Genomic DNA, 72,089 nt, shown 5'->3' with positions numbered 1-72,089 from the left:
TTCGGGTTAAACTCCCATATTATTTCCACGAGGCGCGCGTAACAATGATGATTTGGAAACAACGTGCAAAATTAGTCATGCATACAGCTAGGTGGGCACTCAAGCATCTAGCTTATGGCATTATGATACTAAGGCTTGGGATTTACGCAAGTAGACCCAACATTTCCAAATTATGTTCTTTCATTGGTTCAACGAATCCATCCATTCTTATCTCGGTTATTTTGGAAAATAAACTCTTAGCGTCAACTTCTTGTTTCCAAAAGATATGTTTGCTCTCTACGAATGATTTGTGCTTCCTTCTGACCATAACATGCCGACCTTCGAGGTCTTTCTTTCTCTTTTCTTTTTGTTTCATTTTTTCTTATGCATGTTTGCAAAAAACTATACATCCATCGTTATCTATGAGAAAAGATTTTTTCTCTGTACACCTACGTTTCTATACACGAAAAAACTTTTTTCTCTATATACACACGCATTGAAAAACTCTTTCTCTCTATACCGACATGGTCTATATAAAATCTCTATTCCTTTTCAAAGATCTCTTTTTTCCTTTTTCAACATACACTCGTTGTTTATACAAAAATTTTCTTTATATACACTCATTACTCACACACAAGAAAAACACATTATTTATACACACAAAATCCTTTCATACACTTTTTATATACAAAAACTCTTTTCTTTTCTTTATATACAGATATGACATTTTGTTCACAACGCCTCTTTCTTTTTCTATTCTTGGTGTTATCATGATGTTTGTTCATTTTATTTTAGGACGACGTTCCTAAATGAAAACTCTACACGGTTCCAGAATTTCAACAAACATTATCGACAATAACGAAGTAAGCACTAACGCAACAGTCCAAACAAAATGTATGAACAAAACAAATGACAATCAAAACAACAAAAACAAACGTTAGTCCCTCAAGTCATAGAAATAAAATAACATGTAAATGATAAAGGATGAAAGATAAAAAAGAATATAAATATGGGGATCCCATGGTCATGTGGCTCCGCTCCCTCCCAAGAAACCGAGCAAATCCGTCATCTCCTCTTCCATGCGGGCCTCATCTGCATCGCCGGGAGCCTTTGTAGGCGCCTCCCCTGCCTGGGCCTCGGGCCAATCTTCGGGCCATGCGACCTCAACCCTAAACTGATCTGGAGTAGGGCACATAAAAGGAGCAAAACCCTAGCCCTGCTAACTGAGGCTGAGCTGGTAGTGACACTCATGTATTTGCACCTGCCCCCGGTGGTTGGCCGCCTGTTAGCGAACCAAGTGCTGTAGATACCGCTCCATGCCTAATGACCCAACAAGATCAGCCTGATGAGGTGGTGGCGGTGCGTATGCAGCCTGTGGTGCATCACCCTGCGCTTGCCTAGGCATGCAACACTTCTCAATGAAGGCCTGGGTGATTGGCGGTCGGATCACCTTACTAGGTGTGACGGGAACCCCGAATGACTGGCAGAGGCCCGTGATCAATGTTGGAAACCCCAGGGCCCTGTTAGACTTATTCGGGTCTAGAGGGTGCCTGGTGGGTGGCATACCTGCAAATAAATAGATGGCGTCAGCAATCAACTGAGCCACAAGGACGCTCATTCGTGTCAAGATGGCATACACCAGCTGACACTTCGGCAGAGGAAGGTCGGAGTTATGATCACTAGGCAAGACATTGCTGAGTAGCAATGTCATCCACATCTGGGTCAAGGTGGTCATGCTGGTGCGCATGATCCGCACCCGCCTCCCTGCAGCGGTCTGAGCGAAATCCTGACCCGGTATGCATAATAGTTGGGCAATGGCCTCTTCGTCGAACCCATCGGCCCTGTTCCTCCTCTGACTAAACTCGCACTCCTGGCCTTCCTCTAACACTAGCGGGTCACCCAGGAACTGGCTGAGGGCATATGCATCAAAGGGAATTCACTGACCCCTCACCCATGACCGCATGTCCCGCACTCCCTCTTCTGTGGGCCAAGCATTATCATAAAACTCCAGGACTATATCTGGGTCAAACTTAGCCATGGGAGTGACCAGCGACATCCAACGTCGACGAGCTATCTCTTCCTGAAAATCCGTGTACTCATCGTCCCTGAACTGGACGTGTCTCTCTCTATGGAACGACCATCCTTTGATGGCCTCGAAGCACTGCTGGTGCTCGGCGCTCCTGAAACGGTGGCTATCAAACTCGAGGGCGGCACTGGTCCCTTCAGCCGCGGCGTCCCTCCTAGATCTCTTCGCGGAAAGCTTTTTCGGAGCCATTTCCTGCGAGGACAAAAATTTGGAAAGTTAGTTTACAAGAAAATACCAATCATTACGAACAAGAGCCAGGCAATACTTATATGGTGCGAGTGTCAACATGCACTTTACAAAATAATCACATTGGGGCATGTGCTATTTTATGACACATATCTATATACATGCATTTACACACGCACACATAAATTTTTTTTGGTGAAAGGCAATTTTATGACACACATCCATGTATGTTTTTTGACAAGCATTTTCATGCTACATCCCACATATATGCACATTTTTTGAAAGGCTCCTCATGCTACCTACTCATAAATATACATATTTTGAAAGCCATTTTTACGCTACCTATCCAACATATACAAATTTTGAAAGGAATTTTTTTGCTATATATTCACACACTTTGCAAGGCATTTTCATGCTATATATTTACACACTTTGCAAGGCATTTTCACACTATATATTTACACACTTTGCAATGCATTTCATGCTACATATTCACACACTTTGCAAGGCATTTTCACGCTATATATTTACATATATACATACTATTGAAGGGTTTTTATTTTCATGCTATATATTCACATATATACATACTATTGAAAGGTATTTTTCATGCTATCTAGGCGCAAGGTATTCCTCATGAGGCAGCAAGTTTAAATTCTAGTCAAAAACTTCTCAAACATGTTCTAATATTCATGCATTTTTTACATTCAAAACCACAAACTTAGATTCCTAGGCGTAAGTCGTGCTTTTGGCACTTTAGTCTAGCTTCTACAAAACTGCCCACACGCTCACAATGGCAGCCATATGTGCACAATTTGTTTCACAAGCTAAGTTTCACAAAATCATGCGCAAATGCCATTGAGGCATTTCACCGAACACTTGGTGGGCGCATGTATAAGCATGAAAATCAAGGGAATGGGGGCAATGTGGCATGCCCCATTATCTCAGAATGCACCATAGGCTAGGGCCATCCCCTACAACCCCTTAATTCATCAAAAACAAGCAACAATCCAAGGATAAATCCTTCACGTTTTTTAGCAAATACATGCAACTTAGAGCACCAAAATACATCAATGGAAAGCTAGAGAGCCCAAGAATGAGGTACTTACTTGTTGGAGATGAATAATTGAGCAAAATGGAATCAAAAACGCGAGAAATGGTGACCTAAGGGCTGCAAAATTCGTGAATCCCGTGAGCTTTTGCTTTATTGAATGAGGGGGGAGAGTTTTTGGTGCAGAAACCTTCCCCCTCCCCCTTTTTAAGCATCCTCGTGCAGGGGTTGCTCACCTAGGCGAGCTAACCTGCATTTTGTTTTTTTGGGAGGAAATAAGTAAGGCTTTCTATGGGTCGGCGTTCGCTTACTTGAACCCCCTCAGGGTATATTAGGCATCCAATATTTACTTTAAAGACACAACAGTAATAATTACTGGGAATTTAAAGGATACTAGGTTGCCTTGCAGCGGTGCTTTCCGTTTGTCCAGAGCTGGGCAAGGGACGACGATCTATCGGTTGTAACCCTAGCCTCTACTTGCATCCGTCCCTAAGTACCTGAAAGTAGGAAACGACATTGTGCAGCAAACTGTGGTCGCGTTACCGTTTTACCTTGATTGGTTTCTGCCTTTAGCTTCGTCCTGACATCTGACCACTGCCTAAGACGATTATGCCCCTGTTATCACAAAATATGCATGCGTATGCGTATGCCTATGCATGAGTGTTTTCAAATGCAACAATCTTCTTAGTGAAAGCTAGTTAGGTTCAGTTTTAATTAAGCGCTTGGGGCACCCCCTGAACTGAGCGAAAGGGCTCAGGTTATCACAAACTACACATGGTTTAAAACCAAAGTGAGGATTGAAGCCTCAAACCCATGTTCTCTTCTTTTAAAAAACTGTGACGAGAAAATTACAACGGACAGGAATCCCTGGGGGAAACCAAGAAGAACACACAAAAATAAAAGAACATGCAGTGATTTCCTCAATCGCCCCAGATCTTAAGCGTAGTATCGCTTGACAACATCGGAGTTCACGGGTGAGGGTAGCTCCTTGCCATCCATGTTGGTGAGCACCAGAGCCCTTCTAGAAAAAGCCCTTTTCACAACGAAAGGCCCTTCGTAGTTCGGGGCCCACTTCCCTCGATTATCTTTAACAGCGTGGGATATCTTTTTCAGCACAAGGTCCCCCTCGTTGAACTTGCGCGGGCACACCTTCCTGTCGAACGCGTTCTTTATCCTTTGTTGATACAGGCGCCCATGGCTCCTGGTCGTCAAACGCTTACCTTCAATAAGGTTGAGTTGGTCGTAGCGTGTTTGAGCCCACTCTGATTCTTCTAGGCCCGATTCCACTAGTATCTTCTAGGAAGGGACCTCTACCTCAAATGGGAGTATCGCTTCCATCCCATAAACCAAGGAGTACGGGGTTGCCCCAGTAGAAGTTCATACCGAGGTTCGATATCCATGCAGGGAAAAAGGCAACATCTCATGCCAATCTTTGTATGACACCATCATCTTCTGAATAATCTTCTTAATATTTTTATTTGCAGCCTCCACAGCCTTGTTCATCTTCGACGGATAGGGGGTGGAGTTATGATGCTGAATCTTGAAATCCTCGCACATTTCCTGCATCATTTTGTTATTCAGATTGGTGCCATTGTCAGTAATGATTTTCCTAGGGAGTCCGTATCGACAAATCAGTTCCCTCTTTATGAATCTGACCACCACACTCCTCGTGACATTGGTATAGGAAGCCACTTCGACACATTTGGTAAAATAATCTATCGCCACGGGAATGAAGCGATGACCATTCGAAGCCTTGGGTTCGATGGTCCCTATGACATCTATCCCCCACATGGAAAACGGTCAAGGGGCGAACATGACATTCAGAGGATGTGGCGAAACATTGGCATTGTCTGCGTACGCTTGACATTTATGACATTTCCTTACATGGATGCAGCAATCGCTTTCCATAGTGAGCCAGTAATAACCTGCTCTAAGGATCTTCCTGGCCATAGCATGCCAATTGGCATGTGTCCCAAATGAACCCCCATGGACTTCCTCAATCATGTAGTTCGCCTATTTGGCATATACGCATTGCAGGGGGGTCATGTCATGGTTTCTTTTGTACAGGGCGGTACCACTCGCAAAGAAACCAGTAGCCAATCTCCTTAACGTTCTTTTGTCATTGTCGGAAATCCCTGGTGGATATTCTTTGTTCTCGACATACTGTTTGATGTCGAAATACCACAATTTCCCATCTCGCTCTTCCTCTATCGCACAACAATGTGTCGGCTTGCCCCGAGATCTGAATTCAATGTACGGCAGATCCCCGTGTGGGGCAAGTTGAAACATGGATGCCAAGGTGGCCAATGCATCGGCCATTTGGTTCTCTTCACGAGGTATGTGGTGGAAAGAAATGCCATCAAAGAATTCAGCTAACTGCAAGATATAAGTTTGATAGAGTATCAATTTTTGATCCCTAGTTTCCCATTCTCCTCTCAACTAACGTATAACCAAAGCCGAGTCTCCATACACTTTGAGTAGTTTTACGCCAAAATCAATGGCAACTTGAATCCCAAGGGCGCACGCTTCATATTCGGCCATATTGTTGGTACAATCGAAACCCAGCCTGGCCGTGAAAGGGATACATTGATCATCTGGGGATACAAGGACTGCCCCTACTCCATGGCCCAAAGCATTAGATGCCCCATCGAAACAAACAATCCATTTGTCTATATCCTCGTGCGTCCGCTTCTCTTCTAATAGGGCCATGATGTCTTCATCTGGGAACTCGGGGTGCATCAGCCGATAATCTTGGAGGGGTTGTTAGGCCAAGTAATCTGCCAAGGCGCTTCCCTTTATCGCCTTTTGGGTGACGTACACAATATCGAATTCAGATAGTAGTACCTGCCACCTAGCGATTCGTCCCGTGAGGGCCGGTTTCTCAAAGATGTATTTCACGGGATCCATTTTGGAAATAAGCCAAGTGGTATGACTGAGCATGTACTGCCTAAGATGATGTGACACCCATACCAAGGCGCAGCACATCCTTTCCAACATCGAGTAATTCATCTCACAGGCGGTAAACTTCTTGCTTAAATAGTAAATGGCTTGTTCCTTCTTCCCAGAGTCATCGTGCTGACCCAACACGCACCCCATAGACTCGTCTAACACAGTCATGTACAGGAAAATAGGTCTTCTTGTTATAGGTGGCATGGGCACCGGGGGATTCGCGAGGCTCTGTTTGATTTTTTCGAAAGCCTCTTGGCAGTCGCTATTCCACAGGACCGCCTGGTTTTTACGTAATAGTTTGAAGATGGGTTCGCAGGTAGGGGTGAGTTGCGAGATAAATCTCGCGATGTAATTCAACCTGCCCAGGAAACCTCGAACCTGCTTCTCCGTGCGTGGCTCTGGCATTTCAAGAATGTCCTTCACTTTCTCGGGATCTATCTCTATCCCTTTCTGGCTCACGATAAAACCCAACAACTTTCCCGACTTTACCCTGAAGGTGCACTTGGCGAGGTTTAGTTTCAGTTGGTATTTCCGTAGCCTTCCAAACAGCTTACGCAGATTGATGAGGTGTTCGTCCTCGGTCCGAGATTCGGCAATCATGTCATCTACATAGACTTCTATCTCTTTATGCATCATGTCGTGGAATAAAGCTACCATGGCATGTTGATAGGTTGCCCCAGCATTTTTTAGCCCGAAGGCCATCACTTTGTAGCAGAATGTTCCCCATACGGTGATGAAAGTGGTCTTCTCCACATCTTCGGGTGCCATTTTTATCTGGTTATACCCTGAGAAACCATCCATAAATGAGAAAAGGGCGAACTTAGCTGTATTATCTACTAGTATATCAATGTGTGGTAAAGGAAAATTGTATTTAGGACTGGCTTGGTTTAAATCCCGATAGTCTACACACATTCGCACTTTGCCATCCTTTTTTGGGACCGGGACAATGTTGGCTACCCACTCCAGGTATCGAGCCACAACCAAGAAACCCGCATCGAACTGCTTTCTCACTTCTTCTTTAATTTTCAAAGACATTTCGGGTCTCATCCTTCGTAGTTTTTGCTTAACTGGGGAAGACCCAGGATTCAAAGGCAACCTATGCTGCACAATGTCGAGGTCCAGACCTGGCATGTCTTGGTACGACCATGCGAAGATGTCTCGATATTATTCAAGAAGGGTTACCAAACCTTGGCAGATAGGTGCAGTTATGCCAGTCCCTATTTTCACTTCTTTCTTTCCCTCTCCGTTCTCTAAGTCTACCAGTTCGGTTTCCTCTTGGTGAGGCTTCATTTCGCGTTCTTCCTGAGCGATCAATCTCTCCAACTCTGGTGAAAGGACGTCCTCTTCCTCTTCTTCGTTTATTGTTAGACTTACTTCTCGGTCAAATTCGATTATCAAACCCTCATTGTTAGGATCCTCAAAGGATCGATCCTCACATCTATACCATTCAAGACAAAAAAAACAAAAACATTGATGCAATCCTATCCCGTAAGGGCATTGGGTAGAAGACTCCAAGTAGATTGGGCTAGAGATCCAAGGGTAGGCCCTAGGGTTCTCATGAGCCTTAGGGTAGATTTCGAGCCCATGGGCTAAGTATGAGCCCGCTTATCTTTGTAAATATTAGAATAGGTTTTTCCTTCGTTTGGGCCTTGTATTTTGGCCATTCTAGTAGTATAGGGTTTTAGCCTTGTATTTCGGGACATTTTGAGTAGTCTTTGTAGTAAGGACTTTTTTTTGTATTTTCATGTTTTTTTTTCATGGGGGTGAGCTTAGCTATTATAGGGGGTGTGTAGCTAAGTTCTAGCTTCTCATCTCAAGGAGGTGAGCTTAGCTATTAGAGAGGTATGTGTAGCTAAGCTCTAGCTTCTTTAGGAATCTTCTTAAGGAAGCTTCTCAAGGAGGTGAGCTTAGTTATGAGAGGGGTGTGTGTAGCTAAGCTCTAGCTTCTCAAGGAAGTTTTCTCAAAGAAGCTTCTCAAGGAAGTTTTCTCAAGAAAGCTTCTCAAGGAAGCTACCTAGTCTATAAATAGAAGCATATGTAACACTTGTTGTAACTTTGATGAATGAGAGTCTTGTGAGACACAACTCAAAGTTCAACTTCTCTCTCTTTTTCTTCCTTCAATTTCGTTCTCCCCCCTCTCTCTTTCTCTCCCTCTTTCTTTTCCTCCATTGAAGCATCCTTCCAAGCTTCTTATCCAAGGCTCATCTTGGTGGTGAAGCTCCTTCTTCCATGGCTTATTCCCTAGTGGATGGCGCCTCCTCTCACCTCTTCTCCTTTGTCTTCTGCTGCATCTCCATGGTGGAAAATCACCATTAAAGGACCTCATTGAAGCTCAAAGATCCAGCCTCCATAGAAGCCCCACAAGCAAGCTTCCATCAAACATGCAAAATGATATGAGAAGAGGTGGAATCGCAAGAACAGATGAAACAAGATCTTTTTGTTATTTAATAAGGTAGGTTTCACAAAACAAAAGAGAAAGGAATCTATAGCCTCCAATTACATTGAATCAGCAGTATAGACTTTCGACTGGCTCATCGCGTGCCAGTTCCCCACATGGAAATTGGGATGGCACGGTCGCACAAAACTCAGCAGATCTTGTGGAGCCTCTTCTCCTATTGCCGCCACCTCTTCCTCGAACATTATCCCGGCACTTGTGAAACACTAGCTAACATGACCGGGCCATGCCCTATCTACCCGGAGTCTTGATGGTGCATTCCTTCTTCCAGGTTTCCCGGGTTCATACCCCAACCCATATTTGTACGGGTTACCCCTAATGTCAACCACATCGGCATTCCCGTGGCTGTCCTTGCCCAGACCCATTCCGGGCTCATAACCGTGCCTGAGCATTACCCACGCCACCATCAGGGCCGCATTAGAGAGACAAGGTAGCAATGGACTTGTTTCCACAGAGGCACAACTTAGCACCTCGAAGGATTGGAAAGTTGTTTCCAATGATTCCTCCGCAGCCTCAACATATGGTGCTAAGGAGGGGCAGCTTACCAACATATCCTCTTCGCCCGAAACTATCACCAAGAGTCCACCAACCGCGAACTTCAATTTTTGGTGAAGCATCAAAGGAACCACTCCTAGCGCGTGAATCCATGGCCTCCCCAAAAGGCAGCTGTAGGCAGGATTTATGTCCATCACTTGGAAAACCGCATTGCAAGTGTGGGGGCCTATCTGAATGGGGATATCAATTTCCCCCATCACCTCCCGCCAACTACCGTCGAAAGCTCGTACTACCATTGAACTCGGTTTTAGACGTGACGCATTAAAAGGAAGTTTCTCCAAGGTTGTCTTTGGCATCACATTTAAACTTGAACCATTATCGATGAGTACCTTAGTGATGACATGGTCCATGCATCTGACAGACACATGTAGAGCTTTGTTGTGCCCTCTCCCCTCAGCTGGAATCTCTTCTTCCGCGAACGCGATGTAGTTATTGGTAGTTATGTGATTAACAATGCCTTCAAAACCCTCGATTGAGATGTCGTGTGCTACGTAGGCTTCGTTGAGGACCTTTACCAATAGTGCACGATGAGGCTCGGAGCTTATGAGCAATTCGAGCAAGGAGATCCTTCTGGAGTTTTATTCAATTGCTCAACTACTTTAAACTCACTTTGTTGGATGAGATGAAGGAACTCATGAGCCTCTTCCAAGGTCACCGCCTTTCCTTGGAGACCTTCCTTCTTTTCAGCTCCCTTTACTACCGGGGGATCCACTTCTTTTGAGGGGGTGGCCGTGCCCGTGGACTCTTGGGTCATGGGTGCTTTCCCCTTGGAGGGAAATTCCGCCGAGTGAGGGGGAGCGAACACCCGACCATTGCCGGTTATGCCACTAAGGCCGGTAATGTTGGTCACCTTGGCTGACAAGGAGTCAACCTTGGTTGCAGCCCCTTCTCCAAAAGCGGGAGGGGTATATTTCCATGGGACGGCCTTATTGCTTTGATAGGAAAATGGCGTCGGCTTGGGCACTGTCGGGGGGTACTCGGACCTGGGGCTGGTCCTATTCCTAGTGAAACATATTACTAGGGCTTTGGGGGTTGGGGGAGCCTTCCTTTCTTCCGACTGCGTGCAAATCTGCGGTTCTTCCCTACCCCTCTCGGACACTTCGAGCTGTCCCCAATCCATGAGCCGTTGAAGTAGCTCTTCCACCGCGGGGCAGGTTTCCATGTCGTATGATTCCCCGAGATGAAACAGACATTCGTCGCTTTTGTCTCCGCCACGGGAGACCATGTTAAACAAGTGGCCTCGGATATCTTAAGAAGGGGGGGTTGAATTAAGATATTACAAACTATTTCCCCAATTAAAATTCTATTTCACTTTCTATTCAAGTTACAAATTCCCTTTACAATGAACTTCTTAAATAATAATTCAAATAGAACAATCTGAATATAAATATGAAACAATAATAAATAAAAGAGTTTAAGGGAAGAGAAAATGCAAACTCGGATTTATACTGGTTCGGCCACACCCTTGTGCCTACGTCCAGTCCCCAAGCAACCCGCTTGAGAGTTCCACTATCTTGTAAAATCCTTTTACAAGTTCTGAACACACAAGGACAACCCTTCCTTTGTGTTCAGAATTATTTTACAACAAAAGACCCTCGGTCTCTTAATCCCTTAGAGAATTAGAAAGAAGAGAAGAATGAATCTCTCTTAAAATAGATCGATTTTACAATCTGAGCACTCAAATGATTCCTTATTGAATTGCAAGTGTATTGGCCAAGGAATTCTTAAGAGGATAAAATGATTTTGCTCTTTGAGAGAATACACACTTGTTGTTCTGAAAAACTCTGAGCAAATTCGTGTTTTCAGTCACATATATATAGACCTTTGGTGGTCATGTAAAAACCATTTGAGAAGATGTGACTCTTAGAAATATTTTTCTGAAAATCTTCTCTGGTAATTGATTACAGGATTTGTGTAATCGATTACAGCTTTTAAAATTTGAATTAAAACGTATATTAACTGCTAGTAATCGATTACCAATATTATGTAATCGATTACACAGTCTAAAATTTGAATTCAAATATTTAGTAGCTGTTGTAAATTATTTTTGGCCACTGGTAATCGATTACATCCTCTCGTAATCGATTACCAGAGACTAAATCTCTTGAAAAACACTTTTTAACTTAAATTACTTGGCCAAACCTTTTGCTATTTCAATTAGGAATTCCCTTCCTAAAATACTAGTGATCATCTTGATGTTGTGGCTTGTATTCTTGAATCATTGTCTTGAATTTAAACTTGAAAAGCACATTTTCATCATTTGCATCAAATCATCATGATCATCATCAAAACACCAAAGTCATTTGCTTCTATAGACCATACATGCTGCCTGCAGCGACTGGTAGATGAATCTTCTAGATGTAGCCACATCTTCTAATCTCTTTGACCCTGACGGCCTATCCTTTTCGATGGCGTTTACGCTAGCTCCTCCATGACTGGCTAGTGGATTGGTCTTAACGTTGGGGCCCTCTTCTTGAAATGATATCCAGGCGGCATTTATTAGGTGTTGCACCTTATACTTGAATGGCAGGCAAGAATCAATGTTGTGTCCGGGGGCTCCACTATGGTATGCGCACGTGGCATTTGAGTTGTACCACTTGGGGTACGGTGACTGGAAGACTTTTCCAGGTATGGCCACCACCAAATGGTTTTCCAATAATGAGGGTCATAACTCGGAATACGCCATGGGAATAGGAGAGAACTCGTCTCTCGGGGGGCGTCGTGTATTGTTATAGCTCGCGCCAGGAGTCGTATTATTGGCTGGCCGGGGTGTGGCTGGAGCCACGTGTTGTGCAGGAGTTTTTTCTGTTGTGGCAGGCCCTTCTACTTGAGTTGGAAGGGAACTTCCGGCTCGGATCGAAAAGTTCGGGTGGTTGTGTTGGTATGAGTTTTGAGCATTTTGGGGCGTTTTCATCCATGTTGGGACGGTAGTGACCGCGTGGGTATCCCCTTCCTTTTTCCGTGTGCCCACCACTGGGGCTCTTCTATTGCTATTAGGGCCAGCGTTGGAGGCGTATTCAAACTTGCCTTTCCTCAGTCCGGACTCGATTCTTTCTCCGGCAAACACGAGGTCTGCAAAGTTGGCCAGCATATATCCTATCAGCTTCTTGTAGTAGAACGTAGGCAGCGTATCTACCATAATCGTGATCATTTCCCTCTCAGTCATAGGTGGGATGACTTGGGCTGTTAGGTCTCTCCACCTTTGAGCATATTCCTTGATGGACTCATGTTCCCGTTTGCTCATGCTTTGAAGTTGGTTCCAATCGGGAGCCATATCTGTGTTGTATTGGTACAGCCTAATGAAAGCAATTGCCAAGTCTTTCCATGACCGGACCTAAGAGGCTTCCATATTTGTGTACCACGCCACCGTTGCTCCGGCTAAGCTGTCTTGAAAGAAGTGCATTAACAGCTTTTCATCCATGGAATATGCCCCCATCCTTCGGCAATACGTCCGAAGATTACTCTTTGGACATGTCGTCCCTTTGTATTTATCAAAGTCTGGTACCTTAAACTTGGGAGGAATGATGATGTCAGGTACTAGACACAGATCGGCTAAATCCGAGAAAGGATAGTTGTCGAGGCCTTCCACCACTCTCAACCTCTCTTCAAGCAGATCGATCTTTCCCTTGTCTTTTGAAATGGGAACGAGTTCCTTAACGGGTGTGGATTGAGACGGGGCATGGCGGATTATGTTTGGTTGGGGCAACTCATGGGGGGTCGGTTCTTTTGGGGGAAGTAGAGGGCCTAAATAGGCATCTCCTTCATCATCTTCATGTAGAGGATAATCGGCATGAGGAGGGAGTTGCCCCTCGAAGGTAGGGGCTTGGCTCAAATCGTCTGGAGTGGTACGGGGAGTGAAGTCTGGAGGTAAACCATAAGGGTAGGCTTGAGGACTATACCTCCAATTGGAACCCGTCGCGCTTCTGTCCCGGCCCAAGTTCATTGCGGACTGTAGCACCGGTTCCGCTTCCCTAGCTGTATTGGAAGCGGTTGCCGTAGCATTGTCTTCTATTGATTTTTGAATTTTTAGCATGGCTTCCGTGATAGAAGCCATCTAATCTTTTAAGGCCGACATGTTGGCCTTCATCTGTTCTTGCACTCCCTCTTCGTTATTCATCTTACTTTTGGATCGGGTGTTATAGGGGTGCCTTTGCGCTTTTTTAGTTATGGTGAGTTCCCTAAAGAAACAAATAGTGGTGAGCATGCCACCAAATCATGAATATGCTAATGAATGATCAGAGCACTTAGATCCACCTCAAGACCTTTTTAGACAACGTGATGAGTTTCAGAACTTCTCTTTTTATAAAAAGGAACAAAAGCTTTCATCTAGCCAAGATTTTACAAAAGTGTTACAATAGAATCTAACGGTTTCTAATTATAGGGGCCATTAAATCTATCATGTGTTGACAATAATTGATTAGCCCGTGAATTTCCTCTGGGGCTGAACACACTTCGGCCATGGCCCTTGCTTTGGCTAGTAGTCGTGGGAGGTCTTGACTTCCATTTAAGGTCAAGGTGAACCTATCCATCCACATGGTCGCTTCTTGATGCAATGCATCAATCACCCTCCCTCTTGCTTCCTTCTCGGCGTATGCTTGTGCGAAGTCCTCTACTAGCTTTTGCTCATGGGTCAAAGACTAATTTAACTCTTCTTTGTACTGCCCTATTATAGCTAGCATGCTTTGCTCCGTGGCTTCTAAGTGTTGGGCCAAACTCTTCTTCGATCTTGAGCAAGCAACTAACTCCTCTTTTAAGACCATGCTATGTACTCGTGACTGGTCTCTTTCCTCTCTCCGGAGTTTAAGCTCGCTGTTGCTGCCCCACAGAGCCCCTCAGAACTTGTTTCGGCCGTGCTCTTCCCTATGAGCCCTCTTGGTCTCTTGTTCCAAGGCCTTGGTGGTAGCTATATTTACATCTCTTAGTTCGGCATTCTCCTTTCGGATTTTAAGAGCTGCTGATTTGAACCTTTCTTTGACTGTTTGGGCTTGCTCGAGTTTTGCCCTAAGGGCCTGCACCTCTTCGTCTTCTTCCGGTGCCTCCACTTCCTCCCTTTTAGCGGTTCTCAAACTCGGGAGCCAATCCAAACCTTGCACGTGGGCTTTCAACCACCTTCAGTAGCCACCGACGGGCCCATTGTTACTGCCCCTGAGTTCTTTGTCCTTCTTTTGCACCACCTCCCATGCCTTGCGGACCTTCTGAAGTGTCTCCACGTTGGTCTTATTGAAACCTCGTGAAATGACAGGCGCGAGCTCTTCCTCTAGCGGTGCCCCTCTCATAGGGTATCCAAGTTGCCTTATAGCAAGAACGGGATTGTAACTGATGCAACCCCTTGTCCCCATCAAGGGAACATTCGGAAATCCTTTGCACAAAATAAGAACCCCGGTTCTTCCTTCTTTCCATTGAGGGAACCAGTAGACAAACGCTCCTTCTTTGTTTGCTAAGAGTCGGTCCCAATTTGCCCCTCCTTTCTCTGTACATGAACGGTGGCTTTCTAGTGGGCAAGCATGCCTCACCTCTTGGCGAAAAAGGTGTGAAACCAACCATACATAAAGAGCTGGAGTACAACAAACAATCCTCGTACTGCTCTTCTCACATCTTCGGTCGAAGGTGTCATATAGGTCGGCTAACATAGCGACAACCGGGCTTTCCTTGTGGTCATGATAGGCGAGAAAAGCGTTGATCGCTGCTAGATCCACCAACCCATCCACATTTGGAAAGAGGACTCCTCCGAAGATCAACAGTGCGAGAATGTCTATGAACGGGGCCCATTCGCCTCTACCTGCCAAGGTTCTTGCTTTTGCCTCCAAACATTTTCTCGGTATTCCAACCACCCCATTTCTAACTTGCTTTCCATGGTCTAATTCCTACGTCGAGATTTGGACTATCTTTGAAATTCTAGCTAATAAGGGATAGAACCCTGAGAAGAGGTATGGTCTCCTTCCCCCTAGAGGACATCCTAGGATCTCTTCAAATTCTTCCACCATGGGTGACAGCTGGAAGTCCCCAAAGGTAAAGCATCTCAACGGCTGATCATAATACTGGGCGAGGGAGGCAATGGCCTCTATGGGGACTTCTACCATGGCTAGGTCCCAGATTTTACCGTAAGCTTTGCGAAAAGCTTGCCGCTGGAGCTGACCCATCAATTGCCCTAACTCCTTAAGGCTGGTGACATCTAGGCCCTTAATCTTGACTTGATAGAATCTTTTTCCGATTTGATTTGTCCCCATCATTTACCTAAAAAGGGGTGAATCAAGGCTCTGATATGAATGATGCAATGCACATGCATGAAACAAAAAGAAGAAAAACAAGTGGTAATTTACATATACAAAACCGAAGAAGATCCATCTTTTTAATACTACGCTCTAGGCATTGCGGCACCCCAGCGTATGGATTAAAAAGTGACGTGTTACTCTAAAGAGACAAGATATCAGTAGATATACAGCAAAACTATAATTTATGTGCTATTCACAGAAGAATGCATGAGAACAAATGGTATAGAGCGTGCTTGCTCCATGCCCCTATTTGGGGACCTATAGGATAATATCTAGGGGTCTCTAATAACTACTCCCAACGATCCATATCTCACATGGCTGTTTTCTAGAGGTATCATCACTCAAGATAATAATATTAAGGCAGTATGGAATACCAGCGACAACACATTATAAAGAGAGAAAGCTTTAGACGAGGTTTCACTATTATCAAGCAAGTCAGAGACCTAGCATGACCATAGATTCATCTCTACTCCTTAGATTTCCATGAACCCAGGTATAGGGCCCCTTTTTTACTCAAACTCGTGGGTGCTTAGAATGCAGTGTAAAAATGTGGAAAAGACAGCATTTATTATTTTTACACGGTTCAAGAAAAAATGCACACACAAAGTTTCATAATTCCACACTTTCCTAAAATAGGCCTAACTCACAAAAACAATCCCCAGTGGAGTCGCCAACTATCGCAACCTACCCTTTTGCGGGTGAGCGAGGCGAGGCTCATGGGTGCGTCTTCCATAGGAGGAAAATGCGCAGAGTCGCCACCAACGTTTATTGAAAGGAAAACGTTAGAAAAAACCAAAGGAAACCGGTCATGAAGAATATTCCAAATTCGGGAGTTATCTTTACATTTGAGGAAGGTATTAACACCTCTCACGTTTGTCCCAAAGGACAACAGCCTTAGATTAGAATTGTGTGAAATTATGTATCTAAACTTTTATTTCTTTTTTATTTTTGAGGTCGACAAAAGCGAGGCTCTTGCTCCTACGTACCCTTCATCGAAGAGGAAATCAGACCTACGTAGTTCTTCCAAAAGGGGCGAATCAAGCGATTCTTTTTACTTGGAAGGTGGTCATTTAAGGCGTTGGACCTTAAAACGTTTTTTCATTGATTTTTTGCGGACAAAGCTTGATTTTGTGAGTTGATTTTAGCCTTAGTTTCACTTTAGTTATTAGTCAATTCAATTAAGAAAGAAAAATGCCAAAGAGAAACGTCCGATTGATTTTTTTTGTTTTATTTTACTAAAAGATATTTTTTTATTATTATATTATTATTTTACCTCTTTTTTGGTTTCCAACGTGGTTACGGCATGACCGAACGGTCGGATTTCATTTTAACAGAAATTAACGAATATTACAATTCAAATGATCCGTGAAAATTTATTTTATTTTTTGATTAAGCGAGAAAATGACTTAAATAAATGATTAAAGCACGTCAAAAGGGGGTACGGAAAGTAAATGAAATGAAAATAAAAGTACGCGAAACAAATGGGGACCACCAAGGGTACATAGAATGAATTGAAAAGTTCGATTTCGGGAACTTACCGGTTGAAGACCAAAGAACGATGAAGAACGAACGAAAGATGGCAGAAAATCTTCAGGGAATCATCCACGGAAACGTTTCGGACGCGTTACGGAAGCGCCTCGACTTGGATTTTCTTCACGGAAATGATTTTTTTCACTAATTTCAAGTGATCCTCAGATACCAGGAGGACTTAACATTTTTCTTCTTCCCTCCTCCCCCTATTTATAGGAAAATGAGGGAGGAGCTTACCACCCAGCTCGCCCAGGCGAGCTCAGCTCACCCAAGCGAGCTAGGTTGCTTCCTCTAGAAGGCACTGCCTTCTGGAGGAACATCTTGGAAGGCCCAAGTGGGCCTGGTTGCTATTTGCACCCCCCCTATTTACTAAATACACCTCCCTGCCTTTTTTGCTGATTTTTTTTCGTAACATTATAGAAATTAACGAATTCCGTAACGATACTTGTTTTCCTTCCGTAATGTTACGGAACCTTACGGATTATGTAATCATCCCTTTTTTGGCTTTCGGAATGTTATGGAACCTCACGGATTGCGTAACAATGCTTCCTTTTGATTTCCGGCATGTTACGGAACTTCACGGATCGTGCAACAATGCTCTCTTTTGACTTCTGGCACGTTATGGAACTTTATGTATTGTGAAACAATGGGTGCCAAGTACCTCGAAGCGGTCAAGCAAAGGTTGCATGCCATCAAACAATGGTCCCCGAACAAAATTAGGGTATGACAGAACCAAATGGGTCTTTAAGAGAAATCTCAATGAAGATAAAGTAGTTAGAAACAAGGAAAGACTAGTGGCTCAAGGATATAATCAACATGAAGGGATCGACAATGAAAAACCTTTGCATCAGTAGCAAGACTAAAGGCCATTAGAATACTTCTGGCCTATGCTACACACAAAGATATCAAGATATACCAGATGGATGTCAAGAGTGTTTTTTTTAATGGATTCATTAATGAAGAAGTATGTGTGAAGAAACCACCTTGTTTTGAAGATAAGGAGAAACCTCAGCATGTATACAAGCTTGTGAAAGCATTATATGGGTTGAAGCTAGTTGTAAGAGCTTGGATTGAGAGACTAAGTTCATTCTTAGTTCATAATGGTTTCTCTAGAGGAATAGTAGACACTACACTATTTAGAAAGACTCGTAAAGAGGATCTGCTAATTGTACAGATCGATTTATGTAGATAACATCATCTTTGGGGCTACTAAAGAAATAATGTGCAAAGAGGTTTATGAGCTGATGAAAGAAGAATTTGAAATGAGCATGATGGGAGACCTAAAGTTCTTTATAGGACTTCAAATCATTCAAAAATATCATGACATTTTTATCCATCAAGAGAAATTCACCAAGGACCATTCAAAGAGGTTCAGAATGGATGAAGCTAAACCAATAGCTACCCCTATGCATCCATCTACTGTCATTTACAAGGATGAGAAAGGTAATGATGCTTCTGAAAAGGACTATAGATGTATGATTGGTTCCCTATTATATTTAACAACTAGTAGACCATACATTTTATTTGTTGTTTGTCTTTGTGCAAGATTTCAATCTTGTCCAAAGGTATCTCATGTTACTATAGTTAAAATAATTCTGAGATATTTAGTTGGAACTACTAATCGTTGCCCTTGGTTTGAGAAAGGGCCTAAGTTTGATCTTGTAAGCTATTATGATGTTGACTTTGTTGGTGATAAAGTAGAAAGAAATAGCATCAGTGGTGCTATTCCATTCCTTTGAAAGTCACTAGTGTCATGTTCTTCTAAGAAATAAAGCACAATTGGCCTATCAACCTCATAAGCGGAGTATGTCTCAATAACTACTTGTTGTTCTCAAATCATTTGGATCAAGCAACAAATGTTGGATTATTCATTGGAATATACAAAGATTTGCATTTGGTGTGACAGCATGAGGGCTATCAATCTGACAAAGAATCTTATCCAACATTCAAGGTCCAAGCACATTGACATCAAACAACACTTCATCAGAGATCATGCTGAGAAAGGGAATATTGAACTAAAGTTCCTTGAAACTAAGCTTCAACTTGCTAATATTCTCACTAAACCTTTGACTGAGAATAGTTTAAAATTTAGTAAATCCCTAATGTATGTCAAATATTTGATTCATCTCTAATTGGGCATGTGATTTTCTGCATATATTCTAGATCCTTGAAATCTATGCTTGGGTGTTTGTCATTTGTTGAGTTTGATATGCCTCGTGTTTGCTTAACTATATTGGTTACTGTTGTTGATTTCTTGTACATAAGCCTTAATAGAATATCTACCTATTGAAGAGATAATGGCTAGTGTTTTAGATTTATGTTTGTACCATTTAAATTTTTTTTTTCTGTTTTTCTTTATTCTCTCTCCTTGGTTCCACTATATAAGGAGGTGGTTGGTAAAAAAAAATTGATCTCACTACTTACCCTTTCTTTTTACTCTCTACTCTTACCTCTTTACCACTTTCTTTTGTTTTTCGTGCTCTAAAATAGCTAGAACCTAAACCATGGAAATAAAGAACCCATCTCACTCCTCTACCTCACATTGAAAACTCTCACACCGCCTCACCTTTTATCTTACAGAGATAAAGGGAAAGGAAAGGCAATAAAAGTGTTCTCTAGGTTTGATTTAGAGCCAACCATGACAATCACACACCTCTCCTCCCGTTCCAAGGGTGTTGTGATAAGGTCACCAAAGAAGAAAAATTATGTGAAAGTAAAAAAGTCTTGGAAGAAAAGAATGAGGTTAGAATATGAGGTTTTTGCCTTGTTCAGAGATTGAAAGCCGCGAGAGAAGTTTGACAGCAGCTAGATCAACAAGAAAGTTGTGAATGGAAGATACATTGATCTGTTGGAGATCAAGAATCACGCTCGGATTCTTTGTTTCGTGAACAAGAAAAGATGGACAAGGTTCTTGGATGTCCATAACCTATCTATCTGACGCTATTCAAAGCCTTCTTTGTTGTGGTGGTGGTGGACAGTTGTAACTTCACATTGAAGGATAATCTAAAAGGAACTAAGACTCTGATCTTAGAACAACTCATCTCTTTTGGGAATGCCTGTTGACATCAAAAGTCTCTATGATGAGTGGTTTGACATCATGGGCCTCAAAAAGGCTAAAATCATGAAGAAGTTCTTGGAAGAAAAAGATTATGATTTCAAGTCCAAGTCTCTCAAATACTTTGGAAGAACTATCCATTAGATATGCATGCACTTTGTGTTGCCTAGAGTTGGAAAATATCAGGAAATGAATAACCATGATCTTTGGGTCATTTACGGCATATGGAAGAAGACTCCTTTCAACTTACCCCATTTGATCATCAATCATATGATTAAGGTCACCAAACCAATCAAGTCAACCTCCAGTGTGCCTTATGGAATGCTGATGGCCTAGTTTTTAGGTACTTTGGACTACCCTTAGAGGATGAAACTAAGAATGATGAGGTGCTAACCTGGGTGTAGAAGAATGTTTCAACTTTGAAGATGAACCCCCAACCTAGAATTGAGAAAGCTTGCACCCATTTTGAGGAGGAAGAGTCTCCAAACAAGGAAAAGAAGAAGAAAAAGAAAGGCAAGAACGAAAAGAAACAAAAAAAGGGCAATGTGTCAGCCAAAAGATCTTCACCCCATCTCACTGATCTTATCAGAAGCGGGAAGAGGTTCAAGGTTAGGGCTAGAAGAATTCTTCAATCCAAGTCTGACGAGGTGAAAGATGCCTCGAGAAAGAAAGAGAATGAGGAAAATGTTATTACTTCCCCTATTATTGTTGCTGAAAGTTTTGTTTCTTAGAAGGATATCACTAAATAGAATAAAGATTCCAATGCTAAAAAGAAAGCATGTTTTAAGGAAGCTCAAAACTCAGAAGAAGAAAGCCTTCTAAAGACCATTATGAGAGGGCTCAAAATGAGGAAGAAAAGGAAGAAACCCCTCTGATTGAAGAAAAAGCATCAGATAAGGAAGAATTTGAGGAGCAACTTGACTATGGCTTTTTCCACAAAGCCTTGGAACATATTTCTGAGGAAGACCATTTTAAGACCCATTCATGGAAGCAGGAGTGGACGACATTGAAAGAGGTGACTAAATGACATTATTTGTATTTTATAGTCTAGCCCTCTGGGTTGTTATCTGTCTTTTTTCTAGAGGCGCATCCAATCTAGTCTACCTATGCATTGTCTAGTTTGTTTAGATGGTTCATTAACAATGTTCTATTTTGTAACTATTTTATCCGGTTGTAATCATTTTTGATTTTGTTACCTACACACTCTTATAAGAGGAGTTCATTAACAGGGTTTGGGTAAGCAAGCTAGAGAGAGCTTCTGAACCCAATTTCATTGCATTTATTATTTATGTTATTTGAAATACAATCTCCATTGTTGTGTTATCTCTCTTATCCTTCTATCATCTATTTTCCTAAATTTTTTTTGCGTATTTCTTTATCTTAAACCCAACAAATTGGTATCTAAAGCTTCGGTTCAGATTAGTTTTGCATCTACTACGTGGTGGGTCTAGGTCATTAAAGATCAATCATTTTGGTTCTGTTTGTGTTGCATCTTTAAGATTTGATCAAGAAGATGGTCAACACAATCAAGATTGAGAAATTCACACATAAGAGTAGCTTCACCCTCTAGTGCATAAGATGCAAGACTTGTTGAAAGAATAGGGAATCTAGGCACCTTTCTCTGGTCAAATGTCGAAGGTTGATAAGTCAGTTCTTAAGTTGCAAGATGAAAAAGCTCACACGTTGATTCTCTTGTCACAGTCTAATGAAGTTCTTTATGAAGTTTCTAAAAAGAAAATTGCTTTTGTGTTATCACTCATATTGGAGAAACTTTTCATGACGAAATTAATCTGCAATAAGTTGCTTCTGACATGATGTTTGTTTGGCTTCTGAATGAGAGAAGGTATGCCACTGAAAGAACATCTTAATGAGTTAAACTCTGTTTCAATGGAGCTCCATGACATTCATGTCAAGATAGAAGATGGAGATCTAGAAATAATTATTTTAGCCTATCTGCCTCCTTTATATGAGAATTTTTTTTAGTTTTCTTAGTGTTGGTAATGACTGCATTACAATTGAAGAAGTCAAGTCTAGTCTCTATTCCAGAGAGCTTTAATTGAAACCGCCTGGGAATGGTGATGAAGCCTCTGTGTCCAGATTATCAGTGACTGATTCTACTAAAGGGTAGAAAAAGAAAGGCAAAGGTAGCAAGAAGACCAAGGTTGATCCAAAGAACATTTGTAATTAGTGCAAAGAACCTGATCATTTGAAGAAAGATTGTCAAAAGAAAGCAAACAAAGATTTTGTTCTTGTCGTTGTTCAAAATGATTCCTCATCCAAAAATGATTTGGTTCTGGCTGTTGGTGAACAACCACAGCAACATTCTGAACAATGGATACTAGACTCAAGTTATTCTTATAATATGTGTCCACACAAAAGTTAGTTTGCAACATATAAGGAGAAGTCTAGTGGTAATGTTCTAATGGTTAACAATTCTCCTTGCAAGTCAATCAGTATAGGTTCTATACAAATTAGAATGCATAATGGTATTGTTAGAACCTTGATTGAGGTTCGTCGTATTCTAGAGCTTAAGAAAAATCTAGTCTCTCTGGGTGCCATGGATTCAAAAGGTTTTTCTTGATGGGTTGAAAGTGGAGTTATGCAAATGAAAGGGAAAGGGAAGTTTATGGTAATGCAAGGGACTAAGAAAGGAAATTTGTAAATTCTTTAAGGGTCCACTATGACAAGCTCTATCTCAACTATTTCACAAGCTAGGAGCCATGCATCCAATGGCTTATCCAACAATAATTCTCTATGGCATTTGCGTCTAGGCCACATAAGTGAAAAAGGATTGGAAATTCCTTAGTGTACTGTCTGAGGTCCACAAAATTGATGTGGCAAGTGACATGACATTAAAATATTCACGTTAACCCCCCTCGTCAACCCTACTACAGGAGCCAGGACTCTACTCCCTTAGCAGCCGAGCCATTGGGCCTATAAGTGGTTAATATATTTGAATTCAAATGATAATGTTATTACTACCTTATCAGGTTAGAGGTATTTATTTATTTGCTAGCAATTAATTAACTACAAGAGTTGTTACACCACTGTGACAGCCTTTACAATCAAGAACCCAAAGCTCCCATCCTACGCTATAAATACCAGGTTCTATCCCTCCCTTTTCAATTCATTCTTAACTCATTCATGTAATTACTTTAGTGTTGGAGTCCTTTTTTTTGCAAGTCCCTCCTCATGTTCTCTTAATAGAGGGCACCTCTAGTCCGACGTGTGAAATCATGGAGCCCTTCCAAGCTACATCCACCCTGGCGTCAGTCAACTCTAGATTTTGCTAAGTACACTTAGCAAGCCAGGCTTACCTAGAAATCATAAGGTGGAACCTCTTTAATTTTGTGAGCACTGTGTCTATGGGAAGTAGCATCGAACAAAATTCCAAAAGTTCATGCACACTACAAAGGCCATATAGGACTACGTCCATTCTGACTACTAGGGGCCTTCAAGAGTTCCATTACTAGGAGGGGAAAGTTACTTCCTCTCCATCATCAATGATTACTCAAGGATGACATGAGTATTCATAATGAAGTAGAAATCTAAAGCTTTCAAATGATTCAAGCATTAGACAATTCTTAATAAAGAATCAAATAAGAAAAACAGTGAAGTGTCTTAGGACTGGCAATGGCTTGGAATTTTGTTCTATGGAATTCAATGAATTTTTTAAAGATGAAGGCATTGCAAGACAGCGTACTATACGCTATACTCCACAGCAAAATGGAGTAGCTAGAAGAATGAACATGACCATATTGGAAAGGGTTAGATGCATGTTATCCAAATCAAGGTTGAATAAGAGTTTTTGGGTTGTGGCAATTAACACAACATGCTATATCGTGAATCGCCCACCATCCACTACCATAGACTTCAAGACCCCTATTGTGGTATAGTCTAACAAACCAACTAAATACTCAATGTTGAATATGTTTGGATGTTTGGCATACTATCATGTAAGAGAAGGTAAGTTGGAGCCCAAAGCCAAGAAGGGAATCTTTATGGGTTGTGCAGATGAAGTTAAAGGATTTAGAATTTGGTCTTCGTCAGAAAGAAAGGTCATTATGAGTAGAGATGTCATCTTTGATGAATACTTTATGTTGCATTCTAAATCAGAAAAAGATTCGAGCAAGGCTAAGTATGTCACTAAGTAGGTGTAGTTTGAGAGCCTCACAATCATCAACTTTAGTGATCAGAAGCAATTGCTAAGCACCTAATGAGATTGATCAAAACCACAACACCTAGAAAGTCTCAAAGACAAATCAAAGCACCTAAAAGATATGACTTTGATATAGTGTCTTATGCGCTACAGGTAGCAGAAGAAATTAATTCATTTGAACCAACCACTTATCATGAAGCAAATTGATATTCTGAAGCCAAAGAGTGGATGATGGCTATCAATGAAGAGATGAAATCCCTTCAGAAAAAACTAGACTTGGGATTTAGTTGAATTACTTGAAGCCAAATGAGTAGTGGGGTATAAGTGGATCTTCAAGAAGAAATCTTGGTCATCTAGTTATGAAGTCATTAGCTTTAAAGCACCTCTGGTAGCAAAAGGCTATAGTTAGAAAGAAGGAGTAGACTATAATGAGATCTTCTCTCCAGTAGTTTAACATACTTCAATATGTGTTTTATTGGCACTTGTAGCAACTCTAGACATAGAGTTAGAGCAACTCGATGTCAAAACAATCTTTCTCCATGGAAGATTGAAAGAAGGCATTATGTTGCAACAACCTGCAAGTTTTGAGGTGTGAGGGAAGAAAAAAATTGTTTGTAAGTTGGAAAGATCTCTCTGTAAGCTGAAGCAATCTCTAAGTCAGTGGTACAAGAGATTCGATGAGTTCATTGTTTCTCATGGGTACAATAGAAGTCCCTATGATACATGTATCTATCATAGTAAAGTAAAGATGGTTCACACATCTATTTGCCATTCTATATGGACGAAATGCTTGTAGCATCTCAAGACAAGTCTAAAATTTAGAATCTAAAGTCACTACTCAGTAGTAAATTTAAAATGAAAGATACGGGAGTTGCATAAAATATTTTGGGCATGGATAGTGGTGAGTATTCCTGCTTGTCACACGGGTGACCCAGGTTTGATCCTCGGCAACGGCACCAGCAACTTGTTAGACCAAGTGTACCAATCTCATCGCAAGTTACAGATTTTATAAAAGATATTGTCTCCACAGGGACTTGAGTTACTTAGTTTCTTCAAATAAAAGTAAATCGTTCAATAGTTATGTGCAACAAATTTAATCGAAATCTTATGGGTTTAACAGAAATAATGAAAATTACAAAAGTAGTGGAAATAACGGAATCAGTGCGATGGAAATATGCAAAATTTCAAAAACAAGTAAAATGAATTTAATTAATTCAAGAGAAACGTAGGATTGGATTTCATCATTCATACCCTCAATATCCAAATAATATTAGTACATATGAATCATTTTCTAACATCACTTATGCACACCTTAAATCAGCTCGAATCGATCTCTCGCATTCGAGAATCCTAAGAATATTTACCGAATATCGATTCCTCACATATGAAATAAATATCCCAGCTTTACAATCATAATCTTATGTTATTTGCAATCAAAATGTTATGCTCTATTCTAGCAACGTAACGTAAAGGGTAAATTCATTCAGTTCAAATTCTAAGAGTACCTTCCAGTCAAACTTAAAATCCAATTTCTTGAAACTAGTAATCAAATAGAATCAAGCATTATGAATAGAATGAAATCACCAGTAATAAGTATAAGAGAATCATATATATATATTATCAAAAGAGATACATAAGGGTATGAAGATTACATCCAATCCTTCGGAGAAACTAGTCGATCATTGTATAATGCACAAGATCAACAAAAGAAATGATGAAGGATGTGATCCACAGTCACTTCTTTGCACCTCCAGCTCCACTTTTCTCTCTTCTTTCTCCTAACTTTGTTTTCTTCCGCTAGTTTATGCACTGCCTCTGGTTTGTGAATTTGGGTGGCTTTTAAATGAAATGGTTCAAGAGGTGCAAGACCAACTCACCCAAGAGAGTGATACTTGCCCAAGCGAGTTGGTCCCTTCAAGCTGAAGTAATCTCACTAGCCCAAGCAAGTTGATTGCTAGCCTAGGAGAATGGCACTCTGAAATTCTTCAAAAATTACTCTTTTTTTCTCTTCATATTGGCTTGGTTTCTGGATCCAACAAACAACCATCTAAACATAAGAAATGCATGGATGAATTTTCCATATTTAAACAAAAACTTTTATAAATGTACAATATATAAAACTACTAGAATTAAGGGAAGTTTATAAGAAAACTATTAAAATCAAAAAGATAAGTGCTAACATTCTAATCCCAAAAATAACTAAAATATGGCACTTATCAACATGAAGAGAGATCGAGTCTAAAAGAAACTTTTCTTATGTCAAAAGGAATACATTTAGAAAGTGTTGAATCGTTTAAAGATGACATCCACAAAACCAATGTGTACTCCTCTAACAATGTCCATTCCTCTCACTAAACCCAATACTACTTAGTCAGAATCAGAAAAGGAATACATGTTTTATGTTCCTTATGCGGGTGTTGTAGGTAGTTTCATGTATACAATGGTGTATCAAGGTGTAAAACATATATTCAGGTATCTTAAGGGTACAACTGATTTTGGACTGGTCTCATAACCTAGATTACAATAAATAAGAAAATACACAAAAATATAAAATGTTGGTTGTTGGACAATGGACAATAAAGATAAGGTGAACGACAATTTGGTTGTCTAGTCTAGTACTATTGTCTTTTGTATTAGTTGTCCAATCTACTATAATCTATTGGAGCATTTAGTCACGTAGAAGGGAGTGTCCCGTTTGGTGGTTCATTAACATACGTTGTGTTGCAACTATAATTGTTTTATGTTTTCCTATTATAATCATTTTTGGTTAGACAGTTAGTTATTGTCTCTTTTATAAGAAGCTTTGTATTTTGGGTTCAAATAGAGCTAGATAGTGCTTTGAACCCCTTTCATTGTAAATTTTGTTATTTGCAACAAACTTAACAATTTTGTGTGATATCCCTATTCTCCTTCTATCATCTATGCTTCCCTATCTGAATATAATTTCTTTAATCTTCCCAACAAATTGGTATCTAGAGCTTCGGTTCAAGATCAATTCTGCATCTGTTTCTTAGTAGATTAAGTCATCAGTGATCAATGATTATGTTTGTTATTTTTTCCTGCTGCATCTTTAAGATTCTATCAAGAAGATGGTCAACACAATCAAGATTGAGAAATTCACTGTGAAGAATAACTTCAACCTTTGGCATGTCAAGATGCATGCATTGTTGAAAGAACAGGGCATTTAGGCTCCTCTCTTTGATCAATCATCAAAAATTGATAACTCAGTGCTTGAGTTACAAGAGGAAAAGGCACATTCATTAATTCTCTTAGCTCTGTTTGATGAGGTTCTTTATGAAGTTTCTAAAGAACTGATTGTTGTTGGACTTTGGTTAAAATTGGAGAAACTCTTAATGACAAAATCAATCTACTACAAGTCGTTTCTGAAACGACGTTTGTTTGGCCTCCAAATGAAGGTACGCCATTGAAGGAACATCTTGATGAACTAGAATCTATTCTAATGGAGCTACATGACATTGATGTCAAGATGGAAGATGAAGATTCAACAATGATTCTATTAGCCTCTTCCTCCCTCCTATGAGAACTTTGTGAGTTCTCATAGTGTAGGCAAGGATTCCATTACACCTGAAGAAGTCATGTCCAATCTCTATTCTAAAGAGCTACGACTAAAGGCATCTATGAATGGTGATGAAGTCTCTATGTTCGGATTTTCAGTGACTGATTCTACTAAAGGGTAGAAGAAGAAAGGCAAAGGTGACAAGAAGAGCAAAGTTGATCCTAAGAACATATGCAATTACTACAAAGAATCGGGTCTTTGGAAGTGAGAATGTCAAAAAAAAAAGCAAAGAAATATTTTGTTGTTATTCTTGTTCAAAATGACTCTTCATCAATAAGCGATTTGGTTATGGCTATTAGTAAACAACTATAGCAACATTTTTAACAATGGGTACTTTACTCAGTGATATAGCTCCATGTAGAGCTTGTAGGCCTTGGATCTTCTTCACTAATGGAGTCCTTTGCTTCTTGAAGATCAATGGAAACAAAATGGAGAAGGAGAAAAGGTGATTGGAGATGCCACTTCAAGGAGAAGATGAGTCAAGAACAAGCTCGCCATCATAGGAAGCCATGGATAAGAGCTTGAAGGTAGGAGAAGATGAGTGGAGGGAGAGGGAGAGAAGGGGCATGAAATTTATGCCTCAAATGAGGTATGAACTTTGAAGTGTGATTTCTCAAATGATCAAAGTTGAAAAAATGCACACACAATGCCTCTATTAATAGCCTAAGTGTCACAAAATTGGAGGGAAATTTGAATTTCTATTCAAATTTCACTTGAATTTGAATTTGAATTTGAATTTGTGGAGCCAAATTTGGAGCCAAAATTTCACTAATCATGATTAGTGAATTTTAGTTATGGTTCAGCCTACTAATCCAAGATCAAGTCCAAGATTCTCCACAAAGTGTGCTTAGGTGTCATGAGGCATGTAAAGCATGAAGGACATGCCCAAAGTGTGACTATATGATGCGGCAATGGGGTGTAGCAAGCAAATGCTCACCTCTCCCTTAGGAAGGTCCAAAATTTAATTGGATTAGGCTTCTCCCAATTCAATTAAGTTTCTATCCCAACACACACACATCAAATAGTGCACTCAATGCATGAGAAATTACAAAACTACCCCTAATACAAAAACTAATCTATGTGCCCTAAAATACAATGGCTAAAAAATCCTACATTACTAGGGTACCCTCCCTACACTATGGAGCCCTAAATACAAGGCCCAAAAATAATGAAAGCCTAATCTAATATGTACAAAGATAAGTGGGCTCATATTTAGCCCATAGGCGAAAAATCTACCCTAAGGCTTATGAGAACCCTAGGGCCTTCTCCTGCATCTCTAGCTCAATCTTCTTGGAGTCTTCTATCCAATGCCCTTGGGAGGTAGGATTGCATCACTTAAGTTGTTCTTATCGTATGTGTCCACACATACATTGGTTTGTGACATATGAGAAGAAGTCTAGTGGTAACATCCTCATAGGTAACGATGCTCCTTGTAAGTTTGTCGGTATAGGTTTTGAACTAATTAGAATGCATGATGATGTTATTAGAACCTTAACTAAATTTTGTCACATTCTAGAGCTTAAGAAAAATTGTGTATATGTGGGTGTCATGGATTCGAAAGGTTTTTCTAGCTAGGTTGAAGGTGGAGTTATGCAGATAAGAGTAAAAGGGAAGTTTGTGATAATATAAGGAACCAAGAAGGGAAATTTGTACATCCTTTAGGAGTCCATTATGAAAGGTTGTGTCTCTGTAGTTTCACTATCTGGAAGTCATGTGCCCAATGGCTCATCTGATAATTCTTTGTGGCATCTGTGCTAGGCCACATAAGTGAAAAAGGTCTGGATATTCTAAGCAAGCGAGGCTTACCTGGAAATCACAAGGTCAAACCTCTTCAGTTTTGTGAGCACTGCGTCTATAGGAACTAACATCGGACAAAGTTTCCAAAGGTTATGCACACAACAAAGGCCATGTTGGACTACGTCTATGTGTCCAATGGCTTGGAATTCTATTCTATTGAATTCAATGAATTTTGAAGAGATGAAAGCATAACAAAATAGTATATTGTATGCTATACTCCGTAGCAGAATGGAGTAGCTGGAAGAATGAACAACACCTTGTTGGAAAGGGCCAAATGCATGTTATCCAATTCAAGACTGAATAGGAGTTTTTGGGCTAAGGCGGTCAGCAGAGCATGTTATATCGTGAATCGCCCACCATCCACTACCATAAACTTCAAGACCCCTATTGTGGTATGGTCTAATAAACCAGTTAAATACTCAATGTTGAAGGTGTTTGGATGTCTGGCATACTATCACGTAAGTGAAGGTAAGTAGATCCCAAAGCTAAGAAGGGATTCTTTATGGGCTATGGAGATGGAGTCAAAGGATTCTGAGTCTAGTCTCCATCTGAAAGAAAGGTCATTTTGAGTATAGATGTCGTCTTTGACAAAATCTCTCTATGTTGCATTCTAAATATGACGAAGATTTAGGCAAGTTTGAGGATGTCACTAAGCAGGTGGAGTTTAAGTGTTCCACAATCAGAAACATTAGTGATCAGAAGTACTTTGAAGCACCTGATAAGACTAATCATGATCTTCAAATGCACCCTCAACATCAGAATTCTACACCAGTTGAGGGAACTAACTAGACGAGTCAAAACCATTTGAAGTAGCCTAATACCACAACACCCATAAAGTCACATAGGCAAATCAAAGTTGTTGAAAGATATGGCTTTGACATAATGTCTTATGCGCTACAAGTAGCAATAGAAATCGATTCATTCAAACCAACCACTTATCAGGAAGTAATTTCCTGTTCTGAAACTAAATAGTGGGCAATGGCTATAAATGAAGATATGGAATCCCTTTAGAAGAACCAGACTTGGGATTTAGTTGACCTACCTGAAGGTAGACAAGTAGTGGGGTGCAAGTGGATCTTCAAGAAGAAATCTGGATCATCCACCAAAGAAGTCATATGTTATAAAGCATGTCTAGTAGCTAAAGGCTATAGTTAGAAGGAAGGAATGCACTACAACGAGATATTCTCTCAAGTAGTTTGACACACCTCCATACATGTTTAGTTGGCCCTAGTGGAAACTCTAAACATGGAGTCAGAGAAACCCAATGTCAAAACTTCATTTATCCATGGAATACATTCTAATGCAACAACCTAAAGGTTGTGAGGTAGAAGGAAAGAAAAATTATGTTTGTAGATTGAAGAGATCTCTTTATAGGCTAAAGCAATTACCAAGGCAGCATTACAAGAGATTCGATGAGTTCATTATCTCTCATAGGTACATCAGAAGTCCCTATGACTCATGTGTTTATCATAGCAAGGTGGAGGATGGTTCCCACATCTACCTACTACTTTATATGGCCGACATGCTCATAACTTCTCAAAATTTGTTGGTAATTCAGAAGCTGGGTCACTACTCAGTAGTGAATTTGAGATGAAGGACATGGGAGCTGCTAAAAAGATTATGGGCATGGAGATCAAGAGGGATCGAGTCTAGAAGAAGTTTTTTCTATGTCAGAAGGAATACATTTAGAAAGTGTTGAATCATTTGGGATGGCATCCACAAAATCAATATATACTCCTTGACAGCATCCATTCGTCTATCTAAACTCAGTAATACTTGAAAAAGATGATGGAACTCACAAATCAAGAGGGGGTGAATTGGTTTTTAAATCAAATCAAACTTAAAAAAATAGAGTTTAGAAAAACTTTCTTTTCCAAGGATCGTATCACAAACTTTTGTTAAAACCAATATTTAATCAATCACCTTTAACACAAAATCATTTTGTTAAAGTTCTTTTTCAAAAAGATTTTCTTTAAACTTCAACAAATTGATCAAGAATACAATGAGAAAGAAAGATAAGATCAAGAGAAGATGTACACCAATTTTTATACTGGTTCACTCTCTATCTCTAGAGAAGCTACTCCAGTTATCTAATTCAATTTGAATTAGATTTTCATTATGAACATAGAATTCTTAGAAGAAATCACAATCAATCTTAGTTCCTCCCTAGAAAAAGAGACTAAGGTACCCAACCCTAGTGTTCTTTGTGAATAAGAGCCTAAGAGAAACCTACCCTTAGCCCAAACTAGAAAAATCTATTCTAGCATACCTTCATAAAAGTCATGCATATGCTAACAACATGTAAAACACACAAAAAAACTGAGTCAAGGAGAGACACAACCTTATCAATCACATGCAAGAACCTTTACTTGAATGAATGAGTCTCTTCTTGATCTCACAGGAAATTCACAACTCACTTTTTATCATGAAAACTTCAGAAAATGAAGTCTAGAAGGTGTGAGTCGCACAAAATATTCTAAGCATTTTTTCTTCTCTCTTAAAAGTGAAAACACAAGGTAGTTATTTATAGAAAAAATAGTTAAAACCGCATGTAATCGATTAAATAGTCAATGTAATCGATTATTTCGAAGAAGTAATCGATTATATTATCTTTTCAATCGATTAAAGTGTTCTTCCTAACACCTGGAAAACTTTCAAGAATAATATAATCAATTAGATTCTTGATTTAATCGATTAAAGTGTTCTTGATCACTTCTGGGAACACCTTTAAGAACAAAGTAATCAATTACGATCACCTGATAATCAATTAAAGCAGAGACTCGTGAAAAACCAAACATGGTCTCAACTGAACTATGTAATCGATTATGGATAACTGGTAATTGATTAAACCGAAACTAGAATCTCTCTACAAGCTACAAACACTTGTGTAATCGATTATGAATAGCCTTGTAATCGATTAAAATAGAGGGTTTTATGCAACTGAAGAAGTTTCTAACTTTAGAAACAATCTTCCTACCTCTACATGATGATGCATGATGTATATATGAAAAGATAGAGACTAAGATGTAACAATCAATACAAATGTCACTCAAGGAGTTGGGCATGTAAAAAGACAAAACTTCTTCAAGCTCCAAAGCTTAGTCTTCATGTTGCTCCCCTTATCTCTAACAATCTCCCATTTTTTGGCTTTGATTATGCCAAACTTGAATTGCCATTTGAGTGCATTTGAAGAGTCTTGAGAGTAGAGACTTCTCAAAAAAACCTGAAAGTTTCTGAACACTAAGAAGAATGTCAAATCATATCATCATCATCATAAAGTAGAGTTTTATAAGAATGTATGTATGCAATGCACTACTTCTTCCTAATGCAATGTTTCTCCCCCTTTTGGCATACCAAGGCCAAAATGTCACAACTACTCATGGACAAAAATATTATGTGAATAGGGAAAAGATCATAACATTTCATTCACCTTGCTTCCTCTGGGAAGTTTTTGCTTTCTTCTGTGCTCTTGAAGGATTGCTTGCCATCTTGAAGTGGAGACAGAGGGTTTGAGAGCAGAAGATGTTTGGGTTCAAAGAGGGGTGGTAACAGAAGCTTTTAGACGAGGTGTTGGTGTGATTTATGGATAGGTTTTGGTTGGCTTTTAAAGAGAGGCTGAGGCGATTTGGTTGGCGAAGGTAGGTATCAGGAGTAAATGTAGTAATAATGGTGGTTGATGAGGTGAAGACGAAGAGATGTAACGAATTACACACAAAAGCACGCAAGTGATTAAAATTACATAGTAATCGATTAAAGTGGCCCTTGTTTTTAGCCAAAACCAAAAGTTGATATAAGTAATCGATTAAAATGCAGGTGTAATCGATTAAATATGTCAAAAAAACTCCTTCCAAGGCCTTTGTAATTGATTAAAACATAAGGTAATCAATTAAAATAAAACACAAAGCCAAAAGAAGCCATAAACCTGATAAGTGCCATTTTTCAATTATTTTTTGGATTAAAATGTTAGCACTTATCTTTCTTTTGTAATATTTTTCTTATTGATGTGTCATTATTTTCTCCTATTTCTTAATCCTTTTTGTTACCATTTTAATTACTAATTAGCCTTAATTGTCAAATTAATTATGCAGTTTTATCATTTGGGCCTACTTGACTATTTTTGTGTTTTTAATTTAATTTTAGGAGAATTATAAGCAATTGGGCTTGAATCCGGAATTGGGCTTGGACTTGAAGAGAGCAGACAATTTTATTTTATCAAATCTTATCTTATCCAGATTTTATTTCATCCAATCTAATCTTATCTTATCCATATTTTATTTCATCTAGATTTTATTTCATCCAATCTTATCTTATCTTGTCCAGATTTAATTTTATTTATGGGCTTCGACTTAAAACATATTTGTAAGCTTTGGGGCTGAGGACCTATATAACAGCACCAGGGTTTTAGTTTGGGGAGTTTTTTAGGGGAGAGGAGAATAATTCTAGGGTTTTAGAATTCCAATTTTTACTGTTCATGCACACTGCTCATGTAGAATAAAATTTGTTTTCTGCAATTTCATTTCTGCTTCAATCTACAATTTCGTTTTCTGCTGATTAATGGAAGGCTAAGTCTTCCGTGTTGTTTTCTCTTGAGGATCAAGCACAACTCTCTTTGAGGTTTTGTTATTACTATTGAATTTTGATCAGTTTTTCCTCTTCACCAATTACTCTGTATTTGTTGCTATTAATCCATGCATGCTTAGTGCTTGATTAATTGCCTCTGCGCTTAATTTACGTTCATGCTTAATGATCAGTTTTGTTCATGATTAATTGGTGTATGTGTTTCTTAATCACATAATGACAGCCTTATGTTAATTTTCGCTTAGTAATTTAATTTAGGGTTGGATTAAGTGGTTGAACTGGTTAGGGAAAAATCCTCATAACCTAGGATAAGAGACTTGATAAGAGACTTGCTTATGAATCAAGGGGAAACAACAAGTTTTAATTCTGTTATTTTCTAATTAAAATTTGCTCGCTGTTTAAATTTCTAAAACAAACAACCTCCCCCCCCCCCCCAATTCGTTACTGTTTTATCACAATCTATTATGAACGTTGGTTGACCATTGCTCGTTGGGAAACGACCTAGGATCACTTCCTAGATACTGCATTTTTAATGTTTATTTAATTCGGGTATGGCCTCGATCAAATTTGGCGTCGTTGCCGGGGAGCAGTGGTCCAAAGGTTCATAATAGTGTTTAGTTGTTTTGAGTCTAGCTCTATTGTTTAGTGTGTGAGTGTGTGTTGTTTTGTTTTGTGTAGTGTTCTGTTTCGCATTTCAGTCGCATCCCCTATTTAGCGCTTCCCTGTTTTAGTTGCTCACAAAATTGCGACTGATTTTGTGTAATGCTGATTTTTTTGTATAATGCTGTGAACAGTGTTTAGCGACTGAACTAGCGACTGATTTTGTAATTTAATTGGCGATTTTTGTTTTGATTGTTAGAGTTGTTATTTTTGGCTGATTTTTTGTATGGTAGTTTCTTTTGGTCCATATTTTGTGTGAAAAATACTAGAAGCATTTGGTGTGACTGAATTTGAGAGAGGAAAAAATTTTGGGGACTTGTGTTTAGCAAAACTTAAAACGGTCATAACTTTTGCTCCGATTATCAGAATGACTATTATTATATATGCATTTGGGGTAGAAGAAAATTTCTCATGCCATGGCAATTGGCATGCGGTCCATTTCCGTTTTAAACTTGAAAAATCAGCCGTTTACTAAGTTTTTTTTATTTTTTTAGTATTATTGTCTTATTTTTCTAAACTTTCCTTAGGCAGTTTTCATAGTTAGACTTTGAATTTTTGTCTGAAAATTTGTGTGCTATCTTCATGATTTTAGGGTGTTGCTCACAAAATTTCAGCTCATTTGGATATCGTTTAACTATAGTTGTAGTTTTAACCCTCCCCTGGTGCTTGTTTGAGAACACATTATTTGCTGCACATAGTGCATGACTAGGGGCAATCCAGGTGATTTACAATCCTTTGATCCTAAAATAGATAGAACCTTTCATAGATTAGTTAGGCATAGTGTGCATCCTGATCATTCTGTGCATTTCGAGCATTTTGAGCATTCTGAGTATTCTGTTGCTAGTGATTTTGAATATTCTGATTTTGAGCATTCGACTACTAATTTTCATACTGAGAACATGGCTCAACCTCCACCTCATGAGAGGACTCTTAGGGAGATGGCTACACCTGATTTTACTTATGAAAGCTTGTGCATTCAATATCCTGATGAGGGTGTTCCATATGTTCTCAAGACTGGACTAATACATTTGTTGTCCAAGTTTCATGGTCTTGCAGGTGAAGATCCTCATAAGCATCTTAAGGAGTTCCATATTGTTTGTTCCACCATGAAGCCCCCTGATGTCCAGGAAGATCATATCTTTTTAAAAGGCTTTTCCTCATTCTCTAGAGGGAGTGGCAAAAGATTGGCTATACTACCTTGCTCCCAGGTCCATTTTCAGCTAGGATGACCTTAAGAAGGTGTTCTTGAAGAAATTCTTCCCTGCATCTAGGACCACTGCCATTAGAAAAGACATTTTAGGCATCAGGCAACTTAGTGGAGAGAGCTTGTATGAGTACTGGAAAAGATTCAAGAAATTGTGTGCAAGCTGTCCTCACCACCAGATTTCTGAGCAACTTCTTCTTCAATATTTCTATGAGGGACTTAGCAACATGAAGAGGAGTATGATTGATGCTGTCAGTGGTGGAGCTCTTGGTGATATAACCCCTGCTGAGGCTAGGAATTTGATTGAGAAGATGGCTTCCAACTCCCAATAATTCAGTGCAAGAAATGATGTTATTGTCCTTAGAGGAGTCCATGAGGTAGCCATGAATTCATCTTCATCTGCTGAAAATAAAAAAACTTGAGGGTTTTGCAATTCTAGTTTTTATTACTGTTCATGCACACTGTTCACATAGAATAAAATTCGTTTTCTACAATTTTGCTTCTGTTTCAGTCTACAATTTCATTTTCTATTGATTAATGGAAGGCTAAGTCTCCAGCGTTGTTTTCTCTTGAGGATCAAGCACAACTCTCTTTGAGGTTTTGTTATTACTATTGAATTCTGATCAGTTTTTCCTCTTCACCAATTACTCTGTATTTGTTGCTATTAATTCATGCATGCTTAGTGCATGATTAATTGTCTCTGCGCTTAATTTACGTTCATGCTTAATGATCAGTTTCGTTCATGATTAATTGGTGTATGTGTTGCTTAATCACATAATGACAACCTTATGTTAATTTTTGCTTAGTAATTTAATTTAGGATTGGATTAAGTGGTTGAACTGATTAAGGATAAATTCTTGTAACCTAGGATAAGAGACTTGCTTGTGAATCAAGGGAAAACAACATATTTTAATTCTGTTATTTTCTAATTCAAATTTGCTTGTTGTTTAATTTACAAAAACAAACAATCCCCCCCCCTAATTATTTACTGTTTTATTACTATCTGTTATGAATGTTTGATTGACCATTGTTCGTTGGGAGACGACCTATGATCACTTCCTAGATATTGCATTTTTAATGTTTATTTGATTCGGGTACGGCCTCGATCACTTATAAACTTCCTTTAAATCTAATTATTTTATATATTGTACATTTACTAATGTTGTTACTTAAATATGAAAGATTCATTTATGATTTGTAGGTTCTAATGATTGTTTGTTAGATCCAGAAACAAAGCCAAAAGGAAGGGAAAAATAGTCATTCTACCAAGATTTCTGACACTCAATTCGTCTGGACTAGCAACCAACTCGTCTAGGCTAGTCAACTTTCTTCAAACCTAAGCAACACACTTGTCTGGGCAAGCTATAACTCACTTGGGCGAATTTGTCTGCACTCCTTGGTTGTTTTCTATAAATGACCATGTATTTGATGAAGAAAAGATGATCCAATAGTAGTGAGAAAAATGTAGAAGCTGAGAAAGAAGAAGAAGAAGAACAAAAGGAAAAATGGAGCCTAGACGCTGTAGAATTGTAATCGTGGATCACACCCGTATGTTTTGAAAAGTTTAGGATGTGTCCTATGCATGGAATGTGCGTTTTGCAATTAAGAAACCAATTGATTGTCATGTACTGGAATTTTCTTCATTGTTAATAACATTTAGATTGTAGATAAAGATTTTATAGAATTTATACACTAATTAACGCGATCTAGTCATCAATAATTATTGAAATACTACACCAATGGTTACACCGTTAGTAAATACTTCACCATGCTTGTGTGGTACTGTATTTTGTACATTATTATTGAAAGTTACGTTGAAAATTACAGTCAAATTATTAATAATTTTTTAAGAAAATATTTTTTATTGTTTAATCAGTACGATAAATATTTAATTTCCTGTATCAAAAATCAAGTTGAATAATTGAGCTTACTTTTTTTTACAGTAAAAAAAAACAAAGTAATTGAGCTTACTTAAATCGTGATCATTTTTCTGTTTCAAATAAAACGGCAGAATTTATGTATGGTATCGGCAGATGATCTTTCTCTCTTAAGTCAGATTAAGCACAACTTAAAAAAATGAAAAATTATTATTTTTTTATTGAACAAAAACATACAAAATGAAACTTAAAAAAATATCAGGAAAAGAAATATTAGAAAAATAGGTTAAGCACGGAGTAAATACATCGGCAATTGTGTGATCAACTAATTAATGATTTTATAGTTTAAGCAGTGGTTTTGAGTTGGAATACTAAGTATACAATTGTATTAGATACTTGATGAAATATTCTATCGCCTCTAATTGTCCTATTCAGCTTAGAACGAAATTCATTCCAGTGAAAAATACATGCATTAAATTCCTACGCATACGCATATTTTGGTTATGTTGGCCCGCTTAGCTCAGGGGTTGAGCTTCGCATTTGTAATGCATGTTGTCTAGGAAAAAAAACCTTAGTAGATACAAAAATTACGTGATAAATTTTTGGGGCTTCTGATAAAGTTCTTCATCTAACAAATTATATTATAGCTTAAGTTAGGAGTTGAATTTTAATACAAAAACATGTATTACTTATAGAATCTAGTATTAATAACGTCAGTTTATTTAAATGTTAAAAATTAATTTAAAAAAGTATTTTTCAAAAAATAACATTTTTTAAGAAACACATCAATTTAATTCTCAAAAAATATAAAAACATTTATTTTAAATAAAAACAGTTTAGACAAACATATTATAAAAATAAAAATAAAAGCTACTTATTTATAGAAAAATATTTTTTTTAAATAAAACTTAAACAAACTGGCCCAACATCTTGTTTTAAGTTTGAGAGACAAAAAGTCAAATAAATCGTTATTCGTTATAGTGCTCCCGTGGCTTCTAAGTTTTAGTTCGATAGATGATGGGATTTGACTTAATAACAGTGTTAAAAACTCTTTTGAGTCTTGAATTTTTAGGCCTATCTTGCATAATTTAAACGTTTTTTTTATATGAATTACTCAAAATACTTCTTGCTTACTAGCTAGAAAAATGTTAGAAGCAAGAAAATGACTTTCTCACACCTAAATAATCTTTAAAAAATTAAACAAATATCGTTCAAGTATTTAAAAACTAGTTTTTCAAATCTAACACTTAAGAATCTCGAGACTATGACTTTGTTATTACAAGTTGTAATGCATGTTTTAGTTATAACTCCAAGCATCGTACTTCGTTAGTGTAAAAAAGTTGGAGAGTGTGTCGTGAAAGTTTAGACACCTATTTTGGATTCAAGACATTCATCAGTTGTCAAAACACAGCACATGCGCATGATTCCACTTTCATCTTTGTTCTTAAATTGCACTTTATGATCATGTGGGTAAGATTAAGTTAAAAGTACACAAAAAAAATATTAGAAGCTTAAATTTTTTTGAAACAAGACAAAAACTCAACGTTTAAATTTTATTAAGACAAATGAGAATTTTCCAAAGGCTAAAACTATCTTTTAAATGACATGAACAATACTTTTTCTTACATGAGAACCGGACAATTGCGAATAAAATATTTTATAGCAACTATGGCGTTTCAACTATAACCCTAAACTCTGGAAAAAAAGTTATAACCCTAAACTTTAAAATAATTTTATTTTGTCACTATGTTTTTTTATCTACTTTCCGTGACATTATGATTGATTTTTCTCCCTATCCTTTTTACTTTTATCTCCTTTTCCGAACCGATGACGGAGTGTGGCATTACATTGGGTAACAGTAAAAACCTGCTCTGAAGGCCGGAACTTTTTCTTTATAAAGTTGTTCTAGAATTTTCAATTTTTTCGTATCTCTGATTCATATCACGAATTCACGATGGAGGACCATGAGGACCAAACTCACCCACTTCTCACGCCGCGACACCACACACCGGACCCCGCCGTCGTCTTCACGGCGAAATCCGATGACATCGCTCCGATCGCCGGCGCCGGCGACTTCGCCAGAGAGTTCTTCGCCGAGTCGAAGAAGCTCTGGTACCTCGCCGGCCCCGCCATCTTCACCTCCGTCTGCCAGTACTCCCTCGGCGCCGTCACCCAAGTCTTCTCCGGCCACGTCAGCACCCTCGCCCTCGCCGCCATCTCCATTGAAAACTCCGTCATCGCCGGCTTCTGCCTTGGCATCACTGTACGTAATCTCACCGGGTTATACACATATACTCATTTGGTCTCTTCACACGTACAATTTCTAAGTTTTAATTCTACACATACACACTTTTTTAACTTTTATATGTACTTATGCGTACACTTTTTCATTTAGTCTTTAATTTTGAATGACAGATATTAAAAACAAAATAAAATGTATATAAAATAAGTAATTTCTAAGTATAAAATTGTATTATAGAGGTCAAACGAATATATTATGACTGTAATTCATGACAACTGCAATTGCGTCTGTATTTAAAATCCTATACTTTACATACCCATATAATTGATTCTTGAATTTTCAAAACTACCTAAAGTGTTTTAATTTGAACCATTGCAATTTGACTCCCAATGTCAAATGTCAGCGACAAAACCACAACCATGATTCAACTGAAATTTAGAATTATGATAATATATCTAAAGTTTAATTATTTATTTAGGGTTTAGTTTATAAACTTATCTATTATCTATTTTAGTTATTATAATTAATAAGTGAATTTTTAGTGATGAATAGAAGAATTCTCAAAAACATTTATACCTTATATCTAAAATAGACCCTTAACACCTGATTAAATTAAACTACTTATTACTCACTTGTGGACTTTGCGCGCAGTTTGGAATGGGAAGCGCGTTGGAAACGCTATGTGGACAAGCGTACGGAGCGGGGCAAGTGCACATGCTGGGCGTGTACATGCAGCGCTCGTGGGTGATCCTGAACGCCACCGCGATCCTGCTGACGCTCCTCTACATCTTCGCGGCGCCGCTGCTGCGGGCGATAGGGCAGACGGAGGCGATTTCGGCGGCGGCGGGGGATTTCGCGGTGTGGATGATCCCGCAGCTGTTCGCGTACGCGGTGAACTACCCGGCGCAGAAGTTCCTGCAGGCGCAGAGCAGGATCATGGTGATGGCGTGGATTGCGGCGGCGGCGCTGGTGCTGCACACCGTGTTCAGCTGGCTGCTCATGCTGAAGCTCCGGTGGGGGCTCGTCGGCGCTGCCGTGGTGCTGAACGCGTCGTGGTGGTTCATCGACCTTGCGCAGCTCGTTTATATAATGGGTGGGGCCTGCGGGGAGGCCTGGTCTGGCTTTACCTTCAAAGCCTTTCACAATCTTTGGGGCTTTGTTCGTCTCTCTCTTGCCTCTGCTGTCATGCTCTGGTTAATTATCTCCTTCTTTTCTTTTTCTTTCCTTTTCTTATTTAAATTATTTTAAATTCTCTTATAGTATTTTAATATTACTTTTTATGAATTAAATTAAAATCATTTTAAATAGTGTTATAATAATTTTTTATTTACTCGCCGGAGGCTTGTTTTAAAATATTATATTATATATCCAGAAATCATATTTTCAAAAAATAATTATGCCTAAAAATATTCTTTTTACAAAGATGTTTAGTTTACATTTAATATTTTCTTAAAAAGTATATATAATTAAAAATTCAGAAAATAAAGAAATAAGTGTTAAATAATAAATTGTAAAGTGGTATTATTCTAAAAAGTACGTGTTATAAGGTTGGGTTAGAACGGGTATAATCAAAATTTTACAAGTTTGATTGGATTGGATTTGTATAATTTTTTATATAAATTGAGTCCAATCTAACTAAAACATAAATGGGTTAATTTAATTGGGTCTAAATATTTAAAAAGATATTTTTTATTTGACAAAAATAAAATATTTAGAACTATAATTTGTTTTTTATAAAATTTAGTAAGAATATAATGAATAAATGTATTTAAAAGAAATCAAATTATAACAATATTTAACTAATAGAATTAACAATTTTAATGTTAATACAAGATTTTTACTTTAAATATAAATAAGATATTCTGTTAACATAAGAAAATATAAACAAAATCAAAACAGAAATAAAAATAATAATTTAAGAAAATCATAAGTAATTTTATTTAATAAACTATATATATGAACTAAAAATTAATGTATTTTATATTTAATAATTAATTTATATACAGTAATAATTTAATTATATGATATGAATTCTGTCGGATTCAAAAAATAAAACATGTTATACAGTTTATTTATGATGCAAACATTTAAAACATCTAATCCAATACAATGGAATGGGATCATATTGAATCACGAGTAGATCTGAACTACTGGGTATCCTGCTAAAATGTAACTTCAATCATAATGAGAATATAAGATATATCCACGTGTCATTATGGAAATTAAAAACAAGTTAAATATACAGATTTTATATTTATAAGAAACAATAAACAATTTTTGGAAATATTTTTTCAAAACTTGAATTAAATATAAATATGTGATATTGTCATGTTCGGCTTTTCTTGAATTTTTTTATAATACTTTGAAACAAATGTTTCTTGAAAAATTAATAATATATGATTCATTTTATATTTTCAGTGTAATATATGTAAATTTTTTATAATTTTTATTTTCTTAAATAATATTTTAAGAACAAATATTAATAATATTCGCATAAGAAAATTAATAGAATTAAAGATGTAATATAAATAGTACTTCCTTCCTCTCAAATAAGTGTCTTCTTTTAAGTTATTTTAATATTGATTTTAAACTTATCTTTTGAGATGGTGAACTTTTAGAAGAATTTATGAAAACAATTTATAATTTATATAAAAATAAGTTTAGTTTATTTTTTAATTGTAAAATAAGTTATACATAAACATTTATTACTGATATGATAAATACATATTTAATAAGTGTTTAATTTAGTAAAGATTTTTATTTTTAATAACTTAAATATTGATTTAATAAAATATTTTTCTATTTGGTTGAAAAATCATGTGCAGCCTTGAAGTGTGGTATTTTATGGCCCTCATCCTCTTCGCTGGATATTTAAAGAATGCAGAGGTTTCGGTCGATGCCTTGTCCATCTGGTGAGTAATTCATATATTATATAATACTGAGTAGTACTGAATACTGATCTTAGTGAATGATGACTGGCGACTGCCTGTTAACATCAATGGTCGGTTTGGTTGGATAAAGAAATACTAAAAAGGAAAAAATTAATAAGGAAAAATTGAAAAAATAAAACAAAAAATGGATTTTTGTATGTTGAAGTTAATTTATTTTTTTTCTACTTTCTCTCTAATTAAATAAAATATTATTATTCATGTTTTTTCTTCCTCTCTTTATTGTTTCTCCACCCAACAAACTATCTAAGCATATCATAACTGCAATTCAAACCCCCAGTTTCATTACCAATTTTATAATGTCTTTCTTCATTTGATCCTTTTTTTATACCTCTATTTTTACATTTATTTTGTAGTTTCTTTATATAGTTTTCTCCTACTTTTTTCATTCTTTTTTTCCCTTCTTTATTGCCACATTTTAAAGATTTCAGAAAATCATTTATTTTTCATTACAAACTAAAAATCATTCATTTAACTAAAGTTTTATGAGTAGTAAGGCAGAAGGCAGAAAGCTGGATCGAGCGCACAGAAGCTCTTTAATGACTAGTTGGTGAAGCAATGTTTTAGCTTCGTATCAATATTTATATGAATACAAATATATCTCTCTATTATTCATTAAACACAACTAATTAATGTATTAAAGTTAATGTTAAATTATTTAGATAATATTTAAATTTAATCTTTAATAAAAATAATTATTGATTAAATTAGATTAGTCAAAAAAAATTTCTTCCTAATAAATCAGAAGATTAAAAGAAAAAATAGTATTTCACTCCACCTAACACTTTGACAAAATTAAAAAAATAGTTATACATTTAACATATATATATATATATATATATATATATATTTCAAATTTAAATTGTAGCGCTCAAACCAACCCAATACTTCTCTCACGAAATGTTCAATTACTTCGGAGATTATTTTTAATTGCCAGAACCTCGTACACTTCGTGGCACAAAGTTGAAAAAGAAATGGATAGCATCCTTTTGATTTACTGCTGTGTCTTTTCCAAATAGACAAATTGGAAAACATTATTACTTTGTGTATCAGGAAATATTTTTAATGATTTTTTTCGCTATAAGATATGTTTTGATATAAACTTTATATTTAAGAATAATTTATATATAGTAATTATATTTGATAATATAAATTTAATTTTATTAAAATTAATTGTTTTTAACTTTAATTGTTTCTTTTTTATTTTATGTGTAATTCAAAAAATTTCAAAAAAAATCTCTCTCAATGTTTATCACTTGGTGTCCTTCCTCATCCATATTCTAATGTCAATTAATCGAGGACTCGTGCTACTCGTGTCTATATAATATTGGAAAGTTGTTATCTACCTATATATTATTATATTAACGGCATGCACTTGCCATTGTGTTTGTCTGACTATTTACATATAGTACAAAAGTTCCATTTAACTTTAATACCCCCCACCCCCCGTGTTTGTATGACTAGTCCACTTTAGAGTTCAGACATGATTAGTTGGCACTTGGTACTATGACTTCCCGATTTTAGTGGATATAATTCTTCATAGACAAGTATATAAGATGGATTTTCATCTAAAGCGAGTCACACGTGTTTATAGGTTTCATATAATTTTGTTTTGAATAAATTTCTATCTATATTTTTCTTTCTTCTGAAAACCGTAAACTTGAATCAACCACGGTGCTGACGTTCATATATCAATTCTAACTTATATTAGCACTAGCTAAAACAAAGTACAACAAGCTCATATATATAGAATCCGACGACGACTTATAATAAACGCCTCTACTGGGTGGATTAGAGTGGAAATAATAGAGAAAGATAAAAGATGCAGAAAAGAAATAATAGATTTTTTTATGGACAAATGTTAGATTTTATTAGTAGAAAGAATTAAATATGTAATCTTTTTATTTTTTTTAACCATCCAACTAGTCTTATATTTCCATAAATAATAGATGTAAATAATGATAACAATGAAAAAAAGATGAGACAGGTACTAAGAAAATGATGTAGTCATGTAGAAATGAGAAGTAATTTAGGAAATGAGTCTGTGTTTACAATTTTTCATTTTTTTACAGTTAAAATAATGTCCTTTGTTATATTTAAAAATATTAATAATACTCTCTCTATATATATAGTCTTTTATTAAGTCAAATTTGTTTATGTATGTTATAATTTAGTTAGTTAATTAGGAGTTAGTTAGTGATTTATTTTGAAGTTAGTTTGACAGCTATAAAGTTTGTTATAGTTACATGTGCAATGTGTATAAAAATAATAATGATTATCAACGAGAAGTATCAAAGTGCAGAAGTTTTTTTCAGAATTCTAAGTCCCCTCTATTTTCTCTTAATCATCTTCCTTCATCATCTTTTCTTATTCTCTAACATAGAGTGACAGTGGGCGTGCATAGTGTGAGTGTGTGTGAGAACTTTATTGTTCCAACAGACTGGTATTCAGAGCTGAGGTTCAAGATCCCTGGATATCGAAATTGAGATGACTTCCTCGAATGGAAATTTTTCAGCATCTATATCTGTTCTCATAGGTAAGAACTATGATGATTGGTGTGCTCAGATGAAGGTAATCTTTCGATTTCAAGATGTGACAGAACTGGTGCAAGAAGGAGTTCAAGAACCTGAAAAGAACCCAACTGAGGCACAGAAGGTGGCTTGCCGTGATTTGATGAAAAGAGATGCAAAGACATTGTTCATTATTCATCAGTGTGTAGTGTAGATGCAGATAATTTCTAGAAAATTAGATCTGCTGATACTGCAAAGAAAGCATGGGATACTCTAGAGAAATCCTATGCAGGGGATAACAAACTCAAGAAGGTGGAGTTGCAGACCTTGAGAAAGAAGTATAAACTTTTACAAATGAGTGATCAAGAAAGCATTGGTGAGTTCTTTTCTCGAATCTTGACAATTACAAATCAAATGAATGCTTATGGTGACAAGCAATCATACTTGGGGATCATTGACAAGGTATTAAGAACCTTGACACCAAGATTGGAATACTTGAAGCTTAAGAGATGAGGCTCAATGAAAGAAACTCACAAATATCAGCTGACAAGCTATGCAAGCCCAAACAACCAAAGGGAACAACTATGATGGTGACAAGAATAAGAAGGGAAAGGGAAAGTGGAAGAACAATAAGTGGAAGGGGTTAGGTGAGGGCTCCAGCAGTTCTGGAAATCATAACCAGAATGAAGAAATTGACAAGAAAAGTGGAAGGAATCACAAAGTGGGCAAGAAGAAATTCAACAAGAAAGGGATTCAATGCCATAACTGTCAGAAATGGAGACATTTTGCAGATGAATGCAGAAATAAAAGGGTTCCAAGAAATGCAGATGAGGCTCAATTGGCACAAGATGAGGATGCTGACTCTGATAAAGTGTTACTAATGGCAACTACAAACTCAGAAGAAGACAGTGTTAATTTGTGGTATCTTGACACAAGTTGTTCCAATCACATGACTAGACATAAAGAGTGGTTTGTAAACATTGATGATAAGGTGAAGAGCAAGATCAAGTTTGCAGATAATAGTTTTGTAACTGCAGAAGGCATTGGAAAAGTGATGATTCAGAGGAAGGATGGACAACACTCATTTATCAATGATGTGTCATATGTTTCCAATATGAAGAATAATTTGCTGAGTTTGGGACAGTTGCTAGAAAAAGGCTACTTAATGCAGATGGAGGACAGTCAACTGAAGATGTTTGATAGCAATAGGAGGTTGATTTTAAAGGCCCCTTTTTCAAGAAACAGAACATTCAAGATTGGAATTCAGATTGCAAAATTTCAATGCTTGGTTGCTTCTATAAGTGATGAAAGCTGGATGTGACATCACAGGTTTGGTCATCTAAATTTCAGGAGTTTAAGTGAATTGAAAAGTAAGAAAATGGTTCATGGTCTCCCTCAAATTGAGATACCAAAACAGTTGTGTGTTGAGTGTTATGTGTCAAAGCAACCAAGGAATTCTTTCAAGTAAGAAATTCCAATCAGATATAAAAGAAAGCTTGAAGTGATCTATTCTGATGTGTGTGGTCCTTTTGAAGTGAAATCCCTAGGAGGTAACAGTTACTTTGTGTCATTCATTGATGAATTTTCTAGAAAAATGTGGATCTATCTCATTAAGCAAAAAAATGAAGTGTTTAACATATTTAAGAAGTTTAATTTGTTGAGTGAAAAACAGAGAGATAAGGTAATCAAAGTGCTTAGAATAGATGGAGGTGGTGAGTATAACTCACATGAATTTCAAGTATTTTGTGATGAAGAGGGAATAATTCATGAAGTGACATCTCCCTATACACCTCAGCATAATGGTGTTGCTGAGAGAAGAAACAGAACCATTCTGAACATGGCCAGGAACATGATGAAAGGGAAGGGAATGCCTCATTACTTCTGAGGAGAGACAACTTCTACTGTTGTGTATATTCTGAACAGATGTCCTACTAAGAGATTGCAGGGATACACACCTGAAGAAGCATGGTCAGCAAAAAAGCCTAGTGTGAGTCATTTCAGAATATTTGGTTCACTGTGTTTTAAGCATGTGCCTAAGCAGATTAGAAAGAAACTTGATGACAAGGCTGAAACAATGATACTTATTGAATATTGTCCAATCGATGCCTACAAGTTGTATGATCCTAGAATGAGGAAGGTTGTGATTAGCAGAGATGTCTTGATAGATGAAACCAAGGGCTGGAATTTGGAAATAAATGCTGCAGACAATGGGGAAAGAAATGTGATTGTGAATCTTGAAGACAAACAAAGTAAAGATGGTGTACCATCAAGTGGAGAGCAACCCAGAAGGTCACAAAGAGGGAGACAAGTTCCACTAACACTCAGAGAGTATAAATTTTATCCTAATACAGCAATCACTGCAGAAGGGGATTTTGTGCACTTTGCTCTACTTGCTGAATCAGAACCAATGAGTTATGATGAAACCTCACAAAGTTCAGATTGGAGAACAGCTATGGAAGAAGAATTGAGACCAATTGAGAAGAACCAGACTTGGGAGTTAGTCCACTTACCTCAAGGAAAAATACCAATTGATGTGAAGTGGGTCTTAAGACTAAAGTAAAGCCTAATGGAGATGTATCCAAGTATAAGGCAAGATTAGTAGCAAGGGGATTTCTGCAGAAACATGGCTTGGACTACAATGAGGTTTTCGCTCCAGTTGCAAGACTTGAAACTGTTAGGCTCATTGTGGCAGCTGCTAGTAACAGAAACTGGTCTCTATATCAACTTGATGTGAAGTCATCATTTTTTAATGGGCCATTTGAAGAAGTCTACATAACTTAACCACTTGTTTATGTAGTGGCAGGTCAAGAGGATAAAGTTTACAAGTTTAATAAGGCACTCTATGGCCTCAAGTAGGCTCCTAGAGCCTGCAATATGAGAATTAATAGCTTCTTAGTCCAACAAAATTTCACCAAGTGCACTACTGAGCATGGAGTTTATGTCAGAAACACATATTTTGGTGAGTCTTTGATAATATGTCTTTATGTAGATGATTTGCTAGTGACTGACAGTAATAAAGAAGATATGAGAGTGTTCAAAGGAAGAATAATGGAAGAATTTGAGATGTCTGATCTTGGTGAACTATCATACTTCCTGGATATTGAATTTGTTTCTACTAGTAAAGGAATTTTCATGCATCAAAAGAAGTATGCAGAAGACATTCTGAAGAGGTTCAATATGATAGAGTACAATTTTGTGATCACACCAACTGAAACTGGAATTAAGCTGCAAATAGATGGGGGTGAGAAAGAAGTTGATCCTACTTTGTACAAGCAAATTGTAGGCTTATTGAGGTACCTATGTAACACCAGACCTGACATTGCCTATTGTGTTGGGTTGATAAGCAGGTTTATGGAGAAACCAAAGAAACCTCACTTCCTGGCAGCAAAAAGGATTCTGAGGATGATACGAAAAGCACTGCTGGGTATGTTTTCAAATTTGGAACAACACCAATCTCTTGGTGCTCAAAGAAGCAGAGTGTAGTTGCTTTGTCAACATGTGAAGCAAAATATATTGTTGCTGCTATGGCAGCTTGTCAAACTCTATGGCTGGAAGCTTTAATGGAAGAACTAAACATGAGAGATTATATTCCTATGAGGTTGTTGATTGATAACAAATCAACAATTGATTTAGCTAAGCATCTTGTGGCACATGGTAGGAGTAAACATATCGAAACCAAGTTTCATTTCTTGTGTGATCGTGAGTAAGGAGAAGCTTGAATTGGAGTTTTGTAGGTCTAAAGATCAAGTTGCAGACATACTAACTAAGCCATTGAAGTTTATCAAGTTCAAGAAATTGAGAGACAAGTTAGGAGTGACATCCTTGACAAATCTAAATTAAGGAGGGATGTTGGTGTATGCTGTAATTCAGTTAGTTAGTGATTCATTTTGAAGTTAGTTTGACAACTATGAAGTTTGTTATAGCTACATGTGCATTGAGTATAAAAATAATAGTGATCATCAATGAGAAATATGAGAGTGCAAAAGTTTTTTTTTTTTCTTCAGAATTCTTAGTCTAATCCCCTCTATTTTCTCTCAATCATCTTCTCTTATTCTCTAACATAGAGTGACAGTGGGTGCACAGTGTGAGTGCGTGTGAGAACTTTATTTTCCAACAAAATTTATGTGAATCTTATTAAATATGTAAGTCTTATTTCCATTTTAGTGGAATTTGTACATCAATTTCAACTAATATGAAAGAATGCTTTAGAAATAACATGTGCATATTCGTGCTATAATGATTCTTCTTGTTGGATGGGGCTCTGTTTAAATGCAATCTATGCATTTTGATTTTTGACTCTGCCTTCAAACTTTGCACAAATGCTATGTTTGGACTGTTTTAATGATATGGCTTTTCATGTCAACACAAAAAACAAAAACTCCTTATTCCTAAATCCAAAATCCTAATGTTTTCTCTTATCCAGAGTCATATCATAGTCATAAGTATCCTTTTATAAATATAATTTTTTCGAGTCAAAAACACTCATTGTGTAATGAGTGTATGGTGGGTCTAGCAAGCTCTTCCAACTAGAATTTTATTTTACACACAATTTATGTTTAAAGTCTTACTAGTACTTAAGAAGATCGAATCAAACATGTATAATGTATCACATGAACAAACCAATAGATGATGTAAGAATTTCTAATGTAAACATTAGTAATGGGCAGGCACCCATATATATTAATACATCATTAATATAAATGAATATAGTACAACAATCTACACGCCAACACTATATAGCACCAAGGAAAAAATATGTCAGAATTTTTGACAAGTACCAACCTCTCCTTTTTCACCTTGTTTGGTTTTGATATTAAACAATATTGTGCCTCATCTTGTGGTTTATATTGAATTTGCAGCATGAACATATTGGGATGGACCATCATGGTATCCTTTGGAATGAACGCAGCCGTAAGGTTTGTTGTTGCAGCACGCACCCTTCATCTGAACATTCTTCTAGCTAACATTGTATTTGTATATACACAAGTAACTAACATATATTATATATAGTTTTAAGAGTTCATCTGCTGTGCCTATGCACTATGCAATGTTCGTGTAAAAGATATTTATACTATTAATTAAAAATTATTATTTACATGACTTTTAAAATAAGTATTAATTAAAAAGTTAATAAATTTATTATATATAATAATTTGTAATTAGATAATAATGTAAAACTATTTTATTTTATATTGTTAGTTTATAGTTTGTATTCTCAAATTATTTTGGCTAGCTGTTTATAGTATGAGAAAATAGGCTATATGCATTGTATTAAGAAAATAGACTCTATATCACTCTTATCTAATCACCAACAGTTTTACATAATAAATTTATTAATTTTTATAATAATTATTTTAAAAATTATATTATCAATGATTTATTATTAGTTAACAATAGTATAGACTGTTGTACGTTATTGTGCATAACCATTAAAACTTGAATGATTTACCTAAATCAGTCAGTGACCAAAAATTACATTTGCAGTGTGAGGGTGTCAAATGAACTAGGAGCATGTCACCCAAGAACAGCAAAGTTTTCACTTCTTGTTGCTGTGATTACTTCAACTCTGATCGGTGTCATGCTCTCGATGGTGCTGATAATCTTCCGGAACCAGTACCCTTTCTTGTTTTCAAATGATTCAGAAGTGAGAAAGATTGTGGTAGAGCTCACGCCCATGTTGGCCCTTTGCATTGTCATCAACAACGTGCAACCCGTTCTCTCAGGTGTTGCTGTTGGCGCAGGGTGGCAGGCTGTGGTTGCTTACGTGAATATTGCTTGTTACTACTTTTTCGGTATTCCTCTGGGTCTTATTTTAGGGTACAAGCTTGACAAGGGGGTCATGGTGAGTCATTTTCTCTTTATCTTTCTTTCATTCACAAATAATTAATAAAGTTAATTAAATTTTTAATCCCTTAAATTTTTTAGCCTCCAATTTTTAATCTCTTAAATTTTTTTTATAAATTTTAATCTTTCATTAATTTTTTTATCACTTTACTTCTTCTAAATTATTTTATCTATTTTTAATTCCTCATTTATTTTTTATTATTCAAAATTAATCTTAAATATAAAATAAACGAGGAATTAAAAGTGAGCAAAAGAGAATAATTTTAAATAATAAAAATGAAAAAAATATAGTGATTAAAAATATTAACAAAAAATTAATAAAGGACTAAAAATTGAAATATGAAAAATTTGAGTAACTAAAAACTTAATTAATATATCCATTTACTATATTTTCATATAAATTTCTTCACTATTTTATAATGTAAGTATTTAATAAAAATAAATATGCTTAATATATCGAAAATATGTAATACGTTTTATACTTATTATGAAAATGAATCTAATAGTAAGAACTGCATTTTTTTTTACTTTCCTTTGGTAAAAGGATATAGAATTATTCCTCTTCCATGATTTACCATTTTTTTTCCTTCCTTCCTAGTTCTAGTAAAATATCATTTGGCATTGGGAAAAGTCAAAGGAAATATAAAGTTCTACAAAACTTAGACACGCCCAAAAAGTGCATCTATACATTTGAAACTATAACTAGCAATAGAAAATTAACAAGTAACTTTGGCACGCTGCATAATTCACATGATTGGGCTTTAACCTTTTGAAACGGGGTAAAACACCATTTTAGCAAACAATAAAAGTATAAATTATTATCATATTAGTATCTGAAATTAAAGAAAATTAAAATAATTTTTTAAAATATTAAATAAATATCTAAAATTAATTATTTATTATCATTCTAATCCTTAAATATATGTTAATACTATTATTCAAGTCACACATTTGTTTTATTTTAGAGTAAAGTAATCAACAAATTGTATTTTCAAATTGTTTATATTACTTTTCTTTCTTTCTCCGGGGACTAATTTTAGTATTGTACACTTTTAGGGAGCAAAGAGTGTTTTACCCTTTTAAAATATTTGCATTAAAGTCAAACAAGAGAATAAATAAAGGGGATTTAGCCTTATAATGGGGATTGAATTGAGTTTTGTATATTTTTATTTCAATCTATATAATTAAACTTAGGCTCTTGCTATTTATTTTTCTGTTTTTCTAATTACATTCCCATATTTTCTTTTTATCTCTCAATTATTTATTATAATTTCTTTTTAAAAAAAGAAATACACCTATTTTACTTTCGGAAATGTATTTCTGGAATTAGATATATCTATTCCAAAAATACATCTCCAAAACTATTATTCATAGTTTTAAAAATATATTTCCAGATATATATTTTTTAATAAAATATCACCTAAGAATTAAGATGGTTGACAAGAAATGAAAACATGATATATGTTTATCTTATATTATGTCTATGTTTACTAGTCTTATTTTTATTCTATCATTAATGTTTTTTAAATCCTATTTAAAATCTTATTTTCGTCTTATCTTTATTATTCCTTAAACCCTAATTTTAAACTATCTTCACCATATATTTATTATATAATACTATGTTTTCATCATTATTATATAATATTTTACGTTTTCCTTCATGTGATAATGCATTTCAAGGTACGCTCATTCATCACTAATTGCATGTGACATTGAATCGTTGACATAGACTTAGATTAGAAATTGAATGAACACACTTAAAGGAAAGAAATCATCGTCAAATGCTTTGCTTTGTAATTAAGATATATAATATTTGAAGTTAGTGATTAACATACCTTGAAACATAATGTCACGTGAAGAAAAACACAAAATATTATATAATAATGATGAAAATGCAATATTATATGATGAATATATGGTGAAGTTAAAATTTGGGTTTAACGAATAATAAAGATAAGATGAAAATAAAATTTTAGATAGGATTTAAAGAACACTAATGATAGGATGAAAATAAGACTAACAAACACAAGTATAAGATAAGCATTTATCATTTTTTTTATTTCTCATCAACCATCTTAATTCTTAAGTGATATTTTATTAGAAAAATATATCTATTTTGGAAGTATATATCCAGAATAGATATATGTAATTCCGAAAAAACATTTCCAAAATACATTTCCAGAAAGTAAAAGAAGTATATTTCTTTAAGAAAGAGGGTATAATGGGTAATTGAGAGGTAAAAGAGGATACAAGAGTATACTTAGGACAATGCAGGTGTAAATAACAAGAGTCTTAAACTCAATTGGATTAGATTGAGTTTATCTTTTTTTTTTTAATTCAATCCAACTTTAATTGGATTGGATTGAATTGGTTATCGAGTTGGATCATTAAAAATTGTTACCTCTTCAAGTCTTGAAAAAAAATTTAAAAAATTCTCAAATTCAAAAGTAATAGTAAGGATTTTTTTGACAAAATAGTAAAGATATTTTAAAATCAATATTCATAAAATATTTTACTATTCATATGGTAAACAGATAAAAAAAACCATAAATATACACTCACAGTACCATTCATAAAAAATGTATTACCTTGAAATAAATAAAAAAAATATAAATTTCAAAATAATGTATTACCTTGAGAATAAGATGTGCTTAATTTAAAGTTTTTATTTTTTAATGGTATGCGGATTGGGTTGGTTTGGTTGGATCCAAAACTCAAAATCCATCAGTCAATCCAAATCTAATGAGGCTCATTAAACTAAAATCAATTTAATCCAATGACTCAATCCAATCCTTAAAAATCTAGTTGGATTGGGTTGGATTGAGCAGGTTCACATATTTAATTTGATTCACTTACATCCCTATTTTATGATGATTTTCAGGGGATTTGGTCTGGAATGTTGTTAGGAACTATCTTACAAACGTGTGTTTTATTCTTCATGGTCTATAGAACAGATTGGAATAAAGAGGTATTTTTTTTTTTTACAATGTTATTAAGGTTGCATGTATATACTATAAGTTCATTACATGCTAGGAAATATTTTAAGGTTGTATATATACACTATAAGTCTAGTAAATATGTTTAAGGTTATATGTATATACTATAAGTCTACTAAATATATGTTCATTACATGCTAATTATATGGGTAAAATGACAGGCATCCCTTGCGGAAGATAGAATAAAGCAGTGGGGTGGGCATGAAGATTCAAAAACGCATGCTATAGCGAAGAATGATCAAGAAACATGAAAATTTGAAAATTCTAGAAGCAGGGTGTACCTTCTTTTATTGATTTTTTTTCAAGCCATGACTTAGTTGTTTGCTGTTTCTCTTTCCCATGGATCAGGTGGACGATCCTGCATTCATTTTTTTCCTTAAAAAATAAATGAGTAATGTTATGTTTTTCTTAATAATTCTTCTAGTGTTTTAGTATAATATTAGTATTGAAGAAAAAAGTGGATAAATTTAATATCTTAAGAATATAAGCGACATCTAATTCTTTCTTCATTTAATAAATTGGTGGAACAGGGGTCTCTGATGAATGGGGCATTTTTGTTAGTTGGAGTCTTTTTGGAGTTGCAATAAGCCGAAAAAGGAGGTGCAGGAAAATAATCCGGTCTTTTGGTAGACCTTGGCCCATTTACCAATGTTGCGTTGGTGTGCTTTTCAAGTATGGGCTTGCGTTTGCTGTTATAAAATTACCCAAAACAGACCGGAATTTGATTAATGAAAGTGAAAAATAATAGCATTTTACTTTTGGTCAACATAAAAAATTTGGTGGAGAAGCTAATTTCTAAATCAAAGTCACCCGTTTGAGTTTCATGATAATGAGGTTAATTAAGAAAAACTTCCAAACGAAAAGAACATTCGTGCAAAAAAATGATAAAGGAATAAAACAAATAGATGAATTAGAAGTAAACAATGGGTCTTTATTGTTTTTTATGTGTGGTTAACAAAGAAACATAGATGCCTTATACGTGTTGACATCCAATCCTATGAATTTTAGTTCAATTAATTGAACAATATGCGTAAATTATTACAAACTCTTAATACTTGAGTTCAATTTTTATGAATAAAGAAATTTATAAAAAATAAGATTAAAATATATAAAATAAAGCTTTAATAGTTACAACTTTGGATGTACTTTTGATTTATATTAAAAGGTATGTGTGTGTGTGTTTTTTTTTACCCAAAAGTGGGATTGAGTTACTTTTTCATAGCTATCTATTCTAAACCTACCTTCAAACCCATCCTACCTTTAATAAAAGCATGATGGAAATAGTCAAACCTATCCGCATTGTCATCTCTACTTAATAGAGAGTTATTTGTAAAAAGAAAGAAAAAAGTTTAAAGGTTTAAAATAAAATAAAATCCATGGTGTTTATTTGTAAAATAGTAAAATTTAAAGATTAATTAGAAAAAATTAAAATCCATGATATTTATTTACAAAACCAATAATATTTTTATAATTAATTGAGATAAAATTAGAATTTAAGATATCTATTCAAAAATGGATAAAATTTGAGAGACTAATTGGTTGAGTATATTTATATTATGTGTGAATATATTTATTCATGAATTATGTTGTTTATGATGTTGACGGATCATATGATGTATTGTTTGTGCTAAGAAAGATGCTAAGATAGTTTGGTTTGCACTTTAATAACAAAAACTATCAAAAAGGGGTTGTATATACCAAATAGGGGCTGTGAGTAGTAATAGTGGGAGGGTCACTCAATGAAACAAGGGAGTAGCTATTGGTCCCAATAAGATTGCTATTGGCCCCTACCATCATTCCAAAATTCCAAAAATATCCTCCCCACAATGCACAACAAAAATACACTTTTGTTGCACAAGTGGGTGCAAAAAACATTGTATGATCATGTAAAATCATGATTTCGTTGTACATTCCACAAAGAAATTGTGATTTCGTTATACTTCTTTTTGCATCCCCACTTGTGCAGTAGAATCGTAATTTTGTTGTGCTACTGGGTGTATGGAAAAAGTACACAACAAAAACATAATTATGTTCTACGAGTGAGGGTCAATTAAGCATGTTCAATAGAAGTGTGATTTTGTTGCATAATGTACAACATAATCATACTTTTTTTGTACTTTCTTGAAAAATGTATAACGAAATCATATTTTCGTTGAATATTTTTTTTTATAGTTTGGAAAATAGGAATAACTTATGTATTAAATCAAATTTCACAGAAATGTCTACTATATATTGAGATACAAATCCATAAAATTAATTGGATACACATTCAATGTTTAAAATCATTTCAATCCATAGAAATATCTACTACATATTGAGATCCTCTAGCTGAATGAAATTGGATTGAGTTGAAAGCTTGTATGCGTTTCTTGAACGAACTTCGGGTGTCCAGTGCCTTCTCCATTGTGACACAATAGGAGGCAACGGACAATTATCCTTTTAAAAAAGCCACATGATCATACAAAAGATGGAGTTAGCGAATAAATCAATATTAGCTTACAAAAGTAAATGGTATTTTTAGTGGATAATATATACTTGCACAAAGTAATTTCCACTGACAAAGCCAATTGCAATGAGACGGGACGCAACTGGTGCAAGACTCCTAAGTGAAAAGAAGGTCAAACTTTGTAGCCTAGATAAGTGAATCAATACAACATTATATCGACTAGCAATGACATAACCCATGTCGTGAATGGTCATCCACTTCACAACGAGTACTGGGTCACGTTCAACATACAAAGAGGTCATTAATTCCAACAATCTTTCTTTTAAGCCAAAACATTGAACATGGAGAAAGTGTTATGTTTGAAGTTTCTGAATCAAATCTTTGCAAACGAGAGACTAAGAATCCTTACCTTGGCCTAGCAAAGCTACAATTTCCCTATAACCACAATTTCCCTTTGTGTGAGATCAACAATTTTCAAAATGTATTATTGCAATTCATCGAGAGATTAATCCATATAATGATCCATTTTTCTTCTTCTTGTTGTAATCGAGAAATTTTGACTTTTCTTCTTCTTCTTGTGAGCCACACTTGGAGTTTTCGAACTACCAACCATCGTGTTCATTTCATTGATGCGCTCACACATTAAAGGTTTACATTTGGTAGATTTCACAAACTTTGGTGTACCCTTTGTTTTTGTCTTTGTTGGAGGGGGGCATATCAAAATGGTATAAAAAAATGAAAGTTCACGGACTTTAGTCTTTAAGGTGATTTTACCACACACATCTAGTTGTGAAAATCTCTTAAACAATGCATCAACCTTATATGTTAGAGTTAAGTCACCCTAAGAGTCACCTTTGTCATCTGAACTATGAATGGATAACATCTTTCAATGTTCATGAATGAACTTCAAGGGAATGGAGCCATATATTCTGAAAAATTCAGTAAGTTCACTAGCACATGGTAGACCATGAATAACTCCAGGTGTGTAACCACAAGCATAACTGTTAGTACCTGTGGTGTCAACCCATTGCAACTCATGGAAAATGATGTCTTATGCTTCTCTTGATACAAAGCCACATAACTTCTTATATAACAGGGTATTAAACCTGTGTTCAACCACATTTATGCTTTTTCTAAAATGAAGCCTTAATCGACGTATGCTAACATGTTATTCATTGTATCCCAACAACCACACAAATCGCCTATGTTATCACGAAGCAACCTCTTCAATCTCGCATGTTCACCTTCAACCCGATTATGTAACAAATTGAAATGTAAAGGCGTCAACCATGTATTTTGGACATAGTCAACAAATACTTTATAACGTGTGCAATGGTTTGTAAAGTTTCTCAAGCATTCATTATATGACTATTCATCTGGGGATTGTATAAAAAATTTCCAAGCATCCATGATATTTTTCCATTCTTCAACCTTATCCACGTGGACTTTGCATTTTGTGCTGACATTCTTTGTAATGTGGAACAAACATAACAAGTTTGTTGAAAAAGGAAGCACAATCTCCAATGCATTCATGAAAGCAAGATTGCTATCACTAACAATAACCTAAGGCAACATATCATATTTCACAAGCAATCTTTTAACCTTACTTAAAGCGAATTCAAAATTATTCATTCTCTCAGAACTTGAATAAGCAAAGGCAATAGCAAAAGTCATGTTTATTGAAGTGATACCAACAATTTCCATTAACAAAAGACAATATTTGTTTGTCTTGTAAGTTGTATCACAAATCAATACTGTTGGAAATGAATTCATGAGTTTGATGAAATCTAAATGAGCTGACAATATATCTTTAACGATATTTTCATTGTCTAGCTGTCTAACAAACAAACATATCCATCGTGTTCTATCAACTTCATGAGATGTTGTATTTCTATTCTTAGACCCCTTTGTTTATGACAATATTTCTGACATTCATTGTGTATGGTTTTGATGGTATTGACATTTGTTTGATCTTAATTTTTCATCTCAATAAAATTTGGGCTTCACCATGTTTTTTGGTCAATTAGTCAAACAAATTTTTTCTTCACTGCTTAAACAACTAACATATGAATGACCAAGCAATGTTCACATCACTATATGGTTATAGAAACCACATTCTACAGTAAGTCTCCACCCTATGGTTCTCACAAGCCTTCCTTTTAATTTAGAAGGACACCCACATTTTCTTATTCAAGTGGTCTTGCGTGTTGAATCAAAGTGATTGAAGACTTGAAGATTAGTCTTAGGATCTTTTGGTTTTAATAAGTTTACAACGCCAAACAAGTTTTTTAAGATGTGACATTTCTATCAAATGTTTTTAGACTAGGCATGTCAAGTGTTTTAGACTTAGTTTTATCATATAGGTTTAGTAGGAATCCAACATGATAAGATAAATGTATTAATCTCAAAGTTTCTTAGAAGCAATGAATTCAACATAGTGTAATTGATTACCAAGTTTGGTAATTAATTACAAAGTGTTAGAACAAGCAACAAAACTCACTTCTCTTGAAATTTGATAAGAATCATCAAATTAATTGATTACCATTTTTAGTAACCGATTACATAAGCTAGTTCCAACAGAAGGAAGTCGTTGTGGTTCCAGATAATTGATTACCACATTTAGTAATAATTTATATTGTGTTAGGAAACTTTAGGAGTTCTTCGTGTAACGAACTAATCAATTACCACATTTGATAATCGATTATTCCATAACTATAGAAGCTTGAGAAACTCTATGTGAAATGAGATAATCGATTACCACATTTCTAGAAATGCAGAACAAGAGGGATTTGAACGAATTAATCGATTACCACGTTTGATAATCGATTAAATCAACTTTATCTGTTAAAATTATAAATACCCTCACTTGTTCTTTATCATTAGTGACTCTTGATTCAATCTTATCTTTTAGAAAAACACTTTCTAAGAGTCATCTAAGGTAGCAACTTCAAATTTCAACAAGAGATTCATGTTGATCAAGATTCATTAATTCTTCATCATGGTTTAATAATCAAAGGAAGAGCTTGAAGATGTTGTGATATGCACATCAAGGTATATTCTATCTAATTTTGATTTCTTTCTAGATTTTGACCTTGATTAGTGTTATCAAGGGTTTGTGTGAGTTGATAGGGTTTTAACTACGGATCCTTCTCTTGTAGGGTTTAAGGGAAGAATAGAATTTTAGGGAATTGCATGTGCATAGTGTTTGTACTTGGTTCTCTATTAGTGGAAGTTCTAAGGGTTCTTAGAAATCCTGGATGTAGGTCCTCTTAAGGATTGAACCAGTATAAATTTCTGAGTGTGATTCTCTCTTTCTCTAAACCTTTGTTTTGTTAATCAATCATGGAATTGATACGAAAGAGCCATAAAACTATTTTTCATTTGTTTGTGTATTCATTATTTTCATTAATTTTAAATTTTTCGCAACAAGCTTTTGAGAAAACCTTGATTACAATGAGGGGTATGGTTTAATTGAATCGAAATAACGATTAAGCAAGTATTTTGAAAACAATCTATTCAACCTCCTTCTAGATTCCTGGTTATTCCAACAATTGGTATCTAGATCTAGGGTCTTGAAAATTAATCAACATTTTATCAAAAGTCTTTGATATGGTTAGGAATCAATTACCATTTGCAGAAAGTGCATCCATTAATGAACCTCCACCCTTTTGTAGCATGAACTATCCCTTTTGGAATGTTCAAATGAAATTTTTTATGGAATATGTTAATAGAGGGATTTGGATGCGGTGGTAAATGGTTACACAAATCCAACTCAAGTTGTTGATGGCAAAACAATAGAGAAACCCTTTAAATCATGGTCTATAGATGAAATTAGAAGAGCAAAATATGACTCTAAAGTCATGAATATCCTTAACTCATCCTTGAATTGTGATGAATTTTGTAGGGTGTCGACATGTACAATAGCGAAAGAGATGTGAGATCTCATACAACTGACTCATGAAGGTACTTCAAAAGTTAGAAGAGCAAGGAATAATTATCTCGTTCAAGAGTGTGAGACATTTCAAATGCAGCAAGGAGAAACAATTAGAGATGTTCAAAAAAGGTTCACTCATATAGTGAATCATCTCGAGGGCCTTTGAAAGTGTTTAAGGAAGAAGAGCTGAATATAAAGATACTAAAGTCCCTCAATAGAACATGGCAATTGAAGGTCATGACAATCTCCGAGTCCAAAGATTTTGCCTCCACCACACATGCTGAGATATTTGGAAAGTTAAAAGAATATGAAATGGACATGACTAGGATTATCAAAGAGGAGGCTAAGGAGAAGAAACATAGAGACTTAGCACTACAATCTTCCATACTATCTAGTGATGAGAGTGATGAAGAATGTGTAAAAGGTTCCTAGAATAAGAATCTAACATTGAATTTTGAAAGTTTAAGAAGTTTTTGAAGAACAAGAATCCCAAAGGAAGATCCCTCCAACACAAAAAGAACTTTAAGATGAATGACTCAACCTCCTATACTTTTACTTGTTTCGAGTGTGGTAAATTGGGCCACATAAAATTTGAATGCTCATATTTCTAAAGAAACAACAAGGAGGAGAAAGGAATACAAAATGTCATAACAAGAAGAATAAGGCTTACATTACATGGGAAGAGAATGCTTCCAACACTTCAAGTGATTCAAGTAATGAAAAAGAGGCAAATCTCTGTCTTATGACAGATGATGAAGTTGAAAGTGCTATAAGTTCTTCCGGATATAGAATGTTTTGTTTGTTTGTGGATGGATTGAAGCATAACCTTCTAAGAATTTGCCAATTGTGTGACAAAGGTTATAAAATTTCTTTAAATAAAGATTGTTGCATTATTTCTAATCCAATCATCAATCAAATTGAGTTTGTTGGCAACCGGATAGGTAACACCTACATGCTTAATATTGATTGTGTTTCATCATCATACTTGACATGTTTAACTAGTAATGATGATATTTCTTGGCTATGGCATAGAAGGGTTGTTCACATTCACATGAATCATTTAAACAAACTCATCTCTAAAGAGCTAGTTAAGGGACTTCCTAAGCTTAAGTTTGTGAACGATGGCTTGTGTGATGCATGTCAAAAGGGAAAGCAATCTAGAGTTTCTTGTAAATATAAAAATATCATTTCAACTTCTAGAATGCTTGAAATCTTGCATTTAGATCACTTATTTGGTCCTTCTAAAACTATGAGCATAGGAGGGAACTATTGTACCTTAGTAGTTATGGATGACTATTCTAAATTTACACGAACCTCATTTTTATCCTTGAAAAACAATGTTTTTAAAGCTTTTCGTAAACTAGCCAAATTGATTTAAAATAAAAAATATTTGAAAATCAAAGCTTTGAGAAGTGATCATGGGGTGAATTTTAAAATGAGGAATTTAAAACTTTTTGTTAAGAAAATGGTATTAATCACAATTTCCAACTCCAATAACTCCTCAATAAAATGGAGTTGTGGAGAGGAAAAATAGATCTATCAAGAAATTAGCAACAACAATGCTAAATGAAAACCATCTACCTAAATATTTTTGGGCGGATGTGATAAGTACAACTTGTTATGTTCTCAATAGAGTGATTATAAGACCACTTTTGAAATTGACACTGTATTAGATCTACAAAGGTAGAAATCCAAATATATCACATCTCATAGTATTTGGTTGTAAGTGTTTTGTGTTAAACAATGGTAAAGAATCACTTGGCTTATTTCTAGGATACTCATCTACTAACAAGTCATATAGAGTTTTCAATAAGAATTCATTAAAGATTGAAGAATTTTTCCATTTTGTGTTTGATGAGTCTAATTCCCAAAAGGAAGGAAATGTGCATTTTTTATGATGATGTAAGGAGTCCTAGAAAAGCTTCTCCGAGGAGTGAAGAGGTTGTGAGAAATAAACATCAAGAATGGCTCTCATCACAACACAATTATCTTCTTAAGGAATGGAGAGCACCAATGGATATTTCTATAGACAACATCATCCAAGACATAGAAAAAGGAGTAACTACTAGACACTCTTTGAACTTATTTTGTGAGCATACTGCATTTGTGTCACAAGTAGAACCATTGTCTATAGAAGAGGCACTCAAATGTAAGTTTTGGATGATGTCCATGCATGAGGAGTTGAACCAATTTAAAAGAAATGATATATGGGAATTAATACCTTATTTTAAAAACATGAACATCATTTACACTAAATGAGTGTTTAAAAATAAATTGAATGAACATGGTTTGATCACTAGGAATAAGGCAAGGATAGTAGTCAAGAGCTATAACCAACAAAACAGTATAGACTTTGGTTAAGCTTATGCACCGATAGCTAGACTAGAAGTGGTAAGATTACTACTTATGCTTATGTTATGGATTTAAAGTTAGACCAAATGGATGTCAAAAGTGTTTCCCTAAATGGATCACTGAAGATGAAGTTTATGTTTCCCAACCTCTAGGTTTTGAGGATCATAAAAATCAAAATCATGTATACAAGCTTAAGATAGCTCTTCATGGACTTAAACAAGCACCAAGGCAATGGTATGAGAGACTTATCAACTTCCTTCTTGAACAAAAGTTTGAGAAACGAAAAGTTGATAAAAAAACACTTTTCATTAAACAGTCTTCTCATAACATTTTATTTGTGCAAGTTTATGTGGATGACATCATTTTTGGTTCCACTAACAAATCTCTTTGTGAAGATTTTGTGTACAAGATGCAGGGGGATTTTGAAATATCAATGATGGGTAAATTAAATTATTTTCTTGTTCTCCATGTGAAGCAAATGGACCATGGAACATTTCTCCATCAAAAAATATTGCAAGGAGCTTCTCAAGGAGGCTGCAACTCCTATGGCTACTAATCGCTACCTTAGTGTGGATGAAAAAGAAAAGTCAATTGATCAAACAAAGTATATAAGTATCATTGGTTCCCTACTTTACTTGACTGCAAGTAGACTGGACATCATGTTTAGTGTTTGCATGTGTGAACGTTATCAATTTAGTCCTAAGGAGTCTATTTTCTCTGCTGTAACAAGGATCATGAAATACCTAAGAGGTACTTTAGATGTTGGCCTATGGTACACTAAAGGTGTTGAGATCTCTCTACTAGGATACTCAGATTCATACTTCGTCGAATGTAAACTAGATAGGAAAAGCACTAGTGGCACTTGCCACATGTTAGATAATGACCTAGTATCATGGAATAGTAAGAAGCAAGCATGTGTTGCCTTGCCTATGACTGAGGCTGAGTACATTGTTGTAAGGAGATATTGTGCACAAATCTTATGGCTTAAAAAACTTCTTTTTGGCTTTGAATTGCATCTAGAACCCATTCCTTTAAGACATGATAACACTAGTGCCATTAGTCTCACTAAGAATCCTATAATGCATTCTAGGACAAAGCATATAGAGATTAGACATCATTTAATTAGGGATCATATTCACAAAGGTGATTCTGACATTGAGTTTCTGGATACAAACTCACAACTAGTTGAAATCTTTACCAAATCTTTAGCAACAGATAGATTCTACCATCTTCATAATGAGCTTGGCATTTTAAGTGAGTCTAATCTCACTTGAGCCAATATGGGAGCCTACATTCATTTCATTTACATATTCATTTGCATTTTTTTATAATTTTTATGTGCATTTGTGTTTATTTTTTTTTGTTATATGTGTATTTGGAATGCATGAAAACCTTCTTATCATGTTATATTCGTAAAAAAATTGCATTATCATACATGATAATCAATTACAAGAGATTGTAATCGATTAATTCGAGTTGACGCTGCTATCCTAGTGACTCTAGGCCAATCAAGAATTGATTACACCATATAGTAATCAATTACCACTTGTGGAGAAGCCCAAAACCCTTTCTGGGTAAGGTTGTAATCGATTACACCATTTGGTAATTGGTTATGCAGTGTCTAAAACGTTTTTTAAAAAACAAAAAAACTCTTGCTCTATTTTTAAATACCCATTACCCATACATAAATCCTTACTTCTCTCTCACTCAAACCTTTTTTCAAACCCTAAGAGAGTATACCCACGTCCTTTCTTCTTCCCTAACCCTTTCAACCTTTCTTCCTTTACCCTCAACCTCCATCAATGGCAGAAACCAAGAACAAGAGGATAAAAAGCATTGGACATAGACCAATTGCCCCCAAAACAAAATCAAAGAAGGATAATAAGTCTACAAAGGGAGGCTTTTCAAACAAAGGTAAATAAACATCACATTCTCCTTCACCACCACCCTCTCCAAAGGCTACTCGATTTTTAGAGGAGCACTTTAAGGCATCCTACAAGTACAACTATGCAAAGAAGGAGTTGATTCAACCTAAGTATCTAAACTTGGAATGACTAATGACTCAAGGGTTTGTCTTTCCTGAACTTCTTGAGTACCATGGATTGAATAAGCTAGTGGAGATGAAGGGCATGTTCTACCCTGAACTAGTAAGAGTTGTCTACACTACTACCCACATTGATGGTGAGACTGGTTATTTGTGTGCTGAAGTGAAGGGGAAGCAGATTGTCATGACCACTGAGATTTGGGAAGACATTGTTGGTTTGTTTTCAAAAGGAATAGTGGTCAATTAGAAAGGTCTCAAGGATGTTGGGGTGAAATTCAACAAGGTCACCAAATACAAGGCTTTGATTAAGAATCCTTATACATTCAGTGTTGTGATGATGGGGTGAAATTCAACAAGGTTACCAAACACTTTTGGAGAGTCATCTAAGGGAACTACTCTGCATTTCAATATGAGATTCAAGTTGATCAAGATTTATTCATTCTTTATCATGGTTTGATAATCAAAGGAAGAGCTTGAAGATGTTGTGATTTGCACATCAGGGTATATTCAATCTAATTTTAATTTCTTTCTAGATTCTAACCTTGATTAGGGTTATCAATGGTTTTTGTGAGTTGATAAGGTTTCAACTCCTGATCCTTCTCTTGTAGGGTTCAAGGGAAGAGTAGAAATTTAGGAAATTGCATATGCATAGTGTTTGAACTTAGTTCTCTATTAGTGGAAGTTTTAAGAGGTCTTAAAACAACTAGATGTAGATCTTCTTAAGGAATTAACCTATATAAATTCTGAGTCTGATTCTCTCTTTCTCTAAACCTTTGTTTTGTTAATGAATCTTGGTAATGGAATTAATATGAAAGGGCAATAAAACTATATTTTTCATTTGTTTGTTTATTGATTGTTTTCATTGATTGAAAATTTTTCACAACAAGTTTTAGAGAAAACCTTTGATTACAATGAAAGGTATGATTTAATTGAATCTAAATAATGATTAGGTAAATATTTTGAAAAGAATTTATTCAACCTGCCTTCTAAATTCCCATTTATTCCAACATTGCGCACTAACTTGTCTTTGAATTGTTTGTACTTCTTTCCCCCTTTTTCGCAACCCAATATAACATGTTTCTTTACTACTTTTGACTTTTGAATCACAACCACAAATTTGTGCTCCTTTCCCACACGCCAAGCCCAATTAACAAATCATCTCACTCTTTAAAAATATAAAAGAATCAAAAATATTATTTAGTAACCAAACACAAAGCTTCACAAAACACAAACAAAACTGGAAAAGTCAGGATAGCTAGGTTGTGGCTGTATATCAATTTCATTAGGCTAAGCTCCATATAAAAGGTCGGGTTGGTAAAAGAAAACTTGGTTTCCACCTGTCGCAACCTACCTCACGACGGGACGACAAAAGCAAAAATAAGTAAAAAGCACATTCGTCTCCTTGGGAGAAAATGAGTGGAGTCTCCCCCAACGTTTATTCGAGGAAAACGTTAGAAAAACCAAAAAGAGGTCTGCGAATTTTGAAAATAAGGGTTTGGGAGTTGTTTACGCATGGGGAAGGTATTAGCACCCCACGCGCCTGTCACATGGGACGACAGCCTTTAATCAAGTGTGCACAATGTGACTTCAAAATTAATTTTTTCCCCAAGAATGATGAATTGCTTTTATTACATTATTTTTTTTTTGAGTCGACAAGGGTGTTGCCCTTGCTCCTACGTATCCCCCGGTGCGATGATGAAATCAGACCTACGTAGTTCTTTAAGTTTGAATGTTTGTGTGTTAAATTGATTTTATGTTTTTTTTTTGAAAGATTTCTTTTAATTGCAAACAAAGAGTCGTTAAGGCGTTGGACCTTGAAACAACATTTTAAATTTTGAAACGAGGAGAGAATCGTTAAGGCGTTGGACCTTGAAACGATCTCAAGTGATATTTAATAAAAGAAGTTTGGTTGTGGATTGATTTCCTTTATTTGTTTTTGTTTATTATTGATGCAATCCTATCCCGCAAGGGCATTGGGTAGAAGACTCCAAGTAGATTGGGCTAGAGATCCAAGGGAAGGCCCTAGGGTTCTCATGAGCCTTAGGGTAGATTTCGAGCCCATGGGCTAAGTATGAGCCCGCTTATCTTTGTAAATATTAGAATAGGTTTTTCCTTCGTTTGGGCCTTGTATTTTGGCCATTCTAGTAGTATAGGGTTTTAGCCTTGTATTTCGGGGCATTTTGAGTAGTCTTTGTAGTAAGGACTTTTTTTTGTATTTTCATGTTTTTTGTTATGGGGGTGAGCTTAGCTATTATAGGGGGTGTGTAGCTAAGTTCTAGCTTCTCATCTCAAGGAGGTGAGCTTAGCTATTAGAGAGGTATGTGTAGCTAAGCTCTAGCTTCTTTAGGAATCTTCTTGAGGAAGCTTCTCAAGGAGGTGAGCTTAGTTATGAGAGGGGTGTGTGTAGCTAAGCTCTAGCTTCTCAAGGAAGTTTTCTCAAAGAAGCTTCTCAAGGAAGTTTTCTCAAGAAAGCTTCGCAAGGAAGCTACCTAGTCTATAAATAGAAGCATGTGTAACACTTGTTGTAACTTTGATGAATGAAAGTCTTATGAGATACACTTCAAAGTTCCACTTCTTTCCCTCTTTTATTCCTTCAATTTCGTGCTCCCCCCTTCTCTCTTTCTTTTCCTCCATTAAAGCATCCTCTTCAAGCTTCTTATCCAAGGCAATTCTTGGTGGTGAAGCTCCTTCTTCCATGGCTTATTCCCTAGTGGATGGCGCCTCCTCTCCCCTCCTCTCCTTTGTCTTCCACTGCATCTCCATGGTGAAAAATCACCATTGATGGACCTCATTGAAGCTCAAAGATCCAGCCTCCATAGAAGCCTCACAAGCAAGCTTCCATCAAGTGGTAATCAGAGCACAAGAGCTTCAAGTAGGTGCTCCTTAAACCTCCATTAATTTTTTTTCTTTACCTTCTCTTCCATTGTTGTTTCTTCATTTTTCTCCATGTATCTCCTCACATGTCTTGTTCTAAATGTTGTTAACATGATTATTTAGAGTTTCCACCGATTAAACTTGCTTTAGAAGCTAGATTTGATTTTCTATGGTTCAAATTTCTTGTTCTTGTTCTTGAACCATGAATTGTGTTGAGTTTAGGTTCCTTTGAGTTTTGTCTTGTTATTTTTTGTGGCTGAAACCTAAACCATAAAATTCTTACAAAAATATTAAAGTAGAAGAAAACCTCAAAAATCTAGAGTGACTTGTTCACCTATTGTAGTTTTGTCATAGAAGTCATGTCTAGTCATGAAACTTGTCACATAAGATTTCTTATGTTGTGCTGAATTTTATTTTCTTGTTTCTTTGTCTAACTCATTTGTTCATGAGTGTATGAAATTCTTTTAGCCTATTATTTGATTTGAGTCAAATCTTTCATGTTAATTAGTTCTTAACATGTTCATGCAAAATTCTTAGAGAGTCTTTGATTGTGAACCTTTTCTTGAACTTTTAGGTTTCCTTATGATTGTGTCTATTGTGAATTTGAGTTTTGGTGATTGAATTGCTGGCTGAAATGTTGATCCTAAGTGAATATTGAACTCCTAAAACTGTGGTAAACAATCCTAGTGAGTTCAACATACATAGGAAGGTTGAAAGTAAGCCCAAGGCAATCAATATACCATGCTTTAAAAACAAAATCGCTGGTGCTGGCAGCTTGGACATACCAACTTGTAAAAATTACTGAGAATTGGTTACTTCGAATTTTGAGCTGAAATTTTTACTGAATTTTCTAGAAATCTAGAAAAAAGTTAGAAAAAAAGAAAAAAGTGATTTGGATAAAAGGAAAAAATACGAAAAATCACACAAGTTGGCAGGAAAATCAGTATCCAGGAAAAAAAAATGAAAGGGAAGTGTGCTTGTTGTTTTGGCTCAAAATTTATTCTATAATTGGTGCCTATGTTATACCAATCTTAGTTTCAAAATTTCAATTGAAAATTAGTGTGAAGACAAGTGCCAAAGCTAGAGGTTTTTTGAGTCTTTTTTTTCAGTTTTTTTTTTACTCTACTCTAGAGCCATTCTAAGTTTCTCTTTGAGTCCTAGCTTGCTTCTATGTCCTTTTCATTGCTTTAATTGTTGAATAATCCTTGAAAAATTGTCTTGTTAAAACTCCATTGGTTTAACTTTCATTTCATTTTTTTTTTGTCTTTGGTTATTGCTTGTCTCTTTGTTTCCTTGTTTGTGGGTTGCCATGTAGGGAATTGGAAGGAGGATTGGTGCCATCCCTTGAAAAATTTGAGTCAAGAAAAAAGGGCCAACCACCTTAAGAGCTATTGGACTAAGAAGAATTCCAAATTGAGTGAATCACCAAAGAGAGAACAACCACCAAAATTGAGGACCGTTTTGTAATTTTGTAATTTGCAATTTACTTACCTTCATTGCTTTCTAGTTTTGTAACAAAAAGGTCTTTCATTGGAAGTGTGTTGGGAGCCTCCAATAGGTTACCAAACTTCCATTTGTGTGTAATAATTTTAGGCAATTTTTCCTTAGGATAGTGAGTGTTTTGTTGGGAACCTTGAATGTGGTCATCCAAACACTCTTAGGATTCGCCTAGTTTACATTTCTTGCCAAACCGCCTAGATAGCTTTCCTTTTACCAATTAGTTGTTTACCTTATCTTTCACACCTCTTTTAGTGTTTATTTTGGCTAGTTTCAACCATAGTTTCTTTTACCTTTTGTTTTTAAACCTCCAACAAGAAAGAACCACAACTTAGGAACCAACATGAGTCATCATTCATCTAGTGTTAATGGCGAGGGTACTAGTCATAAAGACCCTTTATCTAGAATCTTAGATGAGTTGAGTTCCCTCAAGTTATGGAAAGAAAAACAAGAGAGAAAAGAAAAAGGAAAAAAAAAGAGTGGAAGAAATAAGTCAAGATGAAAGAAAGAAAATAAGAGAGGAAGAAAGAAGAAAAATAATGAAAGAAATGAAAAGAGAAAAACATGCCTCCTATAGTAGTCATAACTCTTGCAAGACCCTAAGTGAAGAACTTCGTGACTATTACGAAGGAAGGCATAGGTCACATCTTAGACCTCACTCCCATAGAAGAGAAAAGGAAAGAAAGCCTGAAGAGGCTAACATTAACCTCTCATACTTCCATGGGAAGGACAATGTAGAGGCTAACTTAGATTGGGAAATAAAGGTAGAGCAACAACTTAAAAAGAAGTCTACTTCAAAATCTTATGGCTCTCACTCTTATCCAAAGAAAGACCAAGGTCAAGGCATCTTAGGGGTGACACCTTATAAGCCCAAAGATGATAAGGGGAAGACAATAGAAAAGCAAGCCCCTAAGGCTAGTAGGCAAGAGAAAACTAGCTCTATAAAGTGCTTTAAAAGTCTTGGAAGAGGACACATTACTTCTCAATGCCCCACCACAAAAACCATGATTATGAGGGACCAAGACATTTATAGTAGCCAAGATGAGGCTACTACTTCACCTTCCTCTAGTGAAAGTGAAGAAGCAAAAGGGGAAGAATCTAGTGTAGAAATCTACCCCCAAGAAGATGGACAACTATTAGTGGTTAAAGAGAAGTGTAAGGAGGTAAGTGTCTCCTCCAAGAGGTTAGCTAAGAAGGAAACTCATTTTACAATAAAGACAAACATTAAAGAAACTTTCCCTCTTAGACAACCTCCACATTTTCTCTTTTGTAAAAAGACACTTGCTAGCATTGCCACACCTCTTGGGCTTGAGTTTATTCCTCAAGTAAAGAAGTTGTTGGATGAGGGTTTGGTTCGCAAGAGCTTAAATCCTTGTGCTTTGTTGGTGCCCAAAATAGGTATTATTAGGCACCAAGTCCCTAAAATAGGTGGTATGATGAATGTTTTGAGTGGTGCAACCCTCTTTTGTAAAATCACTCGTACACCTAACATCTTCATGGTGTGTGTACATAGGGACCCATTAGGTAGGTTTGTTCTTATTTTTAGTTTCAATACAAACTTAGGTACTCATATAGGACACCTTAGGTTTGTCATACTTTTTGGTAGGAATAATCAATATGGAAATACAGAAAAAGGTATGTTTTATTGCGTTACTTTTCTTAATTTTTCAAATAGTGATCAAGGGGTTCCCATGAACCCTAAGAGAATAAAGGTCACTCCTGAGTGGCCCACTCCACCAAGTATAAGAAAAATTTGAGGCTTCCATGACTTAACAAACTTTTACAAAAGGTTTGTCCCATATTTTTCTATACTTGTAGCACCACTCATTGAGTTGATGAGAAACCATGTTCCTTCATGGGAAGATGCCCAAGAAATGGGTTTTCAAACCTTACCTTACTTCAACATACCAAACACCACTAATACATATGTTTTTTTTCTTTTTACAGGTGTTGAGGGAAGGAGCCCAAAGTATGAAGAACCTCGGGATTTGAGGTCAAATCCTTTCCAAGGTGGAGGGAATGATGCAATCCTATCCCGCAAGGGCATTGGGTAGAAGACTCCAAGTAGATTGGGCTAGAGATCCAAGGGAAGGCCCTAGGGTTCTCATGAGCCTTAGGGTAGATTTCGAGCCCATGGGCTAAGTATGAGCCCGCTTATCTTTGTAAATATTAGAATAGGTTTTTCCTTCGTTTGGGTCTTGTATTTTGGCCATTCTAGTAGTATAGGGTTTTAGCCTTGTATTTCGAGGCATTTTGAGTAGTCTTTGTAGTAAGGACTTTTTTTTTTGTATTTTCATGTTTTTTGTCATGGGGGTGAGCTTAGCTATTATAGGGGGTGTGTAGCTAAGTTCTAGTTTCTCATCTCAAGGAGGTGAGCTTAGCTATTAGAGAGGTATGTGTAGCTAAGCTCTAGCTTCTTTAGGAATCTTCTT

General features: G+C 36.1%; 1 protein-coding gene across 1 annotated transcript; it reads left to right on the top strand.

Annotated features, from left to right (window-relative positions):
- Window positions 1-39,580: 39,580 nt before the first annotated feature.
- LOC114394475 (protein DETOXIFICATION 29-like) lies at window positions 39,581-54,925 on the top strand. Its single transcript, XM_028356058.1, has 7 exons — window positions 39,581-40,233; window positions 40,864-41,405; window positions 43,038-43,124; window positions 50,530-50,586; window positions 51,155-51,512; window positions 54,396-54,482; window positions 54,672-54,925. Exons 1-7 carry the CDS (start codon window positions 39,925-39,927, stop codon window positions 54,759-54,761), a joined length of 1,530 nt encoding a protein of 509 aa, XP_028211859.1. The 5' UTR covers window positions 39,581-39,924; the 3' UTR covers window positions 54,762-54,925.
- Window positions 54,926-72,089: the final 17,164 nt, after the last annotated feature.

This window comes from Glycine soja, chromosome 18 (assembly GCF_004193775.1).
Source record: "Glycine soja cultivar W05 chromosome 18, ASM419377v2, whole genome shotgun sequence".
Classification (NCBI taxonomy): Eukaryota; Viridiplantae; Streptophyta; class Magnoliopsida; order Fabales; family Fabaceae; genus Glycine; species Glycine soja.
Note: the sequence above shows the minus strand (reverse complement) of the source record. Positions and strands in the feature narration are given on the sequence as shown.

Excerpts from the sequence above, each read along its gene's own strand:
- LOC114394475 (XM_028356058.1), top strand. The coding sequence starts at position 39,925 with ATGGAGGACCATGAGGACCAAACTCACCCACTTCTCACGCCGCGACAC. Across the intron at positions 40,234-40,863 it reads GCTTCTGCCTTGGCATCACT|TTTGGAATGGGAAGCGCGTT; the intron begins GTACGTAATCTC and ends CTTTGCGCGCAG. Across the intron at positions 51,513-54,395 it reads AGCTTGACAAGGGGGTCATG|GGGATTTGGTCTGGAATGTT; the intron begins GTGAGTCATTTT and ends GATGATTTTCAG.